This window comes from Talpa europaea (genome assembly GCF_964194135.1).
Source record: "Talpa europaea genome assembly, chromosome: 3".
NCBI lineage: Eukaryota > Metazoa > Chordata > Mammalia > Eulipotyphla > Talpidae > Talpa > Talpa europaea.
In genome coordinates, this window is record NC_140069.1 from 141,973,254 (window position 1) to 142,034,201 (window position 60,948).

At 47.7% G+C, this 60,948-nt stretch overlaps 3 protein-coding genes across 7 annotated transcripts; 1 reads left to right on the forward strand and 2 right to left on the reverse strand.

The window, feature by feature from the left end:
* Positions 1-24,599: 24,599 nt before the first annotated feature.
* On the forward strand, positions 24,600-24,971 carry LOC311169110 (ATP synthase subunit ATP5MJ, mitochondrial-like). The gene has a single exon (XM_084230834.1). It carries the CDS (start codon positions 24,632-24,634, stop codon positions 24,812-24,814), a length of 183 nt encoding a protein of 60 aa, XP_084086960.1. The 5' UTR covers positions 24,600-24,631; the 3' UTR covers positions 24,815-24,971.
* A 4,099-nt stretch (positions 24,972-29,070) lies between these two features.
* On the reverse strand, positions 29,071-60,687 carry SLC37A3 (solute carrier family 37 member 3; the record flags this gene model as incomplete). 5 transcript variants are annotated; one of them, XM_084229210.1, is made up of 14 exons in its annotated part: positions 29,071-29,163; positions 30,286-30,351; positions 36,057-36,208; positions 37,560-37,607; positions 38,187-38,288; positions 39,921-40,062; positions 42,210-42,388; positions 43,385-43,469; positions 46,032-46,128; positions 49,135-49,280; positions 51,300-51,383; positions 53,932-54,024; positions 59,237-59,345; positions 60,599-60,687. In XM_084229210.1, the coding sequence occupies 14 exons, from the start codon at positions 60,685-60,687 to the stop codon at positions 29,071-29,073; spliced, it is 1,485 nt and encodes a 494-aa protein (XP_084085336.1). The 5 variants fall into 5 exon arrangements, with proteins under 5 accessions (XP_084085336.1, XP_084085337.1, XP_084085338.1 ...); XM_084229211.1 differs by lacking the exon at positions 37,560-37,607; XM_084229212.1 differs by lacking the exons at positions 46,032-46,128; positions 49,135-49,280.
* Positions 30,701-31,338, reverse strand: LOC311168052 (large ribosomal subunit protein eL21-like; the record flags this gene model as incomplete). Its single annotated transcript, XM_084229338.1, has 2 exons — positions 30,701-30,885; positions 30,926-31,338. 2 exons carry the CDS (start codon positions 31,336-31,338, stop codon positions 30,810-30,812), a joined length of 489 nt encoding a protein of 162 aa, XP_084085464.1. The 3' UTR covers positions 30,701-30,809.
* Positions 60,688-60,948: the final 261 nt, after the last annotated feature.

Sequence of the window (60,948 nt, forward strand, 5' to 3'; positions counted from 1 at the left end):
CAGCGGTGAGCTCCGTGCCACAGGCCATCATTCCACCTGCTCGGCAGTGAGGTGGGTTTCAGGTCAGAAGCGAGGCCGTGTGGCCTGCCTCCGTGGGGTGAGGTGGTAGCTCGGGCAGATGAGGCAAACCAGAGCAAGCATCTAGTAAGAAAACACACTGCCCCTTCCTTGGTGGACGAGGCCAGTGTAAGCAGGTAGCCGATCGCCAGGGGGACAGGCCCTCACGGTCTCCAGTTGGTCTCTGCTCGGCAGCAGCTGTGGTCAGCTGGACCTTGGCGTCAAGGCCTTCCATGAGCTTTGCCCCTGACACTGGGCGAAAACTGCAGTGTCTGGGGAAGGAGGCTGACTGACATCCACAGAGGCTCATCCTGTCCACCTGACCAGCACAACAGTTCTCTGCTGATTTCACCCCTTTCTTTCCATTCAGAGGCATCTATGTAAGGTCCCCTAGACCTCCTTGTCATCAGTCTTTTAAGTCTTTCTTTCTTCTCAGTCCCCAGCTATCCAAGGGAACCCTGAGCCGCAGCTCACGAATGTTGGGAAACCGACCCCTCCAGCCATCCCCTCCAGGCAAAGTACACAGGCCCCGAGCAGCCCAAGTTCTGCCCACGGGGAGGGGGGGGCGGATTTCCCCCCCCCCAGTCTCCCCAAGGTGGAATTTGAGCTGGGGGGGGCTCCACTGGAATGGGGGGTCATTTATTAAGGGGTTTGGGGCTGCAAGGAAGAAAACATCCCCCCAAAATTGGTTTATATGAGAAGGTACACATTCCAATGACCACATCCAGAGGCAGAAAACCACTTTTTAAAAGTAAGGAAACATTCCCCCAGCAGAACTCCTTTCCTGAGCGCACACCTCTTGAAGAGCAAATTTCCAAACAGAACTGGGTCTCAGCAAGAAGGTGGGAAGGCGGTGGGTGGCTATGAACCATCACAGCGTCTCCTTCAGAAACAGCCAACCACGGTTACTTCTGTTCTCTTAGGCTGGTTTATTATTTGTTCCTTTGTACTTTTCTATTTCTAGTGTTGCTTTTTTTGTGGATAAAAATACATTGCATGAAACTTGCCACCTTCACCATCTTCAGTGTGCAGGTCTACATTGTTAGCTAAAGGCACGCTGCTGGGGGACAGCTGTCTAGAACGTCTTCATCTCAGAAAACAGAAACTGCTCCTGTTGAACAGCGCTTGCTTTGTCTCCCTGCCATTCTGCTTTCTAAGAGTTTGACTGCTCTCGAGAGCTCAGAGAAGTGGAATCACGCAGGATTCGTCTTTTTATGAATGGTTTATTTCAGAGGACATGGTCTTCATGGTTCATTCATGGACGAGTGGCCTCCTTCTGAAGGATGGATGATGGTCCAGTGTGTACAGAGACCACAGTTTCTTCGTCCACTTTCTGGCCAGTGGACCCTGAGGTTGCTTTCACCTCCTCGTCTACTGCAAATAATGCTGCTGCCCTAAACAGGGGTGTACAAATGCCTCCCTTAGGTCACGTTTTCAGTTCTTTGGGATATAGACCAAAACCGGGCACTCTGGATCACAGGGTAATCGAGCTTTGATTTTTGGAGGACTCTCCATAGTGGGTTTCATAGCAGTGAGCCATTTTACACCCTTCCCTTCCCTAGGGCACCGGGCATTTACTTTTTCCACACTCTCATCAATACTCGTTTGGTTTGCTTGGGTCTTGATGGTGGCCACCTAGCAGGTGCCAAGGGTCTTCTCCCTGCAGCTTCGAGTTGCATTTCCTTATCACTAATGATGTTGAGCAGCTCTTCATGCGCTTCTTGGCCCTTTGTCTATCTTCCTTGGAGAAATGCCAATACAAGTCCCTTGCCCATTTTTTTTGAAGATTTATTTATTTATGCTTTCAAGAACTTGGGTACAGGCTAGAGGTGCGGGTGTGTGTGTGAGAGAGGAGTCACTAGAGTCAGAGTGCAGAGCAGAAGAGGCAGATCTACTGAAATTCACTGCTGAGACAGGAGAGGTCTGCTGCGCCATGGGAGTCACCCCACTGGTGAGGCTCAAACTTGTGCTGCAGTGGCTGCGGATAGCTTCATAGTGCTGAGACTGAACCCTTCCACCACCAAGGAGGTCCCCCTTGCCCATTTGTTAATGAAGCTATTTGGGTTTTCGGGTGGTGAGTTGAAGGAGTTCTTTATGTATTCTCGATAGTGACGCTTTTCTCCCAATCTCTGGGGTGCCTTTTCACTCTGTGGACTATTTTCTTTGGTCCTGAAGATTATATAATTAAATATGTCATCTTTCAGGAAGACTAAAAAACTGTCTGAGATCAAAGAAGACTGAGGAGACATGAAAACTAAATATAATGTGCTATTCTGATTGTGTCCTAGGACAAGGACATTAATGAAAAAAACTGGTGAAATTCTAATAAAATCTGTACTTAATAGTACTATATCAATGTCAGTCTTAGTTTTGACAAAGGTATCATGGTTATATAATGTGTTAACATTAGAGGAAGCTGGGTGAAGGGTATATGAGGACTCCATACTATATTGCAATGTTTTTATAATTCTAAAACAATTCCCCCTATATATATTGAGTCATAATCTACTATAAAACAAAATGGGATAAGTATCAACCTTTAAGGCTGATGAGATGATTAAATGAAATACCCTAAGTTCTTAACTATCTCTCAGATTCTGTGAATACTGCTACTTGGTGGCAGTGTACTTACAGTTTCAGTTCTTGGGGAAATGAAGTTGCAACACGGCTTTACACATATAACAGTTGTTTCCCCATTTCCTTCTTTTAAGACCACAAGAAAGATTAGTAACATACACTGTATCTGAAGGACTGTGAAAAAGTCCTTGAAAAAACCTTTAGAAGATTCTACCCATCTTTTTCATCTTCCCCAGACATTACTCCTCCACCAACTCCCCCCTTTTCTTTGTTCTTTTCTTTTTTTTTTTTTTTTTTTTTTTGCAAACTCCTTAGAGCTGGCTAATGAGGTAAGGCCTTCCTTTCCCCAAAGAAAAGTTGTCTACAACTGTGATTCCCACTGTTTTGAATACCACAGACCAGTTAACTTTTTCTTAAAAGGGAAAGAAGGGAGTGAGAAAAATTTACAGTTGTCAATGCTTAACATGTAAGGGAGCTTTCCGTTTTAACATTCCAAATATGCTGTTTCTATCACCAACATTTATTAAAATGCCATCAAGGGACAAGGCATGTTAATACCAATAAATAAATAAATAAAGCAGAATCTCAAAACAAAGTCTCCTTCCAAAAAATCATAGTTGGCAACTTACTCTGACATATCAAAAATGTAAAAACAACAGAATGTCAAAGTCAAGTTCAAAGAAATCCTAACATAAAATATTATCTTAAGGTATTATACTGCATTTTTCTTTTTAGATTGTGAACATGGTGTACAAATAAAAGAATACAGTGTGTGTGTGTGTATGTGTGCAAGCACTTAAAGAATGATAACAAGGTGCGTAGCTGTGTCCCCACCAGTCAGCATAAAATACAGAATAACCCTGGCACCTTGGAATGCCCATCTCCACCTTCCTCTCCTGCTCCTAGAGAGCATTATCTCTGCTCCCCACTCTGGCTCTGGTGAATTCTCTCACCCTCCCGCACTTCTGCCTGTACCCAGTGCTTGTATAAATAAATAAATAAAATCTTTAAAAAAAAAAAGATTTATTTATTTATACAAGCACTGGGGTACAGGACAGATGTGTGGGAGGGTGAGAAGATTCTCAGAGACAGAGAGGGAAACAGAACAGGCAGACTGACTGAAATACACTGCTGAGGGGAGCAGCAGGCCAGACAGGAGGTCTGCCGTGCCATGTGGGTTGCTCCGCAGCAGGCGGGGATCGAACCAGCACTGCAAAGGCTGCCGACAGCTTTACAGTGCCACCAGGGAGGCCCTAGAGAGCATTACCTTTTGTGTGTGTCATTTCTAGTCTACTACCTGTTTCTATCTCTGAACAAGGCATTGATTTGTTTCCCTGTTTGTATTACTTCTATGAAGTGAATCATATTGTGTCTGATTCACCTTTCCCCCCACTGAGATAATGGCTTTTCTTAGTGCAAGTCAGTGTTTGGGCATCTAAATGGCAGCATTTAAGAGGAGCTGGGGTGTCCTCGGCATTTGTGCAGCAGTTGCACTGAAAGTCCAGTTTTGCCCACACGTGTAGCTGGAAAGAGAAACAGGCGCCTAGTGGCCTCAGCACGCTCCCTGGGGTAGGCGCCTCTGGGGCTGCTGGGGCTTCTGTGAGGCAGGTCAGGGCCTAGGAGCAAGTAAATTCGCAGTCCCGCATAGGCTGGTCTTGGGAACCCCTGTGCTGCTGGTTAATGACCTGCGGGGTTGGCATTCCTGCATTTTGTCTCCTCACCACAGGCAAGGATAGGCCCAGGATCCTTTCATCAGACCCCTGGATAGCTCTGAGATCCTGAACACACCAAACTCCAGGTTTCTCTAGAAATGCAAATCTCCTGCCCCACCCGAGAGGAAAGGAATCTGCATCTTGCACCTTCACTAAGATTCCCAGGTGGCCTGCATGCATAGTCAAGACCGAGAAGCACAGGCCTAATCCTTCATGGTGTGTGTGCTTGAATAAATATTGTTAGTGCAGTATAACACACGTACAGAAAAGCGCTACGTCATAAGGGTATCACTTGATGAATTACTGCCAAGTGAATCCACAGGTGTACGTAGCATCCAGATTAAGAACAGCACCCTGGAATCCAGCCCCTTTCCCAAGTGCCCCCCTTTACTAAACTTCCTGCTCACCAAAGAGAACCCATCCCTCAGCTTCTCAGTGCAAAGGTTCATTTGGTCCATATTTATTCTCCCTATCAGGAGGACCGGGATCTATGTGTTCTTTGTGTACTGTTGTGTTTGGAGATTCTGAACCTTTCCCTGGGAACCTCGCTTTCCACTGTGCACTTCCATCTGCACCGACCTCTCTCCAGCTTCCCACGCCTCCCATCTCCAGAGGCTGTAACAAGGTTAAACAAAGCCCATTTGTTCAAATAAGTATTTATTGAGCATCTAGACTGTGCCAGGGATCATGTCAGGGGTTGAACCCCAAAACGTGTTGCCAAATTAAAACTCCTGTTTCAATGAGGCACGTCACCTAAGGAGGCCAGAAGTTTTCAGGGAGGTGGAAGCTTCGCAGCGGCGTGTGAATTCTAACTTTGAAAGGAATTTATTACCTGCCCTAAAAACATCCCCAACTGGAGCACCATGCACGGCTGCCGAGAACAGCAAGTCCCCTCACTATGCTTTTTGAACATACCATAAGGTTTCAGCCCAAGAAGTCTCCAGCTCAATTATTTCCACATTTCTTCAAATGTCATTTGGCTAAATGTCAGGATTCTCCCAGGTAAAAAATGAGAATGTTCTCAAAAACCCCCTGGCACTGTGCTTCTCGGGCCTTCGGAAATAAACGATGCACAAGTACCACCCCTGGCCTCCCCCAACCCCACATCTGTGGGTCTAAGTCCTCTTGTCTAATTGGGTGGTGTTGCTGGGAGAGCCCAGGCAGCAACCTTCCTGGGCCTCGTTTTTTCTCATCTACAAAAAGGAGCAAGAGTAACCACTGCCTCCGAGGGAACCCTAAATCCTGGGAAACTAAACGGGGAAGCCTGTGCATGTGCATTTGGGGGCCTCAGGAGTCCAGAGTACAACAGCCCCCCAAAATGATACACCATCTGCTGGGTGATCCCCAAGGACCTTCCCAGCACTTCACGCCCCGTGAGCCATAGCTCCTGTCTCAGAGGAAGCGCAAGATTCTGCTAAGTGTCTGGCTCTGACTAAATCTTAAAAAGAGAAAAGTGGCTTTGCTTTTTCCCTCTATAGGTTTTTTTCCTGCCCTGACAGAAAGAAGACTGCAGCACTGCAGCCCGAACAATAGCATCTCTCTGATCTTCCCAGTGAGATAACATCAAGGGGCATTTCATTTAAAATAGCGAGGCCTGGAGGAGCCCTTTAGTGTTGATGTGACCTCAATCTGGGTCCCATTGTCCTGAGCTAGTTTGTTCTAGAAACACCTCAGAACTCTTTGCAGGTCTCCTTTTTGGACCCAAACAGATGTGAACAGACTGAGATATTCTGATCAGTTCAGCAAGCCACTCGTCTGGGAGGCGCCCAGCCCCAGATGCAGGAATGTGCCTGGGTTGGCCCAGTGAGATGGGGGCAGGGGAAGCGGCCTGTCACCTGAGCCAAAGACTGAAACCCAATGCTGCCCCCCACCCCCTCCGCTCTTGGCTCTGGGGTCATAGCTCATTAGGACACACACAGTAATATGAGGGCGCACAGTCCCTCCCTGAGGCTGGCTCCCCCTGGTAGCGCTTAGCAACAACTTAAGTGACAAGTTTTCATCCCAAAATGCCCCTGTAGGTGTCAGGAGCCCTGGCAGAGTCCTACCTGTGAGCCACGCTGGACTTGGACACACGTTAGACGGGCCTCCCTGTGGAGGAAAGAGGTGGCTTCAGAGCCCAAAACATCCCCTCTGCTCCAAGTGACTGCACAAGCCCCGTCCTCAGCCCTTGCTTCTCCACAGACCAGCCGCACCCAGGGTTCAGAAAGGCCACGTTCCCAGCCCCCTCCCAGGCCTTGCTGGCTCTGCCCTTTCCCCAGATCTCCAGGTGATGCCTCACCTGGAGGGAAAGACCAGGCCTCACTTGGGGGGAAAGACCATGGAGTCACAGGCAAATGCTCCCTGCGTGCTCCGAGGAACTGCAGGTACCTTAGGTTTTCTAAACCCACAGTCTGGTCTCAGGGCGTGGGTCTGAAAGAAGGAAGCCCTCAGAGGGATGCTGCCTGGGCTGCCGGAGGCTGGCGTTTCTGCCTCCTGTAAGTCATCACCACGTATTTGCACTCGGGCGAGGCCGCCATGGTCCCCGGGAGCCGAGTCATAAAAGGACATTTGATGGCGCAGTTGTCTCTTCCACCGCCACCAAGAACGGGAGCTACAGGAACAGACTCAAGCCAAGCGAGAGCACAGAACTTTGACTCACTGGGGCCATTAGACTCTGATCCAAACTCACAAAGGAAATAATGGGCTTGCCTCCTCGGAAGATCGTTTTTTTATGGGTAGCTTAAAAAAGAAAGTTCCCCTGGCTCTACTGTGGTTAGGTGAGGTTCTGATGGGATGTTGGGGTGAGTCTCCGGGGTTCCATTCAATCCAGTTATAAAAATCTCTTAGGGCCTCCACGTAGTGCCCTAAGGGAGGACCATTATCTCCACTGCAGGGAGTAGGGCTTGTGATGAGTGAATGTCAGTGGGCTCGAAGCCTTTCCGTTATTCGTGATCTGTGCGCTCCAGCACAGGGAGTTTCCAGAGCGCTTTGTGGACAGACTTTCTACGAAGTCTACAGAGTATATTCATTGCACTGTAGGAGGAGGGAGAAAAAACTTGACTGTAATTTTTGTAAAGCTGGACTTAAAAAATAAATAAATAAAAAGCACAGCCCAGGTAAAAGAATCAATTACTCTTATTCTCAGGACAGAAGTTCAGGGTAGTGTGCAGGTACCCACCCAAAGCTGTCAGCACAGTGCCTAGCCCTTAGGGCACAGGCAACCGGAAAAGCTCTTAAAATACCACGTTCAGGGCCTCCCTGGTGGCGCAGGGGTTAAGTCTCAGCACTAGCAAGCTATCACCAGCCACTGAGGCCTGAGTTCAACCCCTGCCAGCAGACCACCGCTGCTCCCCTCAGCAGTGTATTTCAGTAGATCCGCCTATTCTGCTCCCCACTCTAGTGAATCCTCTCACACACACCCCTGCACCTCTGGCCTGCACCCCAGTTCTTGTATGCATAAATAAATAAAATAAATCTTCAAAAAAATTGCCACTGCCAGCCTTGGCAAGAACGCTGTGCTCTTAACCTCCACATATACAGGCAGCCAGGGAGTGGTAGCCTGGGATCAAGACTTCATCCAGTCTTGTCCCGGCGCTTGAATCTCTGGCTAGGAACCCACGCTGCTTCAAATTCAAGCACCCCAGATCAGCACCCAAAGTTCCCTCCACTCTCCTCTTCCCTCAGCCCATCCTCTCCCACAAAACACCAGCTTCTGCTTGCTCAGGTCTGTCCTCCCTCAAAAACAAATAGGTTGACCATCACTCCCACTGGCGGGCACTGACTTTGGTAACGATCGCTGTGGGAGAGAGGCCAGGCTGGTGGCTGGTCCTCCTATAACCTCTACCCTCTCCGGCATCTTCTGGAAAGTAACCCATAGTTAGTGACCCACACATCCATGAAGCACGCAGGAGCCTGCCCTTCCTCCAGGATCTTTTTCTATTTTTAAAGATTTTCTTAAAAATTTATTTTGCGTAGAAGAACTGGGGTATAGGCCAGAAGTGTGGCAGGGGTGGGGTGGGGGGCAAGAGGATTCTTCAGAGACAGAGTGGGGAGCAGAACAGGTGAATCCACTGAAATCCACTGCTGAGGGGAGCAGCGGGGAGACAGGAGAGGTCTGCCGCGCCAGTGGGTCAGCTCCCTGGCCAGGGATCAAACTCAGGCCATAGTGGTGACAGCGCTGAGACTTAACCCCTGGGCCACCAGGGAGGCCCCTCCATGAACTCTTCCAGGGAAATCCGAAAGTGCAAGGCAATTATCAGATATTATATAATTATATACAAGTACCAATTATTGTAGAGGCCCGATTTTATTGCTTTTGGTCAAAGGCCAGAGGAAGATCACAGAGCAAGGAACATCGCAATGTTTTCCTGAGTGAAAGAATCAGAGTGAAGCACATTTCAGAGGAAGTTTCCAAGGAGGAATGATTTCTGGGTCATTTTAACTGTAGAGTCCAAAATAACTTCAGCAGTCAGCTTGAAAGATAAACTCTAAAAGGAATATGCGTTTCTGTGTCAAAGAGAAAGAAATGGACCTTCTCTGAAACACATCTCCAGCGAACACTAGTTAGAATTATCCCCGAGAACATTTTGGTGGATGGGAGTGATAGACTGGAAGAATCTAGACATACCACTTATCCGTCAGGGCTGCGGGGTAGGAAATGGACTGCAGAAAAGGCTGTCTCGGTCTCAAAAAGATGAAGCAATGCATCTTGGCAAGCCCAGTCACCGCTAACCTCGTGTGCACCCTCACCTGCCTGCTGGACAATGGAAGTCAGGAACAGAGCTCCCGTGGCTAAAACACCTGTCTTGTTTTTCTATTCATTCTGCCCTTTGTCCTTTCCTGGGTTCAAGCACGTCCCTCTAAAAAGATATGCTGAAGCGCCTCCCTGGTGGTGCAAGGGGTAAAGTCTCAGCACTATGAAGCTATCAGCAGCCACTGCAGCATGAGTTTGATCCCTGGCCAGGGAGCTACCCACAGGGCACAGCAGACCTCTCCTGTCTCGGCGCTGCTCCCCTCAGCAGTGTACTTCAGTAGATCTGCCGGTTCTGCTCCCTGCTCTGTCTCTGCTCACCACCCTCCCTCCCCGCACTTCTGGCCTACACCCCAGCTCCTATATGCATAAATAAATAAATCTTTAAAAAAATAAAAAGATATGCTGAAGTCCTAAGGCCCCCACCCCCTCACCTCTGAATGTGACCTTATTTGGAAATATGGTCTTTTTAGATGTGATTGTGTTAACACGAGACATTCCTGTGGTTTTAAACCACCCCACCCCAATTTTGTGGTATTTCATATGGTGGCCCTAGAAAATTGATACATCCCCCAAAGTGCTCCAGCCTCTCCTTCAGGTAAACCACACTCCACCTCATCTACACAGACACACCTGGCCAGGGATATCCATGTGGAGTTCTCAAAACACATCTGCAGATGCTTTAGCTGTCTTTTTTTTTTTTTTACTTTTATTATGGAAAAATTTTTTCACATTCACAAAAATAGAAGAGTATAATGAACTCATGAATGTGCTCATCCCAGCTTTAACATTACCAACGTTTTGCCCATTTTATTTTTCCCCACTAGCCAAGTTCATTTTGCACGGACGGTGCCTAGAGCATCTTACTCAACACACACCATCTGGGTCATCTGTAAGCGATGTCGTCTACACTGCTGACAATTTTTTGGGTCATCTTTGAGGACTGTATATTTTATTAAGGATCCTATTCCTTTATTCGTGTAAAAGATCTGGGGTGTAGGCCAGAGGTGTGGGGAGATGAGTGGTTTCACCAGAGACAGAGTGGGGAGCAGAACAGGCAGATTGATTGAAATGGACTCCTAAAGGGAGCAGCAGGAAAAACAGGAGGGGTCTGCTGTGGGTCATATGTGGGTTAGCTCCCTGGCCAGGGATTGAACTCAGGCCATAAGGGTGACTGCGCTGAGACTTGACCCCTAGGCCACCATGGAGGCCCCGATCTTGTTTGTTTTCTTTTTTTTTTTTTTAACAGTTCAGTGGTTTTAAGTATCTTGACAGAGTTGTGCCACCATCAGTATAATCTAACTTCTGAACACTTTCATCACCTAGAAGAAACTGTACTCACCTGCAGCCACTGCCCATCACCTCCGCCCTCCAGCCCCAGACAGCCACCAATCTACTTTGTGTGTAGGTTTGCCTTTGGTGAGCATTTCCTATAAATGAAACATGCAGTCTGTAGTCTTTTGTGTCTTCCTTCACTTGGCATAATGTTTGCAGGATGCATCTACGTTCTAACCTCATTCAATACAGTTGCATGCCGAAGAATGATGGAAAATGTGTCATTAGGGGATTCTGCAGTGAGTACATCACAGAGTGTGATTTCATAGGCCTGGAAGGTGTAGCTATGACACACCTAGGCTGATGGTAGAGCCTTGTGGGACCACCAGTATACATGCAGCTTGTTGACTGAAACACTGTTAAGCAGCACGATTGTACTTCATCCCATTTTGTGGCTGAATAATATTCCATGGCATGGCCACACCACATGCTATTTCTCATTAGTTGATGGGAATTTGGGCTGCTTTCAGTGTAGGGCTATTACAATAATGTTGCAATGAATACTGTATACAAGTTTTCATTTCTCATTTCTCATATATATACATATTCTCATATATATATATATATATATATATATATATATATACCTAAGCGTGGGATTGCTGGATCACATGATAACTCAACATTTTAAGTTTTGAGGAACAGTCAAACTATTTCCTAAAATGGCTATACCATTTATAATCCTACCAGCAATGTATGAGGGTTCCAATTCCTCCATGAATTCTCCAACAATTGTTATGGTCATTTTTTAATTACTGACTTTTTAAAAAGATTTATTGATTTATGCATACAAGAGCTGGGGTGTAGGCCAAAGGTGTGGGTGGGGGGTAAGAGGATTCACCAGAGACAGAGTGGGGAGCAGAACAGGTGGACTGACTGCAACACACTGCTGAGGGGAGCAGCGGTCAAAACAGGAGAGGTCTGCTGCGCCTTGTGGGTTAGCTCCCTGGCCAGGGATTGAACTTGAGCTGCGGTGACTGCCAGTAGCTTCATAGTGCTGAGACCTAAGCTCTTGCACCACCAGGGAGGCACAACCATTGTCATTTTTTAGTTGTTATAATGACGATGACCAACACCGTCATCACAGTGGGTAGGAAGTAGTATCTGACTCTGGTCTGCATTGACATCCTCCAAAATTATTGAGCTATTTCATGTGATTACTGATCACTTGATATAACTTCTTTGATTCTTTGCGTATTTTTTATTGGGTTGTCTTTTCACTGTTGAGTTGAAAGAGCTCTTTGTCTATTTTGGATATAAGGAGCTTATCAGATACATGATGTGTAAATATTTTCTCCCATTCTGTGAGCTTTTTCACTTTCTTGACAGTATCCTGTCAGGAGTTTTCAGTTTGATGAAGTTCAATTTACTTTTTACTTTTATTGCTTGTCTTTGGGTGTGTATTAGAAAACCATTGCCTGACACAAGTTCAGAAAGATTTACTGTTTTCTAAGAGTTTTATAGTTTCAGTTTAGTTATAGCTTAGTCTTCCATTTAAGTGGTGATCCAGTATTGAGGGCTTTATTTTGTTTTAATATGGTGTGAGTAGTAGCTCCAATTTATTCTTCCACAAGTAGATACAGAAAGTACATTTTAATTTTATTTATTATTAACTGTTTTATTATATTATACCTCAGTTTCCCATAAATCACATTTTAGATGACTTTCATCAGACTGCAGCCTAGAGTGATAAAAAAGAAAACTCTAATGAAGAACTATTTTAAATGAGGAAGTGGTTAGCACTTCCTTCATTGCCTGTCATCTATAATTAATTTTCTCTCTTTTAGGCCTTTTTTTCTCTTTTCTTGTAACTGTCCAGAATGCAGCCTAATACTTGGTTGACTGAGTCAAACTATACAAATTGCATTTGCCCTAAACCTCAAATATTCAATTCAAAAACTCGGTATTACTAAGATTTCAGGTACCAAATATGTACTGATCAGTCTTGGAAAATCAAAACCAAAAGGACAGGTTCTCTGCCATGAGACCATCACAACCTCGGTGGGGAGAGGAACAGTCTCTAACAATAGTCATATGGACTGAGAACAAACACAGAAGGGAAAGAGGACGGGAGAGCTGAGAAGACCTGATGTGGGGAGAAGATTCTTTTTTTTTTTTTTTAAAGATTTATTTATTTTTATACAAGAGCTGAGGCACAGGCCAGAGGCACGAGAGGGTGAGAGGATTCACCAAAGGCAGAGCAGGGAGCAGAACAGGCAGACGGACAAAATACACTGCTGAGGGGAGCAGCGGGCGAGACAGGAGAGGTCTGCTGCACCGTGTGGGAATCTCCCTGGCCGGCCGGGATCGAACGCTCACTGCAGAGGCTGTGGACAGCTTCACAGCACGGCACTCAACCCGCTGCGCCATAGGGGAGGCCCGGGGGTAGGAGATTCTCCAGAGTGCAGGCCTGAGGGTCTATGTTATATGGACTCCAGTTTGGCAGGATAAGAATCCAAGTTAGGGACGCAGCCAGGAAGGTAAGAGGACACAAGGACAAAGGCCACAATTGCCAAGTCAGGGGTTGTGTACTTGATTTTTAGCTAAAGAATGAAGCTCTCAAAGTTGTTTCTGAGACAGTGACAAAGTGGATTAAAAAGAGATCAGCCAGGTGAGTGGTGAGGAAGTTGGCTCTGATCAGGGCCGTGGGATGGAAGGAAGGGAGGCCAGGCTGGCGAGGGGACATGTGTGCAGGGGAAACAGATACTAATGGTGGTGTGGGGGAGAGGGGTGTGAAATGCCTCTTACTACTTGCACATGTACTTAACTTTGGGGACCCACCCACAGGGCTGCCCCCAGAAATTGGCCGCAGCTGTTTCATTGAACTGGTCTATTCTCAGGACTTGAAGATTGGGTCTACGAAATATACAACTCAATTTTTGAGAAAAAGAAAAAACGTAGTGTGAGAAATGAAACCCAGATCAGGGGTCTAATCTCAACTGTGCTAACCAGGTCTGTGTCCTCTGGATTAAATGCTGGAAGACAGCTTCATTCATTCATTCGTTCATTCATCAACTGTGCCTTGTGGTCCCCATGGTACGACGGGTCTAAATCTCTGTCCTACCCAAGGGATTGCTCTGATGATAAAAATGAGAACATTTCAAAATATTTCACACTTAAGAGACCGAAGTGACCCCACCGCAATGAATTTTGGATAACCACCCCTTGTGCTTGCAAACACCGTGCAGCATATTTGAAGTCAGTGGGTGGTCTGCGGGGGCTGGGTATTCTCTGTGATCCAAAGAATGGGTCATATTTATTACACACGCCGGCCCGTTCAAAGGAGACATATTCACACCCAACTCCTCTGGTTTTCTGTGCTCACGCAAGTCCTAGCTCTCCAGTCCTCACTGCTTCCTCTTATCTGGCTCTTTCTGGAAATAAATGCCTGTGGATGTTCTGTCACCAAAGCTGCTTTCTCTCAGAATGTGTATGCTGCACAGCCCCAGGAAGGGGGCCTCTCAGCGGTACATTCTCACTCTCCCCCAGATCGTGTGCTGTCACCAAGCCGGGTGGGTTTCTACAAAGGGTCCTGGAGAAATTCTGGCCAGTGAGCCACACAAAGTGTTGAAGGCAAGGCCCTCCCACCAGGAGGGAGGAAGAGACACTTCAGTTTAATTTGAATAGATCGAAGAAAGTCAGTGTTGTTAATGGAATACTACTCAGCTATAAAAAAGATGGCATCCTGCCATTTGCAAAAACCTGGATGAAACTGGAAGGGATGATGCTTAGTGACATAAGAGTGACATAAGTCAGAAGGAGAGTGATAAATACAGGCTGATTTCATTCATATGTGGAATAGAGAGAAACAAAACAAAGGAACAGAGACAACTAAGCCAAAACAAACCCTAGAAGTTTGACTGTAGAAGAAGCTACCAGAGGGTAGGGGCAGGGAGGAGTCCAATAGAGGACTCTGGGTGCCTTGGTGGTGAGCAGGGTTGGTAACATACATCTGAAGGGGGGTCATCCTATACCCCTAAATCATAGACCATTTTGTAAATCCATGTTTTCCCAATAGAAATTAATATGATTTAAAAGAGAAAGAAAATCAGCGCTATGAATGTGATGAGACAGGTAAATGACTTAATACCAAGGGAAAGTGGGACAGACGGAGTCACGCAGGTCAGAGACGGTAGCGAGGCTAAAGGAGATGGCACCGAGGCCCAGCGCCACTGTCAGCGAGGAAGGAACCACTGTTAGGATAAATGTGGCATTACGGTGATTTCTAAGCGAGTGATTTGACTAGAGGCCAAAGGGGGCAAATGTGGTGGCTCTGGAAGTGGCTCCCCTCTAGGGGCCTGCGACTGGGGGCGTAGGCCAGCCTCTCCAGGAAGGGGTAGCCACAGGGGAGCCACCCACCAAGACAGGTAGACACACCTGGTTGGAAGATTAGCCCAAGAGCAAAACTCCAACGGCTGTGATGTCACTGTAAGATCCTTCTTGCTATCCAAGGGAGAGAGAAAGGAATAAAAAAGAAAGTGGGGCCTCCCTGGTGGTGCAAGGGGTTAAGACGCAACCCATGAAGCTGTCCGCAGCCACTGCAGCACGAGTTTGATCCCCAGCCAGGGAGCTACCCACATGGCACAGCAGACCTCTCCTGTCTCGCCCACTGCTGCCCTCAGCAGTGTATTTCAGTCAGTCTGCCTGTTCTGTTCCCCACTCTGTCTTTGGTAAATTCTCTTATCCCCCACAACTCTGGCCTGTACCCCAGCTCTTGCATGCATGCATGCATAAATCTTTAAAAAAAAAAAGAAAAAAGAAAGAGTGGGACAAAGAGAAGTAACAGAATTCCGTTACATTCAAGAGGGACGATGAGGGATGCTGTAAAGCACTGCTCACCTCTGTCGGGCTAAGAAGGCCCCAATTTTAGCTTTTAGTCAGTCCCTAAAACTTGTGCTATTTCCCCAGTATCAGGGTTCTTCGAGGGCTCAGTGCAGCTGGGACAGGAAGTTTTTGGGAAGGGCCAGAGTGGAGCAGGCATCCTCTCCTGAGGGCAGGGCCTCCCCTGGGTGCCACACCTGGGGAAGGGCCGCCCTGAGGAGGATGTGGAACGTAAGTTAGGGGAAGAGGCCCCGACAAGCCTGACTCACCCTGTCCTCAGCGACCATCACGGGTGGGCAGGCCTGTGCGGGTGAGTCAGGGAGAGCTGCGGCTGCTACTCTGAGCCTGCCAAGGACACGCGCCCCAGGGGCGCCCGGCACCCTCCACACGCCCTTGCCTTCCTCACCTGGCTGCCAGGAGGCAGGCGCTGCAGGAAGTGAATGTTTGGGGAGACTATCTAACTCCGTTCTCCCTGTTCCCCTTCTCCGTTCCTGGGAGTCTCTGACAGGAAGCTGGAACTGAGAGCAACCTCCTTCCAAAACCAGCTGAGGTGGCCCCGAGAAGCCATTCCAGGGCAGGACAGGGGAGGGCAGGGCAGGGCAGACCTTGTGAAATTTCCCAAATGAATCATCTGGACGCAGGCACCCCAGCAGTATGTAAGTTTAAGTTATAGATTCTACCGGGATAACCTGGCAGGTACCTGCACAGCTGCACACGCACAGCTGCGCACGTCCGGGCCAACTTCTCAGTCAGCCCTGCTCCCACACAGTCCACTGCCGAGGACATCCTTCCACTGAGAGATTAGCTACCAGGGACGGTGTCAGACCCACCAAAGGCTGCTGGACTCAGTCACCAAGAATCTAAAAAAGAGTGTGGAGGCCTCCCCGGTGGCACAGGGGTTAAAGACACAGTGCTATCAAGCTATCACCAGCCACTGTGGCATGAGTTCGATCCCCAGCCAGGGATCTATCCACATGGCGCAGCAGACCTCTCCTATCTCGCCTGCTGCTCCCCTCAGCAGTGTATTTCAGTAGATCCACCTATTCTGCTCCCTACTCTGTCTCTGGTGAATCCTCTCACCCCCTGCACTACACCCCAGCTCTTGTATGCATAAATAAAAATAAATCTTTAAAAAATAAATAAATAAACGTGTGTCCCTGTAATTGCCTCATGCAACTCTGTGAAATTGCAAAAGGAGCCGTGATAAACCCAGCTGTCCACCGTGTCACTGCTGTGTCCCCGACTCTTGGGGATGGGCATTTGGAAAAGCAAAGCTTGTCCTGTGCTTCAGGAAGACAAGCAATGCCTCACATTCCATTGACAAATATTTATTGAACGTGAGGGAGGCTCATGCTGGGGGGTTGCAGAGATGAAGGAGGCATCCCCAGGGAGAGTAAATCTAGTAGGAGAGATAAGCTGTACACAAATCACTTTAAACAAGTGCAGAGTCCTGCGGGATATGAGCAAAGAGGAGTATCTGGCTTGATGAAAGCCAGACAGGATCGACAAAGGGCGCCTTGGAGAACAAGTACAATTTCCACAAGGCAAGACACACGGGGGACACCAACAGTGCAAAGAACGGCCCCACTTTTCCCACGAGGATGTGGGAGATGAGCCTGGACAGGCGCTCTGGGTTTGGACTTGCGGTGCTTCAACTGCCAGCTGACCGGCGTGGGTTTGGGGAGGTGGGTGGAGAGAAGCCTCTGGGAAGTGGGGGTTGCGATGAAATCAGAGGCTCCAGAAGCCCGTCAGGCAGCTGCCTGCAGGATGGATCAAAACGGAGAGAAAGTGGAGGTGCAGAACTGGTCAGGTGGGAGTAACGAAGGGCCGAGCGGAGGCAGGAACGACAGAGGGGAAAAGAAAGAGGTGAGCCCCAGGCTGTGGTGACACAGGAGCCTGGCCTCACCCAGACATGAGGAAATAAGAGGGCGAGAAAGACTCCAAAATGTCTCTGGAGAACTAGAAACCACCAGAGAAAGAGGTGTTTTTTCAGCCAAAGAACACGATTTTAAGTTGGAGTAACCGAGAAAATGATGTGCCACAAATAGGCTGACGGACGGGAGGAGGAGATTTGGGGGCTGGGTCTCCCTTGTGAAGGTTGAGGCCACAGAGACACCTAGAACACAGCTGAACACACTCAGCAGAGGTCTGAGAGGGGAGACCTGGGAGCCAGGAATGCAGAGCTGCCAGGGAAGCGGGACCCAGCTGACAACATCCTGAAGGTCACGCTGACCCAATGAACACCCACGCTTAGAAAATGGAAGAAACAAAATGGAGGAAGCAGAAGGAACGGATATTTACCAAGACCCCACCCAACGCTGAGCTCAGGGATTCGCATCTCCCGTGACCTGTGAAGTGTTTTCCCACTTTACAGATGAGAAAACTGAATCTCAGGTGCCCACATCAGAGACCCAAGAGTCATTCTCTCCAAATCCACCTCCTTCACCTCTCCCGCTCGGCCGCAACAGGCCTTGCTAATTCCACCTTTGACTCTCCCTTGACGCTATGCTCTTCTTCCAGCCCACTGAGGCCTTCAGTGCCTTCTGCTCAGGTGATGCCTGAGCACGGCCCACCCACCACCACTCCAATCCAGTGGGATTTTAACATGGCACAGCTACCTTGGAAAGAGCTTAGCAATTCTTCCAAATGTTAACTATAGTCAGCCCAGGACCCAGCCATGCCACACCTAGGGACACATCCCCGAGAACGGAGTACACACAGCCACACAAAAACTCACACACAAAGCTCATCACAGCTTTACTTATAACAGCCAAAAAGTGGGACTAGCCCAGATGTCCACACACTGCGGAAGCTTAGACTGAGTGTGGTCTCTGCATACAATTCTGTCATAAAAAGGAACGAAGGATTGAGAGAAGCCACACATTAGCGAGCCTTTGTCTCACTTGTACCTGTGGGGTTTTAATTTATGAAGGTGGGCCTCCCTGGTGGCGCAGCGGTTGAGCGCTGGGTTGCGAAGCTGCCTGTGGCCTCTGCAGCGCCGGTTCAATCCCCGGCTGCTCCCCGGCCACCGGAAGAGGGTCCCATATGGCGCGCAGACCTCTCCTGCCGCCCGCTGCTCCCCTCAGCAGTGTGCTTCGGTCCTTCTGCCTGCTCTGCTCCCCGCTCTGGCTCTGGTGAATTCTCTCACCCTCCCGTGCTTCTGACTGTACCCAGTGCATGTATAAATAAATAAATAAATAAATCTTTAAAAAACAAAACATATAATTTATGAAGGTGATGGAGAGATGCCACTGAAGGAAGATTTTTAATCCAGCTGCTGGGAGGCGAGCAGGCCACGGGGGCCACGTGGCACCACCTGCGCAAACTCCAGCGGACATCAGGAGGCAGAAGGAACAGTGGGTTGGAGTTTCTTACGTTTTCTGCAGGAAAGGCAAGTCAGGACAGGTGCACGCGCTAAGAAGGACTGTGAACAGTTCTGGCAGGTTCTGGGGCAGAGGGACTGTCCCTGGTCATCTGGGACCTGGCCCAGGTGGGGAGACCTGGGTCCAGTGTGTGCACGTTTGACCAAGGAGACGGTCGGCTGGGGCGGGGATGCTGGGCTGGTTCAACGTCATATGGCAAGTGTGTACAGGATGAGGCCTGGCCCAGCTCTAAGAACTGGCTAGCCTCGGAGGCGCGGTCCCTCCCTCGTGAGCCACAAATGCCAGAGCACCCAGAATACAGAAAATAAGAAAATTTGGCTAATAAAATTGGCCCCCTGATGAATGGATGCCAAGTCAACAAATATAAAATCTAAGAGCACCCAGTTAGAACAGACCTGAAAACATGTAAAATAAAAGCCAGGCACCAAGGACCAGTGTTCTGTGACTCCATTTATGTGAAATGTCCGGAACAGGCAAATCCAGAGAGACAGAACGTAAATCAGTGGTTGTCAGGATCTGGGCAGAGAGGAGACTGGAGAGAGACGGCTGAGGGAACAGAGCTGATTTGGGGAGTGACGAAGATGTTCTACAAAAAAGATAATATTGATGAGGGAACTACTCAGTGAATGTCCCTAACCATGGTGCACTTCCAGTGGGTGGCTGAGGGGGTAGAAGTAAATCTCAATAAAACTGTCATTTAAAAAACAAGACCAGGCCTCCCTGGTGGTGCAAGGGGTTAAGTCTCAGCACTGTGAAGCTATCCGCAGCCACTGCAGCGAGAGTTCGATCCCCAGCCAGGGAGCTACCCACATGGCGCAGCAGACCTCTCCTGTCTCCCCGCTGCTCCCCTCAGCAGTGCATTTCAGTAGATCTGCCTGTTCTGCTCCCCACTCTGTCTCTGGTGAATCCTCTCACCTCCCCCCACCCCACACCTCTGGCCTGCACCCCAGTTCTTGTATGCATAAATAAATAAATCTTTAAAAAAAAAATTAGTAAGTCCTCACTGAATGTTGTCAGCTTTTGGAAACTGTGACTTTAAATGAAACAACATGAAAGATTAGTTTTTCCATAGGCTCCCTGGTGGAAACAAGAGTTAAGTTCCTACAGCCCCCCCCCCCCCCGCCCGGGTGGCGCAGCGGTTGAGCGCTGGGTTGTGAAGCTGTACTTCGGTCCTTCTGCCTGCTCTGCTCCCCGCTCTGGCTCTGGCGAATTCTCTCACCCTCCCGCGCTTCTGACTGTACCCAGTGCTTGTATAAATAAATAAATAAATAAATCTTTTAAAAAAAAAAAAAGAAAGAAAATTCTAATCTTTAAAAAAAAAATAAGAGTTAAGCTCCTACTGCCTATTTCTGGGCACAAAAACACAAAAAAAATTTACCTAAATTTGTATCCATTCACTGTATCCAATCAACCCTAATTTGTATCTAATCCCTTCATTTTCCAACAGTTGAGGGTTGAGGATGCCCAGATACTGTGCCAGCAGCTCGGGGTTCAGGTGGGACCCCACCCTGGACAGGATGTCCTTCATTCACGGGGCTCTCCCCACCTCCAACCACTATAACTGAGACACACTGAGGAAGCTCACGTGCAAATCTTTGGGATGTGGGAGGCAACCAGAGCACCCAGAGAAACCCGCAGCGAATTCCACACAGGGCCCCAGCTGGCTATCCTTTTTTTTTTCCTTTCATCAACATTATTGAACAAACTGACTTTTTTGAGGACCTGCTGTATTGAATTGAGCTGCCAGCAGGGTACAGAGTATCTTCAGTCAATTTAAGATTGGAAAATGAGCAACCGGCTGGGACTAGGGATAATTATTTGATAGCGATCTATAGGGTTTAGAAAACTATGGAAAAATGAACTTTCTAAAGGAAGTACTAGAATACAAGAGAAAAAATAAAAAAGAAATCCCTGCGAAGTTCTATCTCTCACTTACCAGGTCTGTTAGATGATGGGAAAGTGCATGGGTCAGACCCTGCTGAAAATGAAGTATGTCGACAAGAGCTTCTGGAAGACATAAAATGATATACTTCTTTTTTTGTTAAGATTTATTTATTTATGCATACGAGAGCTGGGGCACAGGCCAGAGATGCGGGGGGTGAGAGGATTCACCAGAGACAGAGTGGGGAACAGAACAGGCAGACGGACTGAAATCCACTGCTGAGGGGAGCAGCGGGCGAGTCGGGAGAGGTCTGCTGCACCATGTGGGTTGCTCCCTGGCCAACCTGGGATCGAACTGGTGCTGCAGAGGCTGTGGATTGCTTCATAGTGTGGTGCTTAACCCCTTGAGCCACCAGGGAGGCCCTAAAATGATATACTTCTGTCTGGAGAATTTTCTGGGGATTCACGATTAGGAAGAAAAGGGGAATTTAAAATGAAGAGATGAGTTCAAAGGAGAAGGTGGTCAATAACTTCAGAAGTAAGGAAGGAGGGGTGGCAGACTTGGGAAAGCAACAGCTGCAGGAAGAGTTTGAAGATTAGATGTCTCCACAGTTGAAACAGAAAGACACATTGTCTTTGAACACATCAAGAGAAGCTATACCTGGAAGGAGCTAGAATAAACTCTCTCAAAGTCTAGTCTCCATGATTCAAAGCTGAATTCCAGCTGAGGGAAGGAACAGTTGAGGGGGCCGGGGGAGAATAAGGGATTCACAGATGTGGGTTCACTGTGCACAGCACAGAGAGGGCTGAGGGTCCCCATGCAGACCCCTGGGGAGCTTAAAGACTAACCAGGGTGGAGAGACGCTAATTGAAGAGAGCGGGATGAGGAGTGAAGTGAAGGCATCAATTCCTCTGAGAGACCAAGTGGAGAAACTCCAGAAAATATTAATTTTCACATGCGCAGGCTGGGCTGTCCCCAGAGGTGACAGGGGTCGGGGAGCAGGAGGGACTGAGAACTGAAGAGAGAGAGAAGTAGCCGGTGGGGATGGGGGTGGAGGGGTGCAAACAAGGTACATAGTGATCATAAAATAAAGAACCCAAGGGCGTTTTCTGGGACAGCAGGCAGGGTCTCTGGACTCTGTCTCCCCCTGCTGAGTCAGAGGTAGGAGCGCCTGAGGTACAGAAAGGGCTTAAATGTGAAAGAATTAGTGTTTTTTGAGAAGGGTGGGTAAAGGGAAGAACATATAAATGTTAATATAAAAAAATCTCCTAATTAATGAGCTGCTAACAAGTGGCATGGGCTGTGCGGCATCTCCGCAGCAGATGGATGTGCAGTGGGTGTGGGAGGGGCTCTGGGAGCAGCAGCAGGGGGTCAGCCCTCTGGGCTCTTCTCCCAGGTCCGGTCTCTCAGTTTCTTCTCTTCACTCTCCCATCCCTTTACCCTAAGGCTGTTTCAACAGCCTAATTGATTACAGAGATCAGGCTTGGGAGTGTGCAGTGGGGTGGCGCCAAGCCTTGTCTTAATTAGGGGCCTCGCCTTCAATCGTGGCATAAACTTTGCTTCTCGAAAATTCTGTTAAATGACAAATCTGCAACACTTATATCCCTTCCAAGTGCTCTTTCACAGAATCATCTTTTAGGTGAACCCAAGTGGGGTCCAAATGAGGACCCCCATTTCACCATGACTAGGGGGAGTTTGGGCCAGGATCTTGGGGATGTCTCTATTGCAGACACTGCTCCTCCACCTCCCGGCCCCACCCTCCTGCCTCTGGAGAGGACACTCTTATTTTATAATCCCATTGACATCTAAATTCCAGGAAACAAAGGCAAGTTGCTATGTGAAGCATTAGGTATTATTTTTTAATAGAAATCAACTGCAATCCTGTGAGGCTCCCAAATCTTTCTCTGGTGAGCCTAGGCAACCAATCAAAACACTACTAAATAAAATACCATAGGATTTCACTTCTATGTGGAAGATAAAGGAGCAAACAAACCCTTAGACACCCATAACATAATGGTGGCTACAGCGGGGAGGGGGCTGGAAGATGGGTAAATGGAATAAAGTGCATCAACCTTACAGAAGTAGGTGGAAACTAGAATTTTGGTGGTGATCGTGAAGTAGTGTATATGCACCGCAGGTATAAGACTGCACATCTGAAACTTAGGCAATGTTGTGGACCAGTGTCCCCTCAATTAAAAATAAAAGCAAAAAGTTAAATAAGCAAAGGCATGCATTGGAGCAGACAGGTAGACCAAGGGCTGAACTCCAGCCCCTTAACTCTTGACCCACCCACCCAGGAGGGGGTAGGTGATGAAGTGCACTGGCCTGCTGCACCCCTGATGCCCTGAGCATGGGAATGCTGGGAAGGGGGTGGAGCTGAGTGGGGGGCGGAGCTGAGCAGGAAGGGGGTGGGGCTGAATGGCCATTTTAAGAGGCATTAAAAGGGAGGGCAGTACATGGGTTTCTTTTTTGTTTTGCTTGGACCTGCCGGGGAGGGTAATTGTACCCTGGTCGGCTGGGCAGCAGGCCCTGGTGCCCCCTCCACACCTCAGCCGTGGCAGGCCTCTGACACACCCCACTGCCCCAGTGGTGGCTGGAATTGGTAAGACTTTGCCTGGAGGGCCCAGGCTGCAGCTCCAGACTTGCCCCCACCCTGCTGGCTCCTGTCATAGCAGCTCCACCATTTCTCAGCAGAACCTTCTCCCCCTACTCTGTTGGTGAGAATAAATTGTATTCTTCCCCTTTTCTGCACCCAAAGCCCTTTTGTTTGCATTTGTGGTGGTGGTTGCCCAAGCCAGAGCCAGAGACCCCCTGAAGCTTTTAGACCCTTTGCCTGAACAACACGTGCACACACACAAAAGGCAGGACTCTGGGACCACACTGTCACTCCCTAGGGCATGATAATAACTATTAAACAAGGTGAAGGCCTTTGAAGTGCTCAGATGAAAGGTTTTACCTAAATACAATGATACCATTACAACCCACCACATTCCCAGCCAACAGGGTGGCTGGCTCTTTAGTCAGCATTTCACCAATGATGATGTTATGACAACTGCCTTGTGATAAAGAAATTTAAAATAGTTTCAAATGATCTTGCTACTTCTTAATCTAATTTCTTTTTTTCTTTTTTTCTTTTTTTATAGAGGCATGTTTTATTTATTTATGTATTTGTTTGTTTGTTTGTTTTGTTTATACATGCCCTGGGTACAGTCAGAAGCGCGGGAGGGTGAGAGAATTCACCAGAGCCAGAGCAGGGAGCAGAGCAGGCAGAAGGACCGAAGTGCACTGCTGAGGGGAGCAGCGGGCGGCAGGAGAGGTCTGCGCGCCATGTGGGACCCTCCTCCGGTGGCCGGGGAGCAGCCGGGGATCGAACCGGCGCTTAGCGGTCGCCGGCAGCCTCGCAACCCAGCGCTCAACCGCTGCGCCACCGGGGAGGCCCAATCTAATTTCTTAAAAGGCAAAAAGAAAAAAAGTTTTCTTTAATCAGAGGGCAGGAGCAGGCAGCGAAAAGCTGACGAATGGCATTTTAGAAGCAAGACCTACAGAGTTAAACAAAAAATAATGAGATAAATTAAAAACATGGGAGGAAAAAAAATTAAACACTCATTAGAAAGAAGGGTAAAGAGCCTCCCTAGTGGTACAACAGGTTAAGACGCAACCTATGAAGCAATCCACAGCCACTGCAGCACAAGTTCCATCCCTGGCCAGGGAGCAACCCACATGGCACAGCAGACCTCTCCTGTCTCCCCACTGCTCCCCTCAGCAGTGTACTTCAGTCCTTCTGCCTGTTCTGCTCCCCACTCTGTCTCTGGTGAATCCTCTAACCCCCCTACCTCCCCCCCACCTCTGGCCTGTACCCCAGTTCTTGTATGCATAAATAAATAAATCTCAAAAAAAAAAAAAAGAAGTTTAAAGAGCGAGGACCTTGAGAAAGAGGCAGCCGGGCCTGGCGGGAGGTGGGGGGGGGTGCTCCATGATCGACCAGGGCCTGGAGGGAGGGAGAAATGGCAGCAGGCTGAGCCGCAGACAGAAGGCGCAGAAAAAAGAGGGAAGGGGTGGTTGTTAAAAAGGCAAAACTAGACCTTCCCGAGTCGGCGTGCGGGTCGGGCGGCCGTAGCCATGGGTCAGCGCCCAGATGTTTCAGAGCCTCATTAAAAATGTTTGGACCCCCATGAAGCCCTACTACACCCAGGTCTACCAGGAGATCTGGGTAGGAATGGGGCTGATGAGCATCATCCTTTACAAGATCAGGAGTGCTGATAAAAGAAGTAAAGCTTTGAAAGGTCTGAGTCCCGCACCTGCCCAAGGCCACCACTGACCGGCCCGCCGCAGCGCCAGGCCGATGGAGCCGGCAGCGTGGGACGTCCCTGTGCCCTTGTCCAGCCCCGTCTCCTCCTTGACGTGAATAAATGTCCCTGTGAGAAAAAAAAAAAAGGCAAAACTAAAGAGAGGGGCAGTGCAGGGGGCTGGGCCTCCTCGGAGCCCTGACAGGCCCGCTCACCCTTCGGAGTCCAGCCCTCGTGCAGGCCTGTCCCTTGGAAGCCTGCCCGGGATGAAGTGAGATGAGACCACGCAGCATGATGGAGAAGCCACGGGAGGGAAGTGGAAAGATCTGGGTTTTGGCTTAGTCCTGGTTCTGCCACTCACTGGGCTGCGCAAACCCCTAACTCCCCTGAGCCTCAGTGCGCACGTCCAGGGGACAGCGCCACTGCCCTGCCTGCCGCACCTCGATGCAGGAGGGAAGAGCGTGCGGGATTGGGACAGCACTAGGTCCAGATGAGGGGTTCCCCAGCAATGATGGAGACCGTACCACGGGGTACCTGCTACAGAACTCCTTTTCACGGACTAGACTTGAGTTTATGTACCAGCGTCGCTTCATCACGCTCTGCTCGATGAGGATATGGGAGACCGTGCAGACAGTAGTGATGCCAACAGGCCACACCAGCTGGGTCTGTGATCACACTCTGTGACCCTCCGCAATGGCGAATGCCCAGGGACGCGTGGCTCAGAATATGCCCCCTCGGTACCTGACACAGCTGGATACGGTTTATGTAGTTGTAAGAGTTACATTACAACACAGTTACACATAGCAGTTACCCGTAAGATAGGTAAGACAGGTACATCTCACACACACAGATCACCTTTAAAGCCATTTGTGTCATCTGTATTGACATGTAGGAACATCAGTATTTCATGTTTAACCTGGCTTCTTTTGGATAGACGCTGAAGTAAATGTGGTAACAAACAGGGTGTTTCACAAGAGCAGATGACTCTGAATCTAAAAGTACAAGAGGCCACAACCTACTAAAGATAGAGCTTCCATAGGATCCAGCAATTCCACTCCTAGGTATTTACCCAAAGGACACAGAAACATCAATTCCAAAGAGCACCTGCACCCCTGTTTATAGCAGCACTGTTTACAATAGCTAAGCTTTGGAAACAGCCCAAACGCCCAAAAATAGATGACTGGATCAAGAAGATGTGGTACATATACACCATGGAATATTACTCAGCGTTCAAAAAAGATAAACACATGCAGTTTGCAGCAACATGGATGGTGCTGGAAGGGATCATGCTCAGCAAAATAAGCCAAAAAGAAAAAGAAAAATACCAGATGGTCTCACTCATAGCAGGAATTTAGAAAACTTAAATAAGAGACCAGGAAAAAGAATAACTATAAGAAAGTAAAAATCAAAATCAACAAACAACTATGAACCAGAGACACTCTTTGTGGGGGGGGAGGGGAGGGATTGGGGTCAAAATCGGGGTTGCAATTATATGGGGAGTACAAAAATAAAATTAAAAAATCCTGGGAAAAAAAAAAAAAGTACAAGAGGCCAGACAGGAAGCTGGTTCGCTGTCTTCACAAATGGCTGCCGTGTCCTTGGACAGGGAGTGCTTTGCTGCTCATGATTTAATTGAAAAAAAGCAACTTAACCAGGGAACAATCAGAGGACAAGGTAAGGCACTAAAACTGAGCAGCCTGGGGCCTAGTGTGGGACCTGCCTTCCAGGGTCCTAGAGGTTTAAAGGGAAGGCGCTTGAGTAGCTGGACTTGGGGAACCTCGCACACCAGGTAGCACTACACAGGTGCCAGTGCCCTCTGACTCCCCAAGTATTTGACAGTGACTGGGAGGTGACCAAACAGCTTGTCAGGAAAGCAGGTGACACCTGTTGAAGAAAGGAAACTAGAGCGTAGAGAACCCAGTAGAAGGGACAGGAGTAAGGAGATTCAAAGCAATGCACATGACATGAGACACACACACACACACACACACAAACACACACACAAGCACAGGGAAGACAGCATTTAGGAGTGTCAAGTACAAGAGGATTATGAAAGACAAGGAATAAGGAACAAAGATCTCCTTATTCAATGGCTCTCAGAAGCTAAGGATAGGGGGTCCACGCTGGACACTTAGAGGGAAGGCCTGCGTGGTGGATGATGGGCTTACACCAGGACTTTCCTGGGCAGTTACCCAGGACCCAGGACATCAGCCCAGCCAGGAAGGCAGCAGATGCCATCTGTCCACTCAAAGGTTGTGAAAAGAAAAATAGGACATGAGTGAGAACTAGCAGGCCTAAGAAAAGGCATTATCGGTTATTTATTTGGGAAGCCGGGGGTGTCTGGAGGTTTAGAAGGAGTCTGTGGACAAGGACATGCTGTGCTCTCCACCCCCTGAAGCTCAGGAGGCACAGAGGCCCCCAGTGTTCTGGCGTGAATGTGGTCTGTGGGAGCCCAGTCCTCCAGGAAGAAGGCCCAGGATAAGCAGGAATTATAGGAGGAAGAAACTATGTGGAAGGAAAGAAAGAACAGTTTGATGACCAGAAAAGGCAGGCTGGAGCAAGCAATCTAGACACCAGAAGAGAATGCATGTCCACATTAGCCTTCCCTGTGACCTCTCCCTCCAAGGAAAGCAAAGTGATAAGAAAGTGAAGCTAACCCCCAAGACTTCTTCAGAGCTCAGGCCTGCAGAGATGGCAGAAGTGAAGCAAGAAGGAAACACATCATTCCATTCAGTGCTCGGCACTTAATTTCATTTCCACTTGAGGGCTGAGAGGTCAGTGGACACCCTTCCAGCTAAATTTAAACTGGAAGAGAAAACAAAGGTTGCTGTCAGGAGACAAAGACCCCACTGAGCCTGTGCGGGAGCGGAAACTCTGACGAACGTCAGAGAGAGGTTAAATAATCTACAGGCAATCCGTAAAGGACAAGGAGGTGACTCGTCCAAACTTAGCTCGACCTCACCCCAGTGAAAGAGGAGGCTTTGGTGGAGCACGCGCGCAGGAGAATCCGGACTGCCTGGCAGGCCTGAGCATCAGTGAGGGTCACGGGCAGAGCGTGCATCTGAATAACCAGGCGACAGGCATTTATTACAAAAGTCAGTTTATTTTTCCTTCCTGTGTTTCGTATGTTCCCTTTTTGTCAGTCATGAGCCACTGACTTCAGATATCTGTTCGATTAAATAACATTGACCACACCACATTTCTGAGTAGAAAGAGGTTGAAAAATAGCCCCCAACCCAATGCAAATTAGGCAGCCCTCAAAATTGCACATTTCCCCCTTAGGTTGCTAATGTTTTTAAAATCTAGAGACAGAATGGCCTTAAAAATATTGATAATGAATTAATTAAAATATCAATAATTTGCAGCCTTAAAGACACGTATTCTACAATCTTCTAAAGGACAGTTACCCCGTGGGCCCTGGTCACACACTGCGACGCTCTAAAGCCACACATGTAGAGCTTCCTCAGACAGAAAGGCCTGCCCTTTGCTCTAATTCTAGTCTTCTGATGTAACTCAAGGAACCCCACTGTAACAGAGATTAGGCCCCCCAAAACAGAGCTAACCAGATTATTGTCCTAGTGGATCCTTGAGTTCCAGGCAGCAAACCTGGAGTTAAGTATGTGGGCTGAGTTACGCATCCGAATGCTCCCAGGCAACTGGTGTACCATGTGGTCCGTGAAAGGCAGTCTGTGGACTGCCAAGGAGTCAGAGTTCGCTTTGAATGAAGACGAGAGAACAGAGCTGAATGACTTCAGACCAGACAGATGGACAGAGCCAGTCAGCACCGGTGTGATTTTACACAACACCTTTTAAACATGATGCTTTGTCCAAGGCAGGCTTTGGCTATATCCAGCTTGAGCACTTTATCAAGATCTGCTATCTCCAGGACGGGCAAATCACTCCTGAAGAAGTGAAATGCACCGATCCTTTCTGTGTCCGGAAACATCACTGATGCGAAGTGGGTGGGACGCTCGTGGCCAGGCTGGAGAGCAGGCCCGAGTCCAAAGGCATTTAAGGTTAAAGGGATAAACCTCAACAGGCCAAACAAAGATGCCGGCAGATTCCTAGGCCACTGGCACATTCCTGAAGCAACAGCAATGAATAATTCTTGTAGTGTAAAAAACAGCCCAGCCTTCACTGCTGCCAGCATCTCAGGGGGCGATGCTGCGGGAAGAGGCCTGGCAATCTGAGGTTACGCTCGAGTTCTTAGGGTCACCCCCAAACAGAGGGCACTGAAAGAAATAAGTCTTGACATCTCCAATTGTTCTTTTTCTCTTGTGGGCACCGGTCACTCACGCAGTATGTGAGCCTGTCGTCTCTGCATAAGGTGATATATTTCCCTCACTATTAAGGGCGAGATAAATAGAATCGTGCAACTCGTCTGTGAAGAGAAGAAAGCATTAACGAGGTGGGGACAGTTTCGTTCTGCTAGGGCATCACGTTTTCAACATCATAATGAATTAGAAAATGATTGTGAAAACTTAGTATTACAAAATCCTTAATGTTACTTTACAGCCTCCAAAAGAACTAAGGGACATACATTTCCAGAGCTGAAAATTGGTACCGGAGCTCAGAGCCATGTTTCTTACAATAGACTCTGTTTTCCTTCTAGCACGAGCACACCAGCAGCGCCATCAGGGGCATTTTCTCTGCTTAGCACAGACACCAGATGTGGGATGCAGAGTCGGTGGCCCCATCTTTAGAAGCTAGAAGCCTTCAGGCATGAGAAAGCATCCTCTGTGGCAGCTCCAGGGATTCTGGGAGCTGAACTGTCCCCAGGCAACTTGGATAGGCTAAAGGATAACATCTGGACTTGGGGTGACTGAGGCTGCTTCCAATTAGGTTGTCCTCGATTTGGGGACAGGACTCTGAATGCCTCCCCCAGGGAAGGAGCTGTCAAGAGTCTCCAGAAGGCCTCTCCGAATGTCACCATGGCCTTCGAGGGCTTGGGTGAGGGTGGGCTTGGTTAGCACAGAAATTTCTAACAGCACAGGCTCATTCTGTATTGGCTCTTTCCCAGAAAGCACAACATTCCAGCTAAGAATGTCTAAGGCACTACAGATATTTTCTTAAGAGATTCTCATTTAGAACCTACACACCACAGTGTTAATTATAGCGTCGCTTCTTTTTAACCCCATGTTACTGAGCATACATTTCATTTCCTTCAGAACCCCCAGATTATATTTAGCAGATGGAGAGCACCCGGGAAGAGCACACATTAATGGTTGGTGAGGCTTTCAAGAAGTCTCTCGTCACTTTTTCTGGAATTATAAATGACAATACTCATTAGACTCAGGTCAAGGGCAAACTAAGGAAGGAGCCTTTCTCCGCTTGGAGGAAAAAAAAAAAAAACCCATGTCTTTTAGACTAATAAAATGTTACTTTTCACAAAAGGGTCTTTAAAAGCTATCAGCAATTTTGCTGGCTTAAGAAGTGATTTGCTTGGGACTAGACTAAATTAACAAGAAAAACTACTAATTAGAAAAAACAAGCACACACTTACCATGAGAATAAAAAAGTAGAAAACCCACATCCATCCTAGATTGTCCTGGATCAAAGAGACTAAATACTAAAAGGGAGAAAAAGAAATTACAATGTAATCCTTTATAAATTAGCCAAATGAAGTAGTTGAAAGCAGACTAAACATGGCATTCCCAAATCAGAAGGTATCTGGGATCGTAGAAGGCTGGGCAGGTCACCAAGCTTCTCCACACCCCTGTCGCTACTGAAGCTTTATTAAAGGCTTCACTGTGTAAGCTAGTAGGATCCAGGCACAAAAACGGTAGGACAGAAGACACAAATTAAGGAGGTCTATTTTTATTCACTTTGGTATGAAGAGAAGACGAACCTCCTCCAGCCATTTCTGTTTAATCATTCCTCCTCCAGTGAAAGTGCTAGAACTGAGACTTACAAAAATAGTCTGTCTTTTAAGTGTGTGGTTCAATTTTCATTTCTATTTGCACATAAGATTACTTTACTACTAACAATCTACAGCATATTATTCTTTTCTTTCTTTTTGCACACCTATCATGCCATGAATTCATAGGGAATAGGTTCTAGCAGCTCAGGCTCCTTCCCATTGGTTCTCACAAAGTGTGCTTCTCTAGGTGGAGCAGGCTGGCACTTCAGCTGAACCCAAGTACCCTTCTTTAGGTGGAGCAGGCTGGCACTTCAGCTGAACCCAAGTACCCTTCTCTTTGGCTTCCTTTTTCTTCTGATCATTTTCTTTCACACGTTTCAGGAAGTTATCTCGGCTCTTAGAGTGCTTAATGTGCTCAACATGAACATTAATTCTCTTTGCAAGAATCTTGCCCTTTACATGCTTGTTTATAACAATGCCAACTGCATGCTGGGTAACATTATAGACTCTGCCGGTTTTGCCATGGTAACATTTGTGGGGCATTCCTTTTTGAACAGTGCGCATCCCCTTGATGTCCACAATATCACCTTTCTCATAGAGTCGCATGTATGTGGCCAAAGGAACAACTCCATGTTTTCTAAAAGGCCTAGAGAACATATAGCGGGTCCCTCTTCTCTTCCCCTTTGTGTTAGTCATTTTGGCGATTTACTGGAAGATGGTGGTTCCGGCCGACAGGTACAGCATATTATTCTTTTACTTTACTTTCAATTACTGAAAAGGATCTAATAGCATTTAACTCAATTTTTATTTATCATAGTAACCCATAATAAAACTTAAAATTAAGCAATTTAACCAGTTTTAAGCGTATGTCTCAGTGTCATTCACAATGTAGCAGAACTATCTCCACTATTTCTAAGATTCCCCAACACCCCAAACAGAAACTCGGTGCCCATTAAGCAATAACTTCCCATCATCTCTCCTCCCAGCCCTGTAAACCGCTAGACAACTTTCTATCTTTAGATATTTCACACTAAGTGGAATCATGAGATTTGTCCTTTTGTGTCTGGCTTACTTCACATAGCATAATGTTGCACTACATAGCAGAACTTCACTCCTTTTTATGGCCAACTAATATTCTACTGTATGGCTATACCACATTGTGTATCCATTCACCTGTTAACAAATACTTGAGGGAACTCCCTGGTGGCGCAAGGGATTAAATCTCAGCACTACGAAGCTGTCTGCAGCCACTTTAGCACAAGTTCGATCCCCAGGCAGGGAGCTGACCCACATGGCACAGCAGACCTTTCCTGTCTCACCCACTGCTCCCCTCAGCAATGTATTTCAGTAGATCCACCTGTTCTGCTCCCCACTCTGTCGCTGGTAAATCCTCTCACTCCCCCTGCACCTCTGACTTACAGCCCAGCTCTTTTATGCATAAATAAAATGAATCAATACATAAATGCATACTTGATTTGTTCCCACCTTTTGATTACTATTAACAATACTGCAATGGGGCCTCCCCGGTGGCGCAGCGGTTGAGCGCTGGCCTGCGAAGTTCTGCAGCACCGGTTTGATCCCCGGCCGCTGGGCGAGGGGCCCACATGGCGCGCAGACCTCTCCTGTGGCCCGCTGCTCCCCTCAGCAGTGTACTTCGTCACTCTGCCTGCTCTGCTTTCCCCTCTGGCACTGGTGAATTCTCTCACCTTCCCAACCCAAGCTTCTGACTGTACCCAGTGCTTGTATAAATAAATAAATAAATCTTTAAAAAAAAAAAAAAAAGCAATACTGCAATGAACACTGGAATACAGCATCTGAGCCACATTTTCAAGACTTTGAGGTGCATGCTGAGCAGAATTGCTGTCCACAAGGTAATTCTGTTTAACCTATTGCAGAACCACCAAAGTATTCTCCATAGCTGCACCACTTTACATTCCCACCAAAATGTGTACAAGAGTTGCAATTTCTTCACATCCTCACTAGTACTTACTTCCTTTAAAAAAAAAAAAAATCATAAGCCACCTGAGAAGGTGTGAAATAGTGTCTCACGGTATCTTTAATTTGCATTTTCCTACTCACTAAGGATGTTGAGAGTCTTTTCAAGTGCTTAATGATCATCTGAATATATCTGTCATGAAGATTTGGCCCTAGTTTTTTCCTAAAAGTTTATAGTTTAAGTTCTTAAAGTTCAGTGTTTGAGCTATTGAGTTAATTTTTGTATGTATATGTGTTTTGTAGTCTGTATGTGTAGGTCAGAGGTGTGGGGGCTAAGAGGATTCACCAGAGACAGCGTGGGGAGAAGAACAGGTGGATCTACTAAAATACGCTGCTGAAGGGAGCAGCGGGCAAGACAGGAGAGGTCTGCTGTGCCTTGTGGGCTGGGGATTGAACTCATGTCACAGTGACTGGCAGTGGCTTGATAGCCCTGAGACTTAACCCCTGCACCACCAGGGAGGCCTTCTATTGGCCGGCCTTGATACCCTTGTCAAAAATCAATTTTGACCATAGATTTGAATTTAATCCAAGTTCTTTAATCACATTATTAAAGTAGAACTGAGTGATTCAGCCTAGAAAATATCATGGAAAGCATAAAAGTAGAGGTCTAGTCACCCAATAAAGCTCAGTGGCCCTCCTCACTCAGACTACTTTATCTTTCTTTCTTTTATACAGCCTTATTGATTAAAATAAAATTACATAAAGTTTACTTATTTAACATGTACAACTCAATGGCTTTTACTTTTTTAGAGTTGTGCAACTATTACCACAATCTAGATTTAGAGATTCTTTATTCCCCAAAGAAGCCCTGTACCCATAAGTCACTACCCAGACTCACCCAACTCTAGGCAACTGCGAATCTCATTTCTTTCCCTATATATTTGCCCATCCTGAATATTTCACATCAATAAAATCATCTACAGTATGCAACATTTTGTGATTGCCTTCTTTTACTTATTAGCATAATGTTTTTGAAGTTCCTCCATGGTGTAGCATCTATCAATCCTTCATCCCCTCTAACTGCCAAAGATAGTCCCTTGTGTGACATCTCAACAGGGGGGTAATTTTGAAGATATGTAAAGAACTTATATAACTCAACAACAACAATAAAAAATCCACCCAATCAAAAAATGGGCGAAAGGGCCTCCCTCCCTGTTGGCACAGGGGTTAAAGACAGCGCTATCAAGTTATCGCCAGCCACTGCAGCATGAGTTCTATCCCCACCGCAGGCCAGAAGCAACCCACATGGCATAACAGACCTCTCCTGCCTTGCCCGCTGCTCCCCTCAGCAGTGTATTTCAGTGAATCTGCCTGTTCTGTTCCCCATTCTGTCTCTGGTGAATCCTCTCGTCTCCCACACCTCTAGCCTATACTCCAGTTCTTGTATGCATAAATAAATAAATCTTAAAAAAAAAAAAATTGGCAAAAGACCTGAATAGAAACTTCTCCAAAAAAGACATTCAGATGGCCTATAGGCACATGAATAAAACACTCACTATCACTTATAAGACAGACGCAAATCAAAATATATTGAGATTATTACCTCATATCTAGGAGAACAAATCATATCAAAAAGACTGGAAACATGTTGGAAGGGTGTGGAGAAAAAAGAACTCTTGTTCACGGTTGGTGGTAATGTAAACGGAGTCTGCCTCCACAGAAAATGGCATAGAGAACCCTAACAAACTAAAAGTGGGAATGCGGCACGATCCAGCAACGCCACTTCCAGGTATTTATCCAAAGAATAAGAAAACACTAATCCGCAAAGGCATGTGCACTGCTGTGTTCACAGCATTATTCATGATGGTCGAGACATGGAATCAACCTACACGCCCACTGACAGGTGAAGGAAGAAAGAAGCTGTGGTGAAATCAGTGGAATCAGAAAAGAGAAAAGCGTGCCTTCTGCAACAACATGGCTAGAACTTGAGGCGACTGTGTTGAATCAACTAAGTCAGAAACTGAAAGAGGATTCGTGGGTGGTTTCACTCATGTGAATAAAAAGAAACAAGACAAATGAAAAACACAACAAAAGTAACTGTTAGACTCTGAGAAACATGGAGGTCACCAAAGGAGACAGGGAAAGGGGGTGGTTCACTGGTCTGTAGCGGCCAATGTGACAGTGTGAAGGCACGAGAACTTTGGTGGTGGCTGCATGAAGCAGAGACACCTATCAAGGTGCAAAGATGTACCCCTGAAATTATAAAGTTTGGTGGACACATGGTAAATCAAAATGAAAAGTAAATTACAAAATACTCCAGTGTATGGCAAGACCACATTTTGCCAATACACTCATCCAGCTGATGGCCATGTGGGCTGTTTCGGCTGTTCAGCTGCTATGAATAATCTAGCTTTGCCCATCTGCACACAAGTTTTTATGAAAGCATGTGCTCTCATTTCTCTCGGGTCGATACTGCGACTGAATACCCAGTCCCAGCTATGGGCGGAAGCCCCACGCACAGGGAATGTAGATCAGGAAATGGCTCCTGTTCTGAGGAAAAGCAGCTGGTGCAGGGGAAGAGAAACCACCCGTCAATGTGACACACTGGGACAAGTCTCTATTAGAGGAAACCAGGAGGAAAAAAACATTTCCCCCCTTGGGAAATCAAGGAAAGGTGGGGGGAATAAAGTCATTCAGTGTGAATTAGGGAAACCGCGGATGAGGGTGACAGGGCTTCTTGTAGTAAGACTCAGAGTTTGTGGTTTCACCTTGCAGGCTACTGGGAAACCCTTCAAAAACTAACTGAGGAGAGGAGTGAGCCAAGCCGACAATGATTTACTGCTCTTCCTGCTTCCCCGCCACGACGGTGCGTGTGAAGCTGACTGTGTTCTCAGCTAGGGATCTGAACATCGGCAGGGGAGACATTTTCAATAAAAGTGACTCGGCGAGTGTGTGGGAAGCTTCACATTCTGGGCCCAAATGAACATCCCAGATGACTCTGACATAAGACAGTGCAAACCACCTCTGAGATAGTCACAGGAAGCAGAGAAAGTGACTCACAGCAGATGAGGAACCCAGGCAATTTCCAGGAGGGACCGGTGTGAGGCCTGTGACCTGTGTGTGTGGTCAGCCAGGGAACAGACAGGTTTGCATGCCAGGGGGGATAAGGAGAAGTATGTGTCTCGTGGGCTCCCTGGGGTGCCAAGTTCAGGCTGGGAAGGAGAAGGTGGTAGCCTGGGAGCAACAACCCGTCTCACAGGGCTCAGCAGATCTCCAGAGAGCAACAATCTGGAGGCAGAAGTGGGAAGAAACTCAAAACTGTAGAAGGCCCCCACTATACAGTCACATCAGGTGGGCCCCAGAGGAGACTGGCTACCTCAGGCTGTAGCACTGGCCACAGCAGAGTGAGAGTGCCACCTACTGCAGCCCACGGGCAGCCACACCTTCATTCACCACTGGCTGGGCCCCGGCCCGCTCACCTGGCCCACCGCAGCGCCGATGCTCCCAGTTCCATCAACGATTCCTGTGACAGTCGCCAAAGCCTCGCTGCTCCCTTGGACCAGCTCCTGGCGACCCAGGTCCGCAGAAATAGCAGAGCTAATCATGTTAGAAGGCCCACCAATAAAAAAGCCTGCAGTGACAAACAGAGCAGGTTCTTAATAAGACACTATCGTGATACCACCAGGAATCCACTGGCAAGACAAACGTCAGTATTTGCAGCACTGTGTTGGAAACAAAAAGGAAAAAATAACCGGTAAAAACGGAAATTCTGCCAGAGAGGATGAACTTTAAACTAGTGGGCACTCAGTTTCCTAAAATCTGTTCTTGAATTACAAGGGCCTAGTTTCTTTGATAGAAAGCAAAGATGTAGAAAACAGAGTGGGGTCCTCCCCAGTGACACAGCGGGTTGAGCACAGCGCTGTGAAGCTGTCCGTAGCCTCTGCAGCGTGGGTTTGATTCCCGGCCGGCCCGTAAGGGAGAAACCCACATGGCGCAGCGGACCCCTCCGTCGCGCCCACTGCTCCCCTCAGCAGTATTTTCGCTCCGTCTGCCTGTTCTGCTCTCCGCTCTGTCTCTGGTGAATCCTCTCACCCTCCCACGCCTCTGACCTGTACCCCAGTTCCTGCATAAAAAAAAAATCTCAGGGCCTCCCCTGGTGGTGCAGCGGTTAAGCGCTGGGCTGCGAGGCTGCCCGCAGCCTCTGCAGCGCCAGTTCGTTCCCAGGCCACCGGCGAGTGTCCCACCCAAAAAAAAAAAAAAAAAAAAAACCTTAAAAAAATTAAAAAAAAAAAAATAGAGTGAACACGCAGCCTGTGGGACGTGCATTCTCTGATAACGAGCCACACCTGCTTGTCACCTCCTGTGACAGCAATGCTGCCTCAGATGAGCATCTAAGTGAACCAACATATGGGGGGGGGGGGTGCTGCGAGAAGAGAAAAAGTGGTGCCAGTGGTCGTGGCTGCTGGGGCTCTCAGGGAGGCCCTGGGACCAGTGGAGCGGGCCACCAGAACCCGTTCACAGAACCCATTCGTCAGTTCCATGGGCCTCACGGCACGTCAGCGGCTCTCCCCACCCTAAGAATGATCTGAAGTTTAAAGATAAATCACATCCTATAATGGGGGCCCTAAGTCACGCAACTGTTTAATCGGTGCTCAAGAAACACTGGCCAGTTCCGGGGGAAGATGAGCCCCGTTGGCTTTTTGAAAGCGAATGAACAGGTTTCCCTGTGGCGGCTTCCTAAGCCAACTGCAGAGGTACCACATGAAGCCAGACAGCAATCAAAAATTCTAGACAATCTGTCCAAAGGACCACTGGACTGGGGAGGTCACCGAGGAGCAGAGAACGGGGGTCTGGAGGGGCGGCTCTCCGCACGCCATCTGAGTTCTCCGTGACGCGGGCTGTGGTGTTACTCCGAGGAGAGCATGGTCTCCTGCTCACGGGCGGCAGAGCAACAGCAGCGTGTGAGGGGGCTGGGGACGTACCTGTGACCACCATCAGCAGCGCATTAATGGACTTATCATTTGGAGAACCTGTGGGGAAAGACACAGAAGTGGCAGCTGGCTCTAAAAGCACATGGAACAGCAGACGTAGCCCTGGCGTCTGTGACCTCCCAGCTCGTTCCCGGAGATGACAAAGGGATACGACTCTCGCCGCCCCACCCACCCTTTCTTCATGACGTCTGCCTCTCGCTGGCGTGCAAGCTAATGAGACTTCTAAGAGCCCAAGAAAATTCCACTCCCATGTGAGCAGCATCTTAAGGGACACAGGCCAAACCTACTAATTACCACCTTTCGTCTTTTGAAACCTTTTCCCTTTTATTGTTTTATTGGCTCTAATGCTGTCCCTCTGGAGCCTACCCACAAACAAAGCACATACACTCCCCAGCAAGCTTTTAAACAAATCCACAAAGCAGCAGAGATGCCAGTTTCCTCCCCAATCCAAATAAAACCAGTGGTGATCGCCTTAGCAGGCACTTACGGGACAAGACAAAGGTCCCGTGTCGCGCCTTTGTGGCTAGTCTCGAGGCCCTCCCCGGGCTGGCTGCTGACCTAGGGGACAGGCCCCCAGCCTCAGAGATCAGGATAATTCAACTGCAAAGGAGTACTCACGGCTATATCCTACGAGGGACCCCACGGCCAGCAGCAGGCTCAGAGCTAACACTGGTGCTCTCTTCTGTAACAGGTCAGAGATGAAGCCTTGCAGAGTCCCACCTGCAAACACAAAGAGTGTGTCACAAGCCATTTCCCATTTGGCTCAGTTACCTGCCGCTCGCTCCCCCAGGGCCTCCATCCTTGCTGTCAAGGACCCCAACACCAGTTTATCCAAATAGAGGGTCGCGGGCCTCCCTGGTGGTGCAAGGGGTTAAGACACAACCTGTAAAGCTATCTGCAGCCACTGCAGCAAGAGTTCAATCCCCGGCCAGGGAGCTACCCACATGGCGCAGCAGACCTCTCCTGACTTGCCCGCTGCTCCCCTCAGCAGTGTATTTCATCAGTCTGCTTGTTCTGTTCCCCGCTCTGTCTCTGGTGAATCCTCTCACACACACCCCCCCCCACACCTCTGGCCTGTACTGCAGTTCTTGTATGCATAAATAAATAAATCTTTTTAAAAACAAAAAAGAGGGTCGACTGCCAAAGATCCTTCCAGTTTCCTCCTAGGAAGATCACGTGACTGATATTGGCCACACTGGCTGATGGGGGCGGGACTCCAAAATAAGGATCATCAAATCCATCCACTGTCTCTTTGTTTCCACTTCTTGCTCTGGCTATGAGGGTTGTTTTTTCTGCTTTTTATTTTAAAAGATGACTAAAGACCACACCTCAACGACAATTAACAGAAGATAATGAATACTGATGAAAATGAAATACAACAATTACGGCTTGGTTGGCAATAGCTAACAAGTCAGGATGTATAAAAAGAGGTGGTGAGAACTGTTTAAGCAACACCGTTGCCTGGAGATACAGTCACACCTGGGGACACCTTGTCTACCTTCAGCAGTAGGACCCAGGAGCTCAGTCTCAAGAGACAAGAAGGGATGGTCAGGTCTAAGGCTGGCAACTTGGCTGCTGACTCTGTATCTAAGGATAAGGGCAGACAAGTTCAACTCCAGTAATAATACATCACCCTGAGCATTCATGTGCTCAGGGTATTGGTCTTACCACAATTCTTGATGTACACATTATAGAAAGGATACCAGGGTTGTGCCACAGCTACATTAGCAATACCCGCTGGAATGTACTCTGTTCATCAGTCTTACTTAAAAGTCTTACTTCCTCGTTTCTATTTTCAGCTGCAGCAAAAAAGTCACAACTAAAATCTGCTGTGTACAATGCAGCAGTTGCAAAACACTCACAAGAACGAACCCCTGCCATCATTCCTACCTCTAAAATCCAGGGAGCTATATACTGAGCCAGTGAAACTTCCCCTTCGGGGCTGGGGTGGCGGGGCGGGGCGGGTGAAATGAACAGTTCATTCTGACTTGGATCTCTGACATGCCATTAGCTTTCGAGCAGTCATCACTGGACATGTACAAAAGGTTACATCTAAGAGATCACAGAGGGAACTATCCCTAGTTGCCCAAGACAAGAGAGCTGACGCACCCACAAAGAGCTGAGAAGAAAGAGCGGTATAAATCACAGCACTGCGCGGGCGGCTCTCCCATCCAGGGGCTTTATTTTTTTTTTTTTATTTTGGCTGTTTAAAGGCAAAGATTAGGGGAAAATGGCTGTAGAATAAATAATAAAGCTTTAGATGATGCCAGATTTCATAACCCAGTAAAAGATAGCTAGCAACTAACTCTTCCCTGTAAAAAAAATAAATAAAAGACACCCCACTGGCATTACCTATAATTCCTCCAACGTCGTACCAAATGGACAGCTTGTCTGCCTCTGCCTCCTTCCATCCAAAGTTGTTACTCAGATAAAAGGGCAGCCAGAAGAAGAAGGAGTAATTCACCAACTTCAGGCAGGCATAGGCCAGGGAGTACTACAAGAAAAATATTCCACTAAGCATGGACGCAATTTTTATATAATTAAAAAGCAAAACAAGATAGGCGTTTGGGATGAATAGCACTTGATTTTCAGATTAAACATCTCTACACATTCTCCTTTGTCATTTACCAAGCCTCCCTCTACCATTTGCTTCTAGAAAGGCATGGACAACAGGCCTTTGGAATAAAAATACACACACAACTATCTCTTAATTGCCCGCAGTTTCTTCTCCCTTCAGTTCTCTGGTAGAAGTAAACCAGTGATTTAAACCTATAAGGCAGGGTACAAACTCGTATTTCTTTGTCTAGACAAAGATAAAGGTATTCTCGCCACTAACTAGCGTGTGCACTGGCAGGAAAGTGCAGTGAGCAGCGTAGCTGGGATCGCAACAGCCGCTCCCTGGCTCTCCTTCCTGCTGAGTTAATATGAACATGGAGAGCGACGTGACTCATAGTTTGAAGACCTGAGAAAAGCATCAACATTAAAACAACTTTCACATGAGAGCTCCCCAAAGTCGTATATTCATTCCCCCATCCAGTGGAAAAGAAAAAGAGACTCTTTTGGGAATTTTCTGGTGAGTCAGAAATGAAGAAACAGAATTATCACAGGCCTTGTGTTCTACTTTGGGAATGAAAGTTGCAGCTGCTTTAAGATGGTCATGGGGCCGAGAGTCCTATATTCAACACATTATTACCAGGAAATCCTGACATTCAGCATCAAAGGAGAAAGGGGGAGGAACAGAGAGACTGACTTCAAAGGGCGTCTGGCTAGTATATTCTTTTCTCTGGAGCTGCCAGCTACTCCCGAGGTATCACTGTTTTAGAGCAACTTCCTTGGCAGGGCAGCTGCCCCCTAGAGAGCCAAATCCCAATCAGGAGTGTCCAGATGACCCACTACAAGACAAAGGAATCTGGTTAACTAGGTTTCCTTTACATCCCTGCCCATGGCAGGGGACAACAGCTTGTGAAATGCAAAAGAAAAGCAAAAGAGCTCCATATTTGGTCTCAACAAATATGTTTCATCCCATAAATTAAATAATTACCAGAACATTTTAATGAATAGTTTAAAAAAATGCTAACATTAGCTTAAGAACAGGCCTAAAGAAAGTAGCATTTCCTTATTATTATCCATCAACTTTTGGTAAGGCGTTCTGCGAACTTATTTTAACTGTTTGCAAAAGTCAGTTCTCTCACTTTGGGGATATCAGTGGGAGGGAAGTGGTGAGTATGAAATAAGCAATGACCTGTGGACTCTGAATCTGGCTGGAGAGAGTTACATCCATAAAGCACCATTCAAAAACCAAAGAAACGAAAACAGGTGCTATTCACAGCAAACCAACCACCACCCCAGGGCCTGGGGAGGCTGGTAGCTGGGATGTCTGCCGGTGGGGCAGAGACTTAGCCCAGGCCCCACAGTGGGTCAGCGGGTAATCTGGAAACAAAACCTAGGCCTCTTCACGCCCATTCCCATGCTAGAGCACCCAGAACATCAAGGCTAGAAATGTGCAGCAGAAGGGATTTAGTGCAGACGCTAGAAAGTTCTCCTGACTGTGAAGTTGTAAAACACTGGAATGTGTTACCAAAAAATACTGCGGAGTCTCATTCCACTCTGGATCCTCTAGTAAAAGGACAATTTTTCTTCTTGGATTGATCAGAGCATAGACAAATGAAACAGACTTAATGAACTACTCAAAATCCTTCTTGGAGTGAGTGCATGTATATTCCCCTAAAATGTCAACAGGCCAAAACATGTATGTATAAAATTATCAATTCTCCCTTCTTAGTGAATGCTAGCTCAGAGCCGGCAAACCAGAGCTCATGAGCCAAGTCTGGCCACACCTGTTACGCCCTCCTGTCCACAGGTTCCTCTCTAGAGAGGGGAACAGCTGTGGTGGAGGCTGCACTGTCTCCCCAAAGCTGAAGACATTTGTTATCAGGCACTACCCAGAGGGGCTCTTCCAATCCCTTTCAAGGCCCCGGTAGAGAAACAAGTGCAGGGCGCTGTACAATATTCCTTGAACACAGATTCCCACATAGAGCAGCAAAGAGCAGCTACGTATGTGGAGATCTTCACGCAGGTGGAGTAAACATCGGAGGCTGGGAGGTCTCCCTGGCTGTGGCAGGAAGGCCAGACCATCCTCACCGGTATGACGCCTGGGAGGCAACACGCCTGATGGAAGCTGATGGCCTTGACTTGGGGGACCGCACTGCCTTCTTGGATGGAATAATTAGGCTCATATTCATCTTCATTTTCAGCACCACTGATTAAAGGCCGGTGAGAGTCTTCTTCAACATTTTCTTCTGCCTCAATTCCTGGAAGACCTAGGACAAAAACCACCATCGTTTACGGGGTGCTGGGCACTGAGGTGAGAGCCGCACACACCTTACTACCCGGCACTTGATGTTCTCTTTATTTCCATTTTAAAGAAGCAACTAAGGTTCAGAGACCAAGGTCAACTGAGGTCAGCTCAGGTCACAGAGCCAATAAGCAACAAAACAGGCCTCTAAGTAGCTAGCTTCAAAGCGATGCTTTTTTAACTCCGTGACAGTATCTCTCTTATATACAGAAAAATGTTAATTACATACTGTTAAACTACATGTCTGCTTAATAATACTCAAAAGATAGAACGGCTCTTAGCTTCAGTGGTTTCCCTTGTACGTTACTCTGCATTTAACCGTAGATAAGTATCACACTCAATCACTTTTATGAAGAAAAAGAAATCTGTCTCAAAAAGGCAAACAGGAAATACATCCAGTAATTAGGGTCTCTCTGGTGGCGCAAGGGTTTAAGCACCGTACTATGAAGCTATCCACAGATCCTGCAGCCCAAGTTCGATCCCCGGCCTGCCAGGGACCTACCCACATGGGGCAGCAGACCTCTCCTATCTCTCCCGCTGCTCCCCTCAGCAGTGTATTTCACTCAACCTGCCTGTTCTGCTTCCCACTCTGTCTCTGGTGAATCCTGTCACCCCCCGCATCTCTGGCCTATACCCCAGCTCTTGTATGCATAAATAAATAAATCTTAAAAAAAAAAAAGAAACAAAGAAAGAAATACTTCCAGGCTAATTTCTAGCCAGGGTCTCAATTATAAAATGCATTTGCAAATGCTGAGTTTTCCCTGAATCTCTGCAAGGTGAGCCTCGCTCCCTCGAGTGTTGGCAGTTGCGCCAGGCACAGTCACAAACAGCAGGGCAGCTCCTATCATTCACTGAAAGGAGCTCATAGTTCTAGGAAAAAAAGAGACAGACTTCCTGGCCCCAGATTTCTCCTCGAATGTCACCCAAGTTGTTCTGAACAACACAGACAGCTTCTCCTCACCAATTTCCTCTGGCGACACCAGGAGTCCGAAGAAGATGACGATCCCTCCAGCGAACTGCACCGCGGCCGTGACCAGAAAGGCATACTGGAGGGGAAAAGGGAGGGGGCTTCTTACAGAACTGGGGAGCCACTTGGGGCACACGTTGTGGGGAGACGACACTGTGGAGACTGGGAAGGCCATGAGCACTGCAGGCACAGCCTGCCCTGGCACAGAGCTCAGTGTCTTACTTGTGTTTTCTCATAAGTTCTTCCTGATGACCCCGCAAGGCTCAGAGGGGAACTGAGGCCCCTGACACGGAGCAGGCCTGGCTATGGTTGGGAAATCAGGACCTGCTCCAAAAATCTCCCTGTTGTGCCACACAGGCTCCCGCAGGAGGCAGAATGTGTCCTGGAAGATTCTCTGTGCAGCTGAGGGGATTACATAACACAGAGAATAATAAAAGGCAGTAGCCGAGTAAATGAAGGCCCCATCCTAAGTAGAAACACACACGGGGATTTGGAGAGGGGACAGCTACAGAGGGCACCGCAGCCAGACAATGCTTTAATGAAGAGCTGAAAATCAAAGCAATGGACCCCCTTTTCTGGCTCAAGAGCAACAAAGCCACAAGGTGGGAAGGAGAGTGGGAATCCTCCTCAGGGTGGAAGCAGAGAGCTTCTGCTGGGGGACAGTCGGGACTAGAATGGATTTGGAAAGGTGACAGAACCATTAAAGACTCTGGTAAAGGGGCCTCCCTGGTGACGCAGGGCTTAAGTCTCAACGCTATCAAGCTATCGCCAGCCACTGAGACCTGAGTTCGATCTCCGGCTGGGAGCTGACCCACATGGCACAGCAGGTCTCTCCTGCCTCACTCACTGGTCCTCTCAGCAGTATATTTCAGTAGGTCCACCTGTTCTGTTCCCCACGCTGTTGCCAATGAATCTTCTCACCCCCCACACCTCTGGCATACACCCCAGTTCTTGTGTGCATAAATAAATAAAATAAATCTTTAAAAGAAAACAAAATTCTGGTAAGCCAGGATGCACTGTTGAATTTTATTTAATAAAGGATCCTCATCTGGGGAGACAGTCTGCAATTCTGAACACGTCAGCTTCCAGAAGTCAGATCTGGGAGCAGCAAAAAGGAAGAACCACAACTCCCACCTAAACTGGTCAATACAATCCAGGTGTGGAGCTAAGCAGCCCAGAACCATGCCTGTGGGACAACAACTGCCTGCATTCACCAGAACTAGATGCTCTTAAGACCAAACACTTGACCAGCTGCTCAAAAATTTATCTCCTTCCTAAAAGAGCAACTTAATTTCCATTATTTAGGTTCTGAACAGGCAGTACCCCCACACGGCAACAAAAGTAATACACAAACCCCCTCCCACCCACTGAGTTCCCAGCGCACACCTCGGCGCAAGTAGCTTCTCCTTTGCAGACTGTTGAAGACATAGAAGCCAATACAAAACGATACACTCTTTCATCCTTCTTGTACACAAATGGCATCACTCCACAGCTTTGCTCTCTTCAAGAAAGCACCACAGAAGCCTCTCCCTGTCACTCTCACACTGCCTCTCTCTGGGTCTCCTGCACAGCTGCATGGCCCCCTGCTGAACAGGTGAGCCACAGCTACAGCCTCTCCTCATAAGCTGACATTTGCAGTATCAAAAGGTGCTGAGGGAAATAACCCGCAGATGCAGCGCCCTGCCAGGCTGAAGCGTATTCAGCCCTGGGTAAGTCCCTCGGTGGGACTGCTGGGGGGTGGGAGGGGAGACCCAGGGCTCCTGTACCCTCCCAGCACTGCCTTGCTCCCTCACATCCCCATAAACACAACCTGTTATCAAACTTTTGGAACCTTATTAATCTAGTAAGTATGCAACGTAGTCTCTCCTCCCTGCCCCCCAGCCCTCTCTCTCTTGGTACAGTGCAGTTTTCATCTGCATCACTCTACAGACAGTGCCTAAGCTCCACAAGAGCTCATTTCTGCCCTTTGCCCTATTCCCTATGACCTGCGCCACTTACAGGAATTTAACATATATTAACTGAATAACTGGGTAGTTATGAGGAAAAGCTTTTCACAATTGCATAAAACATTTCTACTTCCTTTTCAGGAACTACACATGCAAATCCTTTACCCTTCCGTGTTTTGCTGGTCTTCTACTTATCAGTGTGTGGGTTCTTTATATATTAAGGGGATTAGCTCTTTATGGGTAACATGAGTAGCAAATTCTTTTCCCCAAGAATGAATTTATCAAAAGTTTTTCCACTTGTAACACCAACCTTGCCCCATCCAGACACAGCTTTAGGTAGTTTTAAACGGCTTATTCACTTACATACTTAAGAAAAAGCTAGAAACAGGGAGGCTCCCTGATGGCCAAATGAGTTAAGACGCAGCACTCTGAAGCTATCCGCAGCCACTGCAGCACGAGTTCGATCCCCAGCCAAGGAGGTGACCCACATGGCACAGCAGACCTCTTTTGACTTGCCAGGTGTGCCCCTCAGCAGCCTATTTTAGTAGATCTGCCTGTTCTGCTCCCCACTATGTCTCTGGTGAATCCTCTCACCACCACCACCTCCACATCTCTGGCCTGCCCCCCAGCTCTTATATGCATAAATAATTCAAAAAAAAAAAAAAGAAAAGAAAATGCTAGAAAGAAATACCTACCTCATAACCATACTGGAGAACAGAAGAAGCCAGGCACGCCCCCAGTATGTTGCCCACTGAAGCACAGGCACTCCACAGGCCAAACACAACTCCTCGCCTACGATGGAGAACAGGGAGAGAGGTGACACCAGAGTCAGGAGGGCACCTGCGCAGGTCACCACTCTAAACAGTGAGGGGCCACAGGACAAAGAACCCACATTCTATCTTAAGTCTACCTGCATGATGCTAAGATTTTATCATTCTAAAGTTCAATTTGAGGCCCATCAAAAGACACTGTTAAGAGAATTAAAAGATACATTGTGCAAAGATGAAAAAAGATGTAAGACTTATATAAAATAAAATATTTTAAAAAAGAGAATTAAAAGAAGACAAAGTCTCACTTTGGGAGATAACATGTGCATATGAGTTCCCCAACAGAAGACTTGTCTCTGTTGAAAGAGACAAGAACTCTTACAACTCAACAATACAGAAATAGATGATGCAGGGCCTCCCCGGTAGCGCAGCAGTTGAGCGCCGGGTTGCGAAGCTGCCCGCAGCCTCTGCAGCGCCGGTTCGATCCCTGGCTGCTCCCCGGCCACAGGAGGTGGGTCCCCCATGGCGTGCAGACCTCTCCTGCCGCCCGCTGCTCCCCTCAGCAGTGTACTTCGGTCCTTCTGCCTGCTCTGCTCCCCGCTCCGGCTCTGGTGAATTCTCTCACCCTCCCACGCTTCTGACTGTACCCAGTGCTTGTATAAATAAATAAATAAAAATAAATCTTTAAAAAAGAAAAAAAGAAAAGAAAATTAAAAAAAAAAAAGAAATAGATGATGCAAAGAAAAGCATGATCTTCTCAAAACAAAAAGACTTTGAAAGGGGGCAAAAGATTTTAATATATATCACCAAAACAAAATTAACTGATGCCGATAAGCACGTAAAAAGAGGCTCGACATCATCAGGCAGCAGGAAAATGCAATGAGGTATCCCTTGTGCAGCCACTAGAAGAGCACACATCACAAAAGACCATACCTACCAAGTGTGGGCAAAGATATTCTGCAGCTAGGACCCTTAACACTTTGCTGGCGGGAATGATAAAACCAGTTTGGAAGAAACTGCCCATTTCTTTAAAAGATAAATAACCAGGGCCTCCCTGGTGGCGCAAGGGGTTAAGCACAGCACTATGAAGCGATCCACAGCCTCTGGGCTGTGTTCAATGCCCAGCCCGCCAGGGAGCTACCCACATGGCACAGCAGACCTCTCTTGACTCACCCACTGCTCCCCTCAGCAGTGTATTTCAATCAGTCTGCCTGTTCTGTTCCCCACTCTGTCTCTGGTGAATCCTCTCACCCCCTGCACCTCTGGCCTGTACCCCAGTTCTTGTATGCATAAATAAATCTTAAAAAAAAAAAAAAGATGCATGACCATCTCCCATATGACCAGCAATTACACTGGGGAAATGAAAACACATGTCCATCTAAGGATGTGTAACTTCATGTGTAATAGCCCAAACTAAAACTACCCAAATGTTAACCAAGAGGTGAGCAAATAATGGGTAACATCATGGACTATGACTCAGCCATAAAAAGAAAGAAACACACACGACATTGAATGGATCTCAACACAATGATGCTGAATGGAAGATGAGGAACAGTCTCCACTGTACGATTCCATTTATATAAAATTTTAGAAAATTCAAATGAATCTCAAGTGACAGAGAGGACATAAGTAGTTGCCTGGAGACGGCAGGGGGCGGGGGAGGGAAGAATCACGGAGAGGCAGGAGGGAACTTTTGGGGGAGCTGGATCTGCTACTCTCTTGCTTGTGATGATGGTTCTATGCATGCTAAAGCGCATCAATCTGTACATTGTAAAGATGTGCAGCGTTTTGTATATCTTAATAAAGCTGTTAAAAATGAACGGGCAGACGAAGAGTCTGATGGAGGGGAAACTATTATAACAGTCTTGTGGAAAAGTGATCAGCTCTGAACAAAGACAACGCCAGTAAAGCTGGTGAAAGTAAAAAGGCCTCCCTGGTGGCCTAAGGGCTAATTCTCAGCTCTGTCATCACTAAGGCCTGAGTTCGATCCCCGTCTAGGGAGCTGATCCACATATGGCACAGCAGACCTCTCCTCTCTTGCCTGCTGCTTCCTTAGTAGTACTTCAGTAAATCTGCCTGTTCTACTCCCCACCCTGTCTCTGGTGAATCCTCTGACCCCCCTCTTCCCACCGCACCGCTGGCCTGTACTCTAGTCTTCTATGCAAAATAAAAACATTTTTAAAAAATTGTCTAGAAGAGCTAATGTTTTAATATTCAAACGTGTATTTTTTCACTATTTGATACATATGGGTAACATATTGATAGGCCTAGACTTTTGAGCTCTTTAGAACAGTTACCCTCACTGAGTCCAGGAGTCTTGGAAATCAACAGAGACAACACAGTCCAGAGGCTAAGAGCCTGTCACAAGTCCTGGCTTTTCCAGCTGTCACACACAATGATGAACAGCAAAGCCAAGTCTTATTTTCCATCCTTAGAGGCCTAGAAGATACTTTAGCAGCTGCCTAGCCTCATACCTTGGCCCACATCACCCCTACAAACTCAATCTGCTAAGTCCTAGAAGGTGTAGGAGACCAACTGAACTAAGCCCAAAGCTAGGTGTTCTTCATGCGCATCTCACTAGAGCCTTCGAGTGACCTTAGGTAAATCACACAGGTAACCAACCAAAGTGGCCTTATTTTTAATGAAAGAAGGTTAAGCTAGATCACTGAGTCTCAGAAAAAAGAATTAATGCAAAACCCACTGCCGATACAGAATGGGGGGGGGGGGGTATGCGAGCTATCTGTGTTCTTTAAAGGGATATTTAGAGACCTGAGATGTGCCGCCTGAGCCATACGCAGTGCCTGACCAAGGCCAGGGCAGGTTCTGAACATGTCTGCCCGGGCGCCATCAGCTCCAAGGGCCACATCACTGTTGACAGACTTTGAAATCTCTCCCGAGCTATTCTGACTTTCTAAAATAGAGGGAAGGAAGGGGCAATGTCAAAGGGACTAGTCCATCGACTATAAGACGATGAACGCCCCGACATTAACGCCCTGTAGACACAGACATTAAGGAGGAAGAGGTGGCATACCCAGCTTTCCCAAACCAGCTGCCCATGACCGCAACCACACAGGGCCAGCCAGTGGACTGCAGCAGGCCATTCACGATCCACAGGCAGCAGTACAGCCCCTTGTTGTAGAAGCGCAGCCACTCTGTTAGCGTGCCAAAGACAAACACCTTGGAGAAGGGGAGAGAAAGGGACATGTAACATCCACATGGACACTTGGGGGACACAACTGTCGACAACTTATGCTTCTGTGAGAACTTTCCCACATCTGGGGCCTAAGCGATGCCTGGCGGCTCCCCAGATACTCCTGCCCAGCGCGGCTCAAGGGAGACAGGGTCTGAATGCCACCGACTGAAGGGGCCAAGGTGTCCAAGGATCGTCCCTCCAACTCACATCTTTAACCCTGAAGAGCAAAGGCCTCACTGTTTCCGTCCTCTCCCTCAGGGCTGTGTTTGAGGAGGGCTGACAGCGTGTGGAGGCGAATACAATAATGACAGGAGGCAAATGCAGGGACGACAGCGCCAGGCACACGCTGGGGCCGGGGGGGACCAGCCTTCTGCTGTGGCTACCAAGCGAGTCAGGCTAACTTGGGAGCGGCTCGGTAATTCAGCAGCATTCATCACATGACTGCTTATTTCTAGGCATTTTGCGCACGTGAACATCTTATTTATAGTTGAAGCCTCTTTAGGGGATACTTGGCAGGGGTTAAAAAATGGCATCTATAGGGCCTGCCCGGTGGCGCAGCGGTTGAGCGCTGGGTTGCGAAGCTGCCCGCGACCTCTGCAGTGCCGGTTCGATCCCCAGCTGATCCCCGGCCACCGGAGGAGGGTCCCACATGGCGCGCAGACCTCTCCTGCCGCCCACTGCTCCCCTCAGCAGTGTACTTCGGTCCTTCTGCCTGCTCTGCTCCCCGCTCTGGCTCTGGTGAATTCTCTCACCCTCCTGTGCTTCTGACTGTACCCAGTGCATGTATAAACCAACCAACCAAACAAACAAAACAAATAAATAAATAAAACATGCCCCTAGTTAAAAAAAAAAAAATGGCATCTATAATAAATACTGGATGATTCCTGCTACAATACATTCTGGAACAAGCAAAACTATGAGGACAGAAACATGGTCAGTGGTTGCCAGAGGCTAGAGGGAGAGCAAGAAGCAGGGTCATACAAACATGTCACTGGTCAAAACTCAAAAGTTTCCATGAGGGACATACTTCAATTTTCCAAAAAATATGAAAGAACGAAGCAAAAATGTACATGGGTTTGAAAATAGCAGGCATCTATGTGTGGTGAGCGGCCTATGGACAAATGAAGTACCTCAAATCTCTAAAATTTCAAAGGAGAGCAGGTTTTTCCCGATGGGCAAGTGGCAGGCATTGGAAAAACAATAAAAGAGAGCCCAACTAAACGGTAGGCTTTCAATCAACCAAAGTTCCTGGCTGGAAGCAAATAAAGGTCAATCAACATTGACAGTTGACAGAGCACTTAACGCCCTGGCACTGTTCCCGACGCCTCCCCTCGCACAGTTACTCAGAGACCCCTTTCTGCACTCTAGGAGGCGAATCCAAATGAGGGAGAGAAGCATCGAGAAATCATCAGCCAGGAAACCGCAGAAGCAGGGACAGTGTCGGGAGCACGGGATCTCAGCCTCCACGCTGCACGCTGAGGGAAGCAGCACTGACATAGAATAAGCAGCCAAGCAGCAGGCCACGCAAGAGCCATCAGAGCAACTAGAGCTGAGAGGGGACAGGGACTTTGGGAGCGGGGTGAGTAGAGCAAGGCAGCAGGGAGACGACGTCAGGGAGCACCATTCAAGGCGGGAAGAACAGCAGGGCCCGGGCAGGGAGGCAGAAAGGAGCAGGAAAATGGAGGAGTTTGACAAGAGCCATGCTGGCACAAAGGGAGAGACCCGACTGGACGGGCGGCTGGGAGCAGGTCTAGAGAACACAGAACACTGTGCTGTGTGTGCCTGGCTCTGAGAGTCGCGGAAGGGGCATGATCTGGGCTGTACTTTAAACAGACCCATAAGGCACACAAGAGATAAGAAAACCAAAGGTTAATTTTACTATTAGCATCTACATGAGAAGTAGGTGGTTACCTGGATTCTGGAATACCTGACTCTGGAAAAATAGCAAGAGTGATAATCGTAAGAATGACAGTGAGGACGGCGGTGACCCCTTTCCAACTTACCACTAACGCAGAAGAACACATGCCGAAGGACAGGACCCATCGTAAGTTAAGCCGGTCCCCAACGATGCCGCTGATGAAAAGACCCTGAAAGAAAGCTGATTTTACAACTCCGAGGAACAACACAGCCCGAACACTGAGAGCACTCAGAGAGAATGCGGGGTCTCGGGCCTGGAGAGCCTTACTCTATGTCAGTTTCACCAACATTTCAGGAAAGGAAGCGGCTCCGGCACTGGAACCACTCGGGCCGCCAGACACCCTGCTGCAGTGCAAACTTTGGATCCACCCGATCCCCTAACTGCCTGAAAGGAGACTGGAAAAAAAAAAAAGAAGAAGAATTCTGTGCTTGGTGTGATGAGGTCACATTCTGAAGAGGTGTGAGGCTATACAGGGTAGAAAACTAACTTTATTTTGATTAAAAAAAAAAATTCCTGGGCCTCCCCTGGTGGCACAGTGGTTGAGTGCTGGGTTGCGAGGCTGCCCACAGCCTCTGCAGCGCCAGTTCCATCCCGGGCCAACGGCTAGGGTCCCACAAAAAAAAAAAAAAAAAAAAAAAAAAAAAATTCCTAATAAACAAGCACGTGAACATATTTCATTTTCTAGAGCAGACCCAGTCCCGAGCAGCAGTGGCCTGCTCTCCGGCCACGTGCGTTCTGAACGGAGATGTGTCACTACGAGTCCTCGGAACAGAAGCCGCTGGGCACACGGGCTGCCCACTGGGTCTGGCCCCAGGGTTTCAGCACAGCTCGGGGCAGGGAGGGTAGGGAGCAGACGCAGTAATTAGCTGAAGAGCTGCCTCTGCTCCCCCCACCACCAAGCAGCAGAAGCCAAAACCTGAAGTCACGGCAACAGGCTGACTGACTTAGGTTTCTTCCATAAACACAGCAAGTCCATCAACACTGTGACTGGAAACCTAAACTCAGGTACAAGTATGTCTAATAAACTGACTGTATCTGTCTCAGAAAATCTAGATAGATGCCCTAAGGCATTTATTATGACAATGTAGAAATCTACTCTTGTGCTCACAGGTCGCTTGTTATCCACAAGCTCTCGCTACCCTCAAAGAGGCACCTATAAGCACCAGAGCAGATTCTCCATCCCACAGCTGCCACTCACCACCTTAAGCTATATGGGGGCGGGGGGGGAATCTCTTAATAAGGTTTCAGACTGGGGAGTCAGTTTGTTCTGTATGGCTCCAAATGCCTGGAAGTTCCAGAGGGAAACACAGCTCACTATCTGACTTACCATGGCTCTTATTTACTCTGAAGCTACTGAGTCCTGCAGATAGGTATGATCATAACAGGCTACATTCCTTTTCGAAACCAAGCTGAACATAGCTAGTGGATGGTGGCAGAGCTGCCCTGCCCAGGGGCTTTACAGCTTCATAAATTATTCTATAAAAAGCTCAAAGAGCAGCACCCGTGGGAGAGTGCCAGCCAAGCCGAATGACACCGACCCAAGCCCCACCCCAGGATGAGGTACAGAGGTGTTAGGCCAGATGATCTAAGACTGGCCCCAACTGTTTCTACAAACGTCCTCTTGGAAGGAAGGGCATCCTAATAGGCAAACATTTAGAGTTCACCCAGCATTTCACATCACCGGCACCATTCACAATCAAGAGGCTTTCCTGATAGCTGGGTCCATCTGAAACAGGGGACACTGGGTGCTAGGAGGGAAGGTCAGCCTGTCCCACAGGGCACGGGCTCAGCCGCGGCTCCCGAGGCCGCCGCTCTGACTTGGCAGCCACCACAGATGCTCCTCCAGCCAGCCCGACCCGAGCTGCCCAATCAAAGATGGCCTCAGACAGACCAGCCCCAACTACCCTGGGGCTCCAGGCCACCCCTCTCATTCTTCTCCGACTTCCTCACTGCTCCATCTCTACCTCCTTCCACGCCTCATCTCCCCACCTCAAACCACTCAGAGTCACCCTCCTTGTCTATCCTCACCTAATCCCCTCACATTTCATCCAGCCTCATCATTTTAAGTATCACCTATACATGAAGGACTCAGAAACTCCACCTCCAGCCTGCACCCCAGACTCATGTGACCACGTGTCTACTCTCCATCACTTGGACAATAGGCACCTGCATGTAACACGCCCGAGCGCAGGTGCTCAGTAAGCAATTGCTGAGTGAGATGGATGAATGGATGGATGGATGGATGGATGGATGGATGGATGGATGGATGGATGGATGGAGTGAGTGGGTGGGTGGGTAGAAAATTCACAAAATATAAACTACAGGAATACCCAACTCTCCTCAGTCAGCAAATTCAAAATCCCCTACAGTATTCATAAGGGTTAGTCATATCCTTTTCTCTCTCTCCTCAATTTAAAATCCTAAATTTCAGGGCTTCCCTAGTGGCCAAGGTGTTAAGTCTCGGGGATATCACAGCTATGGCATGAGTTTGATCCCCAGCCAGGGAGCTGACCCACATGGCGCAGCAGACCTCTCCTGACTCGCCCACTGCTCCCCTCAGCAGTGTATTTCAGTGAATCTGCCTGTTCTGCTCCCCACTCTGTCTCTGGTGAGTTCTCTCACGCACATACCCCCACCTCTGGTTTACACCCCAGTTCTTCTACACAAAAATAAAACTGAAAAAAAAAAAAAAAAAACCCTAGATTTCTAAAACTTACCACGGCGTAGGAGCAGAGGAAAATGGTATCCAGCATTCCGAGAAAAAGCGTGGCTTCCGCTGCGCTGGGGAACAAGTGGTTGCGGCTCCAGATCTACAGCGGAGACAAGAACAAGTCAGCTTCCTAGGCCTCCCAGGGCTCCTGTTTCTCAAAGTACCTTCTTGGCCAAGCTCTGCCAACCCTCCCGGAACCCTGGTGATGGTGAAAAGAGCACATCAGTTTGCCACAGATCAGAAAACACACACAACATACAGGAACTTCACAAGGTCAAACACAATGTGCTACTGGAATGGCACCTGCTTTCTCCCTTTACTTCTTGGTGGACTGTGCAAAAGCCACAGCAGGGAGAGAACTCCACACCTCCTGCGTGAACCCAGACCATCACGCTAAACTCTGATCGTGATCACGATGGCCTTTATCACCACCACTCATACAAAAATCTTTTGTAAAAAAGTCCACATCAGGGCCTCCCCGGTGGTGCAGCAGTTGAGTGCTGGGTTGCGAAGCTGCCCACAGCCTCTGCAGCGCCGGTTCGATCCCCAGCCGTCAGTGAGGGTCCCACATGGCGTGCAGACCTCTCCTGCTGCGCCCGCTGCTCCCCTCAGCAGTGTATTTCATCCGTCTGCCCGTTCTGTTCCCCACTCTGGCTCTGGTGAATTCTCTCACCCTCCCTCGCTTCTGACTGTACCCAGTGCATGTATAAATAAATAAATAAATCTTAAAAAAAAAGAAAAAGTCCACATCACTGGGCTTTTTTTTTTTAAGATTTATTTTATTTATTTACACATACAAGAGCTGGGGTGTAGGCCAGAAGTGTGGGGGGGGGGGGTGAGAGGATTCACCAGAGACAGAGTGGGGAGCAGAACAGGCAGAACTACTGAAATACACTGATGAGGGGAGCAGCGGGCCGGGGATCAAACTCATGCTGCAGTGGATAGCTTCATAGTGCTGAGACTTAACCCCTTGCGCCAGCAGGGAGGCCCTCACTTGTGGTTTTTCAAGACTGTTCCCAAGGAAGCAGTACAGATTATTAATTGCATTAAATCTAGCCCAAGCAGAGTTATTTTCTTAATACGCTGTGGGTCGGAGTCACAGGCGAGCACACAGCGCACCAACAAGCACTGTGCCACTGTGGGCGTCACCAGCAGGGAAGCCATTTTTCCTTGAAAGAATGACTGACAAGTGATAGTTATTCAGATTTAGGTATTTGGCAGATATTTCCTCAAACAAGAATGACATGAGCCTGTCACTTCAACATCCATTCGAAGTACAAGATAGACAAATGGCTCTTAATGTCAGGGTGTAAAAAGTTAATTGATACATTTTCAGATTCCACATTGCAACTAACCTTTAAGAAACTGCCACTTGTCAAATTCTGGTGTGATAGCAAAGATGAATATCCATGATTAATGGAAAGGGTACTTAAAATACTTCTCCCTTTCCTATTATGTACCTGTGAAAAGCCAAATTCTCTTCCTATACTTCAAAGAATCACTGGCAGGAAACTACATCTAAGCAGACTTGAACAGCCATTGCCTTCTAGTAAGTCAGACACGAGGAATTTGCAAAAAATGCCAATTGATGCCATTTTCTTAGGAGGTGATTTTTGTTTTGAAAAACTCATTTTTCATAAAATGTTATTTATGCTACCTGCTAGGAGCTTACTTGACTCATTTAAAAATAACTTTGAAAAACATATAACCTGGTTTTAGGGAGGCGGGTGGGGTGAGAAAAACCCACACAACCAAAAGCTCTTTTGAGTAGTCAGGCCACAAAATTAGCGAAGTACTGGACCAAACTATTTCGGAGACGGGTTGTTTTAACAAAGACAATTTGATATTATAATATTAAAGAGAAAAAGCACAATCAGCAATTTAAAAGATCTTTTCCAGAAAGTAAAACCTTCGGGCCTCCCAGGTGGCGCAGGGGTTAAAGACAGCGTTATCAAGTGACTGCCAGCCAGTGCAGCACAAGTTCAATCCCTGGACAGCCAGGGAGCTACGCACATGGTGCAGCAGACCTCTCCTGACTCACCCGCTGCCCCCCTCAACAGTGTATTTCAGAAGATCTGCCTGTTCTGCTCTCCACTCTCTCCGGTGAATCCTCTCACCCTCCACACCTCTGGCTTACACCCCAGTTCTTGTATGTATAAATAAATACATCTTTTAAAAAATAAAGAAAGAAGGCAAAACCTTAAAATTATAATAAAATACAAAGCGTGATTCTAGAGTCTTGGAACTTGTTTCTGTGACACTTATGGCCAGCCCTGACTCCTGCCAGGACAGCACCAGAGCAGGATACACAGCTGAGCTGTCAGTATTTCAACCTGGGGCCCTAAGCTTCTCCAGCTAACTCTCCACCTGCTCACTCCAAGCAACATTTTATCCCTGATCCCCCAGGCTCATGAGCACCGGGGTAAGCCCCACTGGGTGCACACCGTCATGGGCTTGAAACAGGGGGCCCAGCACCTCTCCAAGTCTCAGGGGTCTCTTGGCTCTCTAGAGAGATCACCAAAACTCCCTGCTGGGGTGGCCTTCCCAGCTACTGACAGATTCTAAAGCTTTTTTCAGCTTCACTGCCAGAATTCAGCTGAAATACACTTTGCCTACTTAACAAGTGGAAAGCAAAACAAAACCAAAAGCTAAAAGAACAAAGCAGACCAATGAGAAGAGTCAGCAAATCGGATAACAAAAAAAAAGAACATTTACTTCACTGATACAGATCAAGATGACTTAACTAGCGGCTAAGAAAGGACCCAGTGTACATGGTGAACCAGCCATGTTTATTCAAAGTCACAGAGACTAGAATATGCTCCCGTCCACACGCTGCAGTTGTTCAAGCTGCTCTGTGTGTGTGTGTATGTGTGTGTGTGTGTCAAGTGAACACACAATGCTTAGGAGTGTGAGGTTTGCTGTGTTGGGCAGGTGGGGGTGGGGGGCAATTGTAACGGCCTGTGCTAAGGCACTTCCCAGAAGCATAAAACTGCTCAGTTGAAAGGTCACGGTGTGCGTTTCCTAAGTGAGGTTTGTAAGAGAGTAAGGGCGATGCCTGGGGGTGAGGGAGCTACTGACACAGATGAGCTTCCTGGGTGGTGAGCAGTGACGAGCTAGAGCTACTTTATGACGGGGCCGTTCGCGGCCTACAGTGAGTGCTAGCAGGTTGGTGAGAGCAGCTGTGCATAAGGTTGAGGTGGAACACTGAGGACACCCCCCTCATCCTAGAGAGCTTCAGACTCACTCTTCCCAGCTGTCCTGACTGGAGAGGTGAGGCTTCTTCATTGAAGAGAACAAATTTTGTTCATAATTGTCAGCCAAGTTGTTCTCAAATGTTAGATTTAACCACTGCAGGTTTCCCCCACTATGTGAAAGTAAACGGCTCCTATTTGGAATGATTTGGCAGGTTATTGTGGGGCTGCAGGAGTGATATTAATGAACTTCTATGGGAGAAAAAAATTAAGGGACCGCAGGTCCAAAAATTAACCTAGAAATCACATGAAATGGGAACAGTCTACTATTAGATAGTGGGGATACTTGTACCTCTTTATTACCTATAAACATAGATTTCATGTCACGGTCACTTACTATTGTCATTGTTTGCGTCAGTGAAATCCATTACAAATCCTCAAGGTACAGAGACTGTCTCCTTGAATTCTTTCTGGAAAGCACTAAGATAGCTATGCAAAAAATGAAAGCTGCAGTAAGTACATCCTGACAATGCTATTTAGGGGATTTAAGAAATGTGGCAGAACGTATGTAAACAAAATATTTTTTAAGAGTTCAGACTAATCTTAAGTATATTTCTAGTTCTAATAAATCCCTTCTACTTTGGGTAAGAGACATCTCAAAGGGAAGTTGGAGTTGAGGCCATCACAGACCCCAAAGCCAGGAGGAGTGAAAGGGACAGATGACCTGCCCAATCCACTCCCAGCAGCAGGCCTGGGCAAGGAAAAATCCTGAACTTTCCAATCGAAAGAAAGGGATGGAAAGTCAGCACTGCTCTCCAGGATGCACTGGTCAAGACTGTCTGAAACCTAGTCTTCTATCTTCATCTTTCCTTTCAAAAGTTCCAGCTAACCTAAACTCCAGAAAAGTGTGCAGGAGCATCTCCCCTGGAATATATGCCCCATGAGGACAGAGTCTTTTTTTGGTATCATCAGTGCTGAGAACAGTGTTTATGCAAGACACACTTTCTTTTTTAAAGATTTATTTATACAAGAACCGGGGTATAAGCCAGACGTGTGGGAAGAACCAGGGTATAGGCCAGACATGTGGGAGGGTGAGAGGATTCATCAGAGACAGAGAGGGGAACAGAACAGGCAGACTGACGAAATACACTGCTGAGGGGAGCAACGGGCAGGACAGGAGAGGTCTGGCGCGCCATGTGGGACCCTCGCCGGCCAGCTGGGATTGAACCCGTGCTGCAGAGGCTGCAGACGGCTTCACAGTGTGGCACTCAACCACCTGCGCCACCAAGGAGGCCCAAGACAGACTTTCAATAAGTTACCACTATGTCACTTCTTTCAAGTGGGGGGAGGCTATTCATATAACCTTCAAGTCTCTGTCCACTTTGGCTCGAATAGGGAAAATAATGTTTAAGAACTAAAGCATGCTAAGAATATCAACAGAGATCTACAATTCCACTTGAGCAGGACTTAAGTATTGCGGCACAGATGGAGAAGAATGGAGTTGTATTTGGAGACAGGTACTGAAGGGAAAAACATCTCTGTCCCAAATAGTCGGGGAAGAACTGACTTGGCCCCCCATGGATCAGGGACTCGGTGAAAGCTCTTAACTTCAAGCTGTTCAGCAAGATACAAACAGATCAAATAGATGGAAAGTATATGAATGCGGTGCCATTAGACTATATAACACACGGCATGCGTAGTTCACAGACAGAAAATCAGCAGAAGCTGGAGAAAAACTTGATAGAAAAAGCAGCGCTTTATCTTACTTAACACAAAGGCAAAGGCAACATGTGGTAGGCAGAGAGAAGGTGAAGAGTCTACCAGAGAAAATGAGCAAAATCTCCAAGACAGAAAAGAGCAGGTGCTTTTGTGACACCATGAAAAAATGGCTTAGCCAGAACTGTGTGATGTCCAGACAGTGAGCAGAAAGCTGGTCAGAATGGACAAACAGCCCTGATGAGGACAAGTGTTGAAATCAAGCAGAACGGTTTAGAATTTATGCCAAAGAAAACAGTAAGTCATTTCAGTCCTAAGTGGACAAATGAAACAAAAAGAACTTGAGAAGAACTTAGATGGGCTGGGTGCCCTTCCCGACCCCGGCCGGCACTCCGCTCTGCTTACCTCGGCGGGCAGCTCGATGGACTTGTTCCAAGCACTAGGTGTCCACTGCTTGGAGATACTGACTTTGACATTGCTGAATGTTTTTCTCGACGCGTGGAGCAAGGAGTAACTATGAAATAGACAAAAGTCAGCCGAATGGACAGCAAGGAAAAAGGCACTCAATAAAATCAGAGATATGTACCACTTGTCTGACTGAACTTTAGAACTCTTCTCTTGAAGAAAAGGAAAAGCATGACTTTAAAGAACCAGCAATTGAAACAGACTCTACTAAGCAAAAGTTAAACACAACCAGTCCTCTTCACCATGAGTTCACTCAGAACTGATCCTTGTACCAAGAAGATGGGGGTGGGACTAGACCCAACCAACTCTGACGTAACTGGAGAACTGTCTTCTCAGTTTCCATTTTAAGAAAACATCCAATAGTGGTCCTTTCAACAAAAGTTAATAATAAATCAACAAGGAAGAAATCATCACAAGAGCTGAATCACTAGGTTGTGAACTGCATGTCCCTCATACCGAACAATCTGGCTTCTGTCATCTATAGGCCACTAAAGAAAGCCACTGACGCCAAAGGGTAATGACCGGGGGCTATTTCTTCAGTGGTGCGAAGCAGGAGGGGCCGTAAGCCTCCAGGATTCCTCTCATTGTCTCACCTTCCTCTGGTGCTTACGGAGGCCCAAGGCATTCCCTGAACAAGCACCTCATTTGTCCTCAAGCTCTAGGTTATTTTTTTTTTCTTTAAAGATTTGTTTTAATTATTTATGCATACAAGAACTGGGGTGTAGGCCAGAGATGTGGGGGGTGAGAGGATTCACCAGAGACAAAGTGGGGAGCAGAACAGGTAGATCTACTGAAATACACTGCTGAGGGGAGCAGCAGGCGAGACAGGAGAGGTCTCTGCGCCATGTGGGCAGCTCCCTGGCCGGGTATCGAACTTATGCTGCAGAGGCTGCGGATAGCTTCATAGTGCTGAGATTTAACCCCTTGCACCACCAGAGAGGCCCAAGCTCAAGGTTTTAACTGACGAAGGACTTTATGTTCGATCAGGCATTCTAAACGATGGCCCTGACATTTTAGAACCCCAAACGCTTTGCCGTGGTGGGCTGCTGTGTGGTGTAGGGTGTTCAGCAGCATCCTCACCCCTACTCGTCAGAGGCAGTGGCAGTGCTTCCCTGTGCAACAACAGACGTGTCTCCAGGCACTACCAGCTATGGGCAGAGCAGCCCTGGGAACCACAGCACTGGCTCCAGAAAGTACAGGAGTAAACCAGTCTGTTTCGCGATAAGCCCCTGCCCATCACCGCATTACACACACGCCTCGCAACAGCTTCCTCGGTGAGGAAAGCAGCAAGAGATCACCGACCTGAAGAAGGTGAGCAGGAACACGACGACATGGTGATGGCTGAACCGCGAGAACAGAGTTCCTCCCTGGAAAATACTGGGCCAGGCCATGTTCTTCCTGAAGTTCCTTCTGCCTTTGACCTTGAAGCTAGGATAGTCAATGATTTACGTCATTTCTTCCTTCTGGAAAGACAAATACATCATTACCATTACTCGATATAGGCAGTTTATCCCAATGCTGAATTATTTAGATTTATAACCAGTCAGCATATAAACAGGCTTGGGGGGAAAAAATTCACCAAGGCTAGCTGACACCAGAAAACTTGAATGGTGATTATGTTTTATAGCTAGTCCTTTTTTAAAAACCCTTGA

What these genes read in the sequence shown, in the direction of transcription:
- LOC311169110 (XM_084230834.1), top strand. Translation starts at nt 24,632, where the DNA reads ATGTTTCAGAGCCTCATTAAAAATGTTTGGACCCCCATGAAGCCCTAC.